Consider the following 52,407-nt stretch of genomic DNA (forward strand, 5'->3'; position numbering starts at 1 on the left):
TTTTTTTCTTTTTTTTTTTAAAAGGGTTTTAGAAATAAAGGGGAGATCTTAATTACAGAAAACTAAAAGGCTATGGGAAGAATAATGAAGACACAATACATTTAAATTTAGGGGGAATTTCATTTTCTTCATAGCTTTTGACATCTGCTTTAAAATGTGCATTTGCAAATTGTACAAAGAAACTACACTTTCTCTGATCACTCAGGTGCAGTCCAACACTCAGTCCAGATATGACAGAGGCACCTGCTCTGTATCATCAGTGCAAACTAAGGCAGCCTTAGCATGTTTACTGGCGCAAATGAGCAAGATTAAATCTGTGCATCTACACAATTTTATTCAAGAAGCTATATACTGTTTTATGCATGTGGCACCTGGAGTAACTGAGCAGGCAGAGTCACAATTTAGATCTGTGTTACAGAGTCCGGCACTGCCCTCCAACGGCTGTTTATAACAAGCTTCGTTTAACACGTGGAAGCGCAGACTGCTTTGCGCTCTTTACCCCCCCCCCCCCCCCCCCCCCCATATATTGCCTGGGTCTGCATTGCACTCTGCGCATACATTTACCAGAATATACTAAAGAACAAATTATGATCCATGCAAAATATTGCATATAGTGAACTGCATTTTTCAGGAGACACATCACTATGGCTACGCGCATTTCTATCTTTCAGTATGAAACATTTCTCTGAAACCTAAGTTTTAAAATGCAACTGATTGAAATATATACATACAGAAGTGTTTTATTTAATATATAAATTTAGAAAATAATTCACTTTTTAAAAATACAACCCTCTTGCATGTTCATTAGCGTAATGACACGTTTTAACCACTAGAGGGAGGTGTCCCCAAACAATACAAAACTCCATGAGGTTCACATTCTGGTCTCCTAAAACCTCTGCTACAGTATGTTGTTGTTGTTGTTTGTTTTTTCAGCGTTTCTCCAAAGATTACAGAACTATGTAAACAGAAATACATTCCTGATTTATTTTCTCTTCTTTTCTTTCTTTCTTTCTTTCTTTCTTTCTTTCTTTCTTACATATTTGTCACATTTACATGTTTCAGATCAGCAAACGAATTTTAACATTTGACAAAGATAACTTGAGTTATGCAGTTTTAAAATAATGATTTCATTTATTAAGGGAAAAGCGTTATTCAAACCTACCTGGCCCTGTGTCAAAAAAGTAATCCCTGTTAAATCATGAATTAACTGTCACATTTTTTTTTTTTTTTGGAAAGCCAATCTCAATTTCACTAAACACATAAAGGCCTGATTACAGCCAGATCTCAGAACTCAAAACCAGATGAGAAAAGAAGTCATTGACATCCATTAATCTGGGGCAGCAGGTAGTGGTTAGCGCTGTTGCCTCACAGCGAGAAGGCCTTCCACCTTGGCCCGTGTCTTTCTGTATGGAGTGTGCACGTTCTCCCCGTGTTTGCGTGGGTTGTTTTTTTTTTTTCAGTTTTCTCCCACAGTCCAAAGACGTGCAGTTAGTGGAGTTAGGTTAATTGGTGATTGTGAAGTTGCCCATAGGTATGTCTGTGTTGGCCCTGAGACAGGCTGACGACCGGTACCTGCCCTATGATGGTTGGGATGCGCCCCCCCCCAAAAAAAAGGATAGGTAGAAGGAAAAAAAAAAAAAAAAAAAATATATATATATATATATGTTATGGATTGGCCTCCAATGAGCCCCAGAACTCAACATTGTTGAAGCGTTAAGGCAGGTGAAGGCTTTCGGGTCTGTGACCAGGGTCTCTGCAAAAAGGTAGTTTTCAGTTACATAAATAATACTGGTGTGACATAATCATTCAAACTAAGTCAGTGAGTTGATCAGTAGCAGTGACTGGGTGTTTTTCCTTTGTTTTTTGTGCAAAATTTTCTAAAAACAAACAGTAAATTTTTTTTTTCAGTGGGATTAAACTGTCAGCAAATGAAACTATATCGAGGAAATCAAAAAAAAAAAAAAAAAACATGAGGTGCATGAAATAAATTACATAAAACTGGCAATTGGGAAAGTGTTACAAAATCGTATTACACAAGCAGTTATGAGTGCTTTTTGGGAAGATTTCCTGATCCCCTAGTTTTAAAAACTCCGCTCAGTCTTTTGTTGTGATATTGCGTCTGTTTTGGTTTATTTGACCTTAAAGGACTACGGGGTTAAAAACTTCCAATGACATTTGGCATACTGTCAACTTTACTACGTCTCTTCCGTAGTTATGAAACTTTCTAGCGCAGGTTTTGTAACCGAGAGGTCCTGACCAATCACGGCACGAGCCTGCTGTTCACGTGACAACGATTTTTTTATTTTTTTTTTACGTAACAATCGGATATCTATGGGAAAGTACGTTCAATATTACTGCCAGGGACCACAGCAGCCGTAGAAATGTATAAACACGCTAACAGAAGAAAACCTAAATCTCCATAACATTATACTGTTTTTTTGGACGCTAATATGTCGGTTAAGCCGCAAGAGGAGGACGCTCTGGAGGAGAGAAGCGCCTTCTTCATCGGTGCTGACTCGGACATCTCGGAAGAGGAGGACCACCATGAACTTATACTTCAGAAGGCTAACGCTCTAGCGTCCGAAAACTGCCTTAGAGAAGCCATTGACTGGTTTTCAGCTGCTATGCGATATAGTCCTGTGCGGCCCGAACAACTGAGCACTTTCGTGGACTGTATTCTGCACAACTTTAAGAGGAAAGCGACCGGGCCGGACGCGTTGTCGGGCCGGAGCCGGGATGCGGAGGAGAGCTCCAGGGAGGACGCGTTGGACTGTCCTAACTGTCATTGCTTTCTAGGTGAACCCGTGACCGTAGCCTGTGGACATTCATATTGTAAACGATGCTTACATCGACGGCTGCTCTCCAAATGTAAACTGTGTAGTGAACACGTGAGGGGTGAGGAGAAAGTGAACGTGATTTTGTGCGGACTTCTAAGTAAATGGTTCCCGGAGGAGGTGAAAAAATCGAAAAAAATAACGGAAGTGGACGCACTGTGCAGAAGAAAACGCTTTCGAGAAGCTGTGGAACTAGCGACCGGTGTTATTCAGTCAGGTCAGTGTTGTTAACATAACCGTGTATTCAGGAGAGGTGTGTCTACTGCGCACCCTCACTAAGCAAGCATGACAGGAGTATGATGTGTTATTACTTAACCAGCATTGTGTCGTAATGACAGGGGCCCACGGGAGCAGAATTCTGCTACGGCCTGTGTGCCGTCAGTGGATTCATATGGGACAACACACTGACCAACATTTTTTAAAAAGCAGTGATAGTTATTCCATGTGTTACACTGGTGCCAGTCTCCTCCTGCTCTGTAATCTGGTGGGCCCTGCTTACGAAATTTCACAAGATGGGCATGCGCGTTCGGTACACGTTGCATAAGGCAGGTCGTGACACATATTGGAGCAGGTTTTGTAACTTATTATGGGGGGCGGTTGTATTTTGTAATTGTTATGTCTGGAAGAACCGGGGTTTCATAAATGTCTTAGAAGGTGGCGGGGGGGGAATGGATACACCATAGGCAAGACCGGTGGTCCGGATAGACATCCAGGAAGGCAGCAAGTTATACAATGAGAGAAAGTAAACCAGGCTGTTTTATTTATTTGTAGTTAGCCTGTTAGTGATGTGGGAGGTTTGTTGGCATGGAGTTTTGCAGGTGGCGATGCAGGTATTGATAAGAAACCCCTGTGTGGGTTTTATTGCAGTGAGTAATGCTCTTCTGCGCAGTAAAAAAAAACTGCAATTCATGCATCCCACAGATGCACCAGTGAAACTGGATACTGCGTGCATGTATTATACCGAGTTCCCAGGTTAACCCTATAGGACGTGGCTGCCATGGCCTGCCTTCATGAAAATAAAAATAGAAACTAAAGTAGCGTGTTGCATTGTGGGTATGCTACTGCTTTGTAAGAAGAATACACATAATACGCATAAAAAAATATGATTTTTTATTTTCTGATAATTATATTTCAGGTTACCTTCAATCATACAAGTAAGGAAGAAAACATAGTCTAGTCATTAAACTTGTGGTCATATAGTAATTATGATTGGAGTTCAGTGGCCTAGCAGCCTGGCAGTAAGTCTGGAAAACTACTTTGGACCTTTGTGTGATATAATATCTCATGTAACTCGCTGTGCCCCTTTTGACCTCTGTTACTCAAACATTAGCAGCACAATATCAGGATGTTTTGTGAAAGGCTTAACTGTGTTCCAGAAACCCCAGTGACTCAGACTTTAAAGCACGTGTTAGTTAATCAACACAAAATGAACTACATTTGATAGTTTGAGTCACTTTAGGCAAAAAAACTAAACCCCTTAGCCCCTCAGATGGTAAATGGTTTGGTTTTCTTGGTCTTTTTAAATTTTTTTTTTTTGGACATAACTTGGCCTTTACTGAGAATAAATTAAGAAAATAATCAGTACAACCCAAGTGTCCTGCTTCATTTAAGTTAGATGTGTTTTGTTTATTTTTGTTTGTTTTTTGTCCTTTTTTGTTTGTTTGTTTTGGGGGTTTTTTGCTGCCTCAAATATTTTAAATAGGAAAGGCTGTGTGGATGACACATTACAAATTATCAAAGCACAGCCTTTTCTGTCCCTGGATTGTCTATCAGGTTGACCCAAAAAGCAGCAGCAATCTGTACTGTGCACATTGAAGGCCACATAAGGACAACTGCTGTATAACCCTTCTGTCCCTCTGCAGTGGGTCGAGGATGACACACTGAGGTGGTATTGCAGTCATAGCACTTGCTTATGACGGTGCAGGCCCACAGTGCTGCAGAAGACCTGAGGAGGAAGACAGAAACTTCCAGATACGGAGGGTGGTGGAGGGGGGGGGGGGGGGGGGGGGGGGTGCCTCAGTGATATAATGATGACAAGACAAACTACCTGTTACCCTTCCAATTAGTATCTCATATACATCATAGAAATGAGCTAAACCCTCTCAATAAAAGGTAATACATTATTAGGGTTTGACAGTATGCAATGTGGTTTTAATGGAGTGCCAGTCTTATTAATCAGATAGCAAAATTCATCAGCCAGGGATGCTGTTTGAAGGACAGATTAATTAGGCTGAGACGTGCTGACTACATAGCCATAGTTGGATAAATTCTGTCCACATCCAGTGGAAATTATCCTCATTAATGTTTCTTTCACACAGGTGGAAGTATTTAAAGTTGTTTAAGGCCCTCCTTAATGGCAGGTGTTCCACCAGCAACAGTCTGCCTTTACAAAGCTGGTCATTTTGTTTAAAGCATATACAATGTTTTGTATTCATTTTTCTTCTTAATCCACAGGGGACAGAAATACACAATCCACCCGTTTCTTCCTGATCTCTCAGGCTTATGTAGCTTGTTTTCCTTTTACACTGTTTGCCCAGAATTCATTGACAGAGTTCATATGTAATTTAGGGACAGCATTTAATTATGTAATGTGTGAGTTGCAGGATATGTGTCAGTTGAGAGGAAAACAATACCTGCCTGTGCAGCTAGCTAAGGCATCTCAGTAAATTATAGACATCTTTGATATCTGTCCCATTACTAGGGTTTCATTTGTGCTATGTAACCAGTAACTGAGTGATTTGTATGTATTCAAGTGTAAAGATAGAAGCTCCTTCTTCTGGCCATTCAAGGTTTTTCTTTCCCCTCTCCTTTTCCTCATGTCCCCTGCAGATCCAGACACGACGGCAGTGGCGCGACTGTCTCGAGCGGAGGCGTACGTGGGTCTTAAACAGTACCGGCAGGCTTTGGAGGACACTGAGTTTTGTCCCCAGTCCAGCTGTTCTGCTGAAGTAGGTCGCTCACTGATACTGCAGGAATTTGTTAGTCTGCAGCAAAAAATAGAAATGTAGCATGACTAATAAATAAAAAAAAAACGGTGTGACATTGTCTGGCAAAATTTTGAGGGCTTCGTGGGGTTAAAGGACTGGTGTGAGATAAGTTTAAGTTTGTATTGAACAGTTCTCAGTGTCAGGCAATTAGTCAATGCCACAAGGACAGTGGACATGCTCACACAACTGCCTTTTGTGTAGTAGAGTCTGGTGTGCTTTCATCTGTTGTGATATATCGGTCAGTCAGACTTTACTTAGAAGAGGTGTATTTTAAGACTGCTGCCGTCAAAGCCACAGACAGACAGAGCGGCCTCATTAACTGTCATTAGTGTCATTAGATGGTAATGGCCTGTAAATTGTAGACCAGTTTACAGCCGCAAGGTTTATTTTTTCATCCACGCTATTACAGAACACTTAAAGGTTTATTCTGGATTACTGACGAGTGAAGCATACTTCCCAAATTACTTTTTGCTGAGCTCAGCTCTTTGCTTACAGGTCATACTTTTGATAGTGCACTGCTATTTTTACTGTTAGATAAAAGAGCTTCTCTTTGGGTAAATGCATTACAAAAGAGTGTCATGACCACTGAAGGTTTTCTAAACAGCAACTGAGAATGGAGTGATTAAGGTCAAAGCCATTATGGACCATTACATCACAAGCAGGACACCAAATGTCTGTGTTGAATGCCTAGGATATAATGTTTTGTGATGTTTTTTATATCATGCATAGTCATTACTGGACTGTTAATTTCATATTGAGCAAGCAAATTTCTGTTTATGTAAAAGCTATACCTTTAGTTTATTACATGTGGGGGGAGGGGGGGTCTGCTTTTAATAATTAACTATGATTTCTTGAGATGCTTTCATTGCATAAAAAGTCAGTCTTAACATAAATCCTGAGTAAGAGTAACATTTCCATCTCTCCTTTTCGTTGTTTTTAGGCTTTATTTAGGAAAGCTGTGGTGCTGCATGAGATGGGCCAAGTGGATGAGTCTCTCCAAGTCTTCCTCCACTGCCTGGCTGTTGATGAGGACTTTCCTTGTGCTAAAAGACAAGTGGAAAAGGTGAGAGGATTACTGTGTGACTAGTCTGCTTCCAGAGAGGAAGAGGAATTCTTACTGTTTTAACATTGCTTTGAGTATTCTAGGCACAGGACACGAGTATCCAAGCTATTTGATCAGATAGTTGGGAACATAAAGCTCTTCTGCTCTTCATTAACAGTTTATTTTTTAGAGCCATTTGTCTGTTTATTTAGCATCTGCTATTAAGATAAGATAAGATAAGATAAAACTTTAATGATCCCACGACGGGGAAATTTGTGCATTACAGCAGCTCAATACAGAGAAAAATTGAAAAGGATGAGTAAGAACAAATAACTAAACTAAAAACTAAAACTAAAATTCAATAGAATAAAATAAAATAGCAAAAAACTATACACATATACATAAGCACTATATACATAAATATATATATCAGTGTCAATACCCACATTTACATATACACACATATACACACACGTCAAACACTATATAAAGATATCAAAATATTATATACATTTGTAGCCGGTAAGGTACACAGCATACACGGTATGCATTATATGGGTGAGTGTAATAAATATTATTAATTAATTATTAATTATTAATTAATATTATAATACTACCCTAATGTAATGGTCTCTTGTCATGACATTTTGAGCTTAACTACCGAATAAACTATTTAACTGGAAGCATGGTAGAGACACTGGGTTTTATAAGCACACTGATGGAAAGAGCTCTTACATTACTGTGTTTTTAATAGGATTTACATTTTTGCATTGTCCTTTACAGCCTTATTATTCTGGTCATTGATGCTGATCTATTTAAATTGAAAAGAGAAAATAAGAAATTAATGACCTCAACATTAAAACTAAGAATAAAAATGTTGGAAATATGAAGCACTTGCTGTTAGCACTTTCCTTAAGGTGATAATTGTGCACTGTATGAGAGACAGTGGATGCTCATAAAACACATTGCTTTAGGTTTGTACTTCCACTCCCTTGGTCATGAACTTTGCATGCTCCTTCTATCTCTCCTGGAATCACTGTCTTGGAATTGCATAAGTTGTTAGTGGGTCAGATCTTACGACTCCGCCTCTAACAACATTAGTACCACTTAAAAGCAAGACAGAACACAGCATTGTAGTTACATAAGTGACATGGAGTTGACTAATGTATGCAGGACTGCATTCATCGTCTGCATAGCATGATAGTTTGCTGTTTTGTGCTGAACCTGTTATATATTCAGCTGCTGATACGAAAGTTTTGTGTAATCGCGTTTGAAATGGATTATTTCAGTTGTTTAGGGTTATGGGTCTGTTGGCATCTTAACTAAATTTCTCATGCTTTTGATTTGGAAATATCCTTTTTTTCAAACTTGACATCTTCCTGCTACAGTGTGGAAGCTGGACTGCATCCACCAGTAAAGCAAAGTTGTGCGGCTTGCGATCTCGCATGGAGTCGTAACAGCCTCCTCAGTACCAAAGTATAGAGAACATAATTAAATCCTATCAAAATCCATCCTCATTATCCCCACTAAGCTGACACAACATTCAAATAACGCTCAGCATATGGTTATAATGCATATGTTGAAATAAGAGTATAAAAGTAAAAATTAAAAACAGCGATGCTGATGCATGCATATTTCTGGCAGGGTCCTCAGCTTCACCAGCTTTATCGCAGACATTATCTCCTGCACATTTTTCCTGTGAAAACACTCTGATGAACTATTTTTTTTAAAAAATGTGCAGTTTTAGAGAAAACATGTTGAGTGAATGCAGCATGTTGGAAATGATCTGTAGCTCACAGATCAGTGTTCAGGCTCTCCTGAGCTGAGTAGTAAACCATAAACATTTTTTTCAGTAGAGCGCTTCATCTGAATTTTCTTTTAGTCCAGGACTGGGCTTAATCCAAGTCTGTAAAACAGCAGCAAACAAACAGCAGGTTGTAGTTTAATCTTTTCTCAGTTACTCCGCTGTCCTGAAAGGACAAACAATTTCTGTTTCCCTTACTGCACACTCTGTTTCCAGTGTGTGAAAAAGCAGTTATATGAACCCATGAAGAAGGGAACTGTGGATTAAAAAGGGCTGTAGTTCTTCAATGGTGAACACAATATTTGGTTCAACCTTTTGGGGAAAAAAAGCTGATCATCTGCATTTTAGGCCCATGTTAATCATATAACTGTTATTTAAATAGGTTTTAGTAAACAATAAATGTCAGTATCCAAAAATGCATGGACCTAACTTTGTTCTCTCCACCTGCGTAGGTCAGAGTTACTGTAATACAGCACAATATGTAGTTTGAATTTGATGTTCGATGATTCATTTGAAATATAATTAGGAAATCTTATAAATATGGGACACCAGCTCCATGTTAACACTGAGTCCTCTAATATCCAGAAAAGTGTTTCTTCTTTAGGGTTTTTTTTTTTTTTTTTTAGTCTCTCAGGATGGCATCAATTATCTTAGGTGATATCCCAATGGCATGCTGATTGCTTTTCACAGATCTTGTGCGACCTACTCTCCCCCGGTGGTGAGAATGTGAAAGTTGGCCTGAGGGAAACGACACAGAACGCATTGCCTCACTTGCGCAGTAAAACCCTGGTGGCAGATGCCCAAGCTCAGCTACAGAGGCCAGTTCAAAGGCAACAGCAGCAGCAAGTCCGTGCTGCCTCTGCGCACCATCTGGAAAACCAGGAGGTACTGGCACAATGAATAATGAAGCTCAGTCAGTTTATTAATGGATTTGTTTATGGCAGTAGTTGTAGCCACACCAGTTAAGGAGCATCGTCATCTTTTTATCCTCTTTCATCACGCAGAAACGCTGGGAAAGTTTGGAGCGCCCTGGTCTGAGCCGAGCTCATTCGCTACGATCACATAGCTCTAATTCTGGTGAGGAGGGGCTTAAAAGAGTTTGGTCTGCTCCTCAGCTGGGGGACCAGGACAAGGGAAGTCTCCTGAAGAGGAAGTTGTCAGTGTCAGACGTAGAATCCCGTGTAGTCGACAGTGGAAGTAGCAAGCATAAAAAACAAGGTGAGTCTGTTTTCTACTGCTTTGGGATTTAATTTCTAACTCAAATCAGTCCTCTTCTGTTGTCATATCAGTGTCATATATAAAAATTGAAATTAATTAGCATTAAGATGCTAAAATGCTTTCTTCTTAAGGTGTGGCAAAAGGCTCCAAACAAAGAACCACCAAACCTAAAACGAGAACAGTTCCTGAGGATCTGCTGGACCCCAGTGACCTGGAGTGTTCTCTCTGCATGAGGTAAGCACATCCTTGCATGCCACATTTACTGCCTGCTGACATCAGTGCTTATGGATATGACTCAACAGCCAGACTGCTTGCATCTAGAACAACCAGCTGATTGTTGGATCTCTGTGACCAATGCAGATTGTTTTATGAGCCTGTAACCACACCATGTGGCCACACCTTCTGTAAAAACTGCCTGGAACGCTGCTTGGATCATATGCCCCAGTGTCCCCTCTGTAAAGAGAGTCTCAAAGAGGTGAGAGACCCAAAATTTACCAAAATGCGTGCTGATTTTGCTGCTGTTCTGCTAATTCAAAATGTGCTCTGTGCTTCTTGTTTTTAGTCACCTTTATCTGTTTTATCTTCAGTATCTGGCATGTAGGAAATTCAAGGTGACAATAGTCTTGGACATGCTGATCAAACAGTATTTGTGTCAGGAGTATGGAGACAGGGCTAAAACTCATCAGGAGGAGACCAGAGAGCTTTCAGAGTAAGGAGCTTTTCATTCCTATATCACGTTTATCATCAAGCACTGTTTTATGCAGGTCATCGAAGTTCTTAAACAGTCTCTCTTTTTACTTTCTTCTCTGCAGCTTGACAAAGAATGTGCCTATCTTTGTGTGTACCATGGCGTACCCCACCGTGCCTTGTCCCCTCCATGTGTTTGAGCCACGCTACCGCCTCATGATTCGCCGCTGCATGGACACAGGCACCCAGCAGTTTGGGATGTGTATTAGTGACCCACAGAAAGGGTAAGCATGCAAGCACAGACACTGCTCTGGTTTGTATAAATCACTAAATAGAAGTCTTTATGCAGCATTACTTGTTAGTTATGAAAGCACTTGTTCACAGTCTTTGATTTTCTGCTTAGATTTCAGTGCACGTATTATTGCATAATTAATTACACAAGGACATTGAGGGGTCATTAGAACAATCTGCCTTAACTACATTTTCTAAATAAATGATAATATATCTTCCTGCAGGTTTGCAGATTATGGCTGTATGTTGATCATCAGGAGTGTACATTTCCTCCCTGATGGACGTTCAGTGGTGGACACCATCGGAGGAAAACGCTTCCGGGTCCTTTCCCGAGGAATGAAGGACGGTTATAGTACTGCAGACATTGAGCACTTGGAGGATAGCAGAGTAAGAGCCACAGTGACTGTCATTTAGGTGGAAGGGTGGGAGTCACATCACAAGAAGAGTGAGTCATTTTAAGTTTAACCAGTTCAAAAGTGTATTAACTGATTCTTGCTTGCCAGGTGGAAGATGGTGAAGAGCTAGCAAGACTACAAGAGCTGCACGATGCAGTGTATGAGCAGGCCCGAGACTGGTTCCAGAACCTCAAGATCCGCTTCCACAACCAAATCCTGCAGCACTTTGGACCAATGCCAGAACGAGAAGCTGACATCCAGGTACAACTCCCGCACAGCGTATCTAAACTTTCATCTTTGAAGATCTGAATATCTCGGCACAGATTAAATAGCTTTTTACTCTCCTAAAAATCTCACATCACTCAACAAATAATAATCAAACCTTTGAGCTTACTGAAGCAGATGTAAGCTTTTGTTTTTATTTAGCTTCAGAACTTGCATTTACTGCCATATTAGACAGAAAACATTACACTTCAACCATGTTTTGGAGTACTGCAACGAGTGTGCGTGCATGTGTGAGTGTGTGCATGTGTGTGTTTAAAGTAATACGGTGAACTATGAACAAGGGGATAACTTGTAATTCATGGTCAATTTAGAATAACTGAGCTGGAAAATGAAACCTTCTGCATAATTAAACTTCTGCTGAGGTGTGCCTCCTCACAGTGGGAGTTAATATGAGAAAAAAGTATTAATGGTGTGAGTCATTTTATGTTTTTTGTATAGCAGAACAGTTTGTAAAAATACTGCGCAGCAGGGAGATGGGTTATAAGTTCATCATCAGGCAGATTTATTATTATCAGAACTGAGCACAACAAAAGCAGTCATTTTCTTGAAAACATTGCATAGTCTGTAAATCTTGCATTACTTGGACTTCAAATTATTCTGAAACTGGACCATTTGAAACTCGATACACTTGCCTTTTGGGGAGACCCTTATTGCCATGTACTCACCTGCGTCAGACATATTAATACCTGAGCGTAGCTGTTGTGTGCACTCAGCTGTAGCTTCGACTTGCAGCCTGCAGCGCTAAAGGGGATTACAGCTCACTTCTTTGGACACCTACTGGGCGGAATCTATTGACAATACAGGCTAAAGAGCTTAAAGGTTGCTTCATACCTAATCCTGGCTGCCCTGTTGCATCAGAACAGTGTCATGAAAAGACTTTACCACACACTAGCAAAGTGTCAACACTAACTTTTTTTTTGTTTCCATGATACAAATTTGTGAATATGATTGTCACAGGATAATGTGCAGAAATAAACAGATTATTTGCCTTAAAGTGAACTGTAGCACACACAATAATGAACACCATTCAGTTGAAATCCCTAACTGCAAATCCCGTGTTAAGTGTTAAGCACAGTTTTTAACAAGCTCAGGCTTTCTACCTCAAAGAATTTATTTTCTTTAAAGCTTTCTGACTCTGAGCCCTAAAAAGTGATTTCCAGTGTCACAGGGCTAAATACTGCATTTGGTTGTACATCAGGAAAAACTAAGAAGTTGTGTAATAAGTACCAAGCTAGAATTAAGTTAAACCCTGACTTGGTGCGGGATTTAAAAATCTATATCAGCAGATTAGTTGAATCAGTTTCATGCATGAATGGATTTAATTGCACCTCTGATAAATCATACAAGAAGGAAACCGTGAGACTTCTGCAGTCACAAAAAAGAATAGTGGCAGATGATCAGGAGCTTTCGAGGTATTGATGGCTAGGGTTTTTTTTTTTTTTTGGCAAGCTTTTAATACAATCAATGCATTTAAAGTCCAAAATACTGATAGTCAGCATTTGTGTCGTGACACTTGCTACAAAAGGTTATGCTTTAGTTTGTGTATATGTTTGTGTAGTTGGGGCTGGAAGAAAGTGAAAAGCATTTTCTCAAAGCTAGAATAATTAAAATATATTGAATATTTTGATAACTGCAAGATCCAGTTCTACTCAAATCCTGGATTTCAGAGTGTAATATGATTTCTATTAAACGGTGCTTATTTTATTTGGTTGTCTGTCTGTATTTGTAACATTAGTATGAGTCTGTTTTTGTTTTTGTTGTTGCTGATGCAAAAATGACATTTCCTCTCACCTTGAAATATGCATCTTTTTTGTTTTTATTTTGCCATGAGAAACAGGTTTTACCAGTTCTCAGAGACGTGTGAAAATATTCTTGTCATGGTCCAGATGAGATTATCACATTGACCTTGTTCATTAACATTAAAGGCAGCAGAGGGACCCTCAAATTAATATGGCTCAAATAGTCTCATGGCAAAGCTTTGTGGTTTCCTGAAAGCTATTTACACTCTTCCTCTTTTCTTCTAGGCGACTCCGAATGGTCCGGCCTGCTGCTGGTGGCTGCTGGCTGTTCTGCCTATCGACCCTCGCTACCAGCTCTCTGTCCTCTCCATGACCAGCCTCAGAGAACGCCTGGTGAAGATCCAGCACATCCTCACATATCTGCAGAGCATCCCCAACAACTAGAGGTTCCTTACAACAAACATCCTTTGGACTTTGAAGTGACATTACAGAAGAACCCTTCTTTCAGCATCTCGCCTGCTTTTGTTTCTACTGCCAGTTCATCCCATCAGTTTTAACAGCTAAAAGATCCCCCACCCCCACCCCAGGATACAGCTCTGTGTGTAAAACCCACACAAGATCAGTGCAAAGCTGTCAATCACTCAAACATATATGGCCAAACCACCTCAGGGATACTTTGAGTGAAACATTTGATGTTTGCGATTATGAAAAATTATCTAAGAAAAAAGAAGATGGCAGCCATTCTCATCTGCTTTATTCTCAATTTCCAGAAATACTTCCTGAATGATTGCAGAGAAATTACAAGAGAAGTTAGTGTGGCACATGGATAATATTTCCTTGTTGTTGCTACTGAATGACAGAGTATCCAACAATCACTATTTTACAATAAGCAGAACTGAGGTGAAAAGTTTGTTTTGCTGTGTCATGTCTGATGTATGGAAGCTTGTTTCTGCCAACGGGAAAATAAATAAATGCCAGGCAGAGCTGGCAGGTTTAGGTACCTCAAAATTTTGACTCATTGACTGAAACTTCTGAGCAAGTCTAAATTTTGAGACAATAACCCCAAATAAACATTTTTTTTTTTTCAGCAGTGGAACAAACCTTCCATACTGAGGAGACCAGTGAAAGGCTTTTTTTTTTTCCTGGTTTTGTTTCTAGGCTGTAAGATTTCTGTTTATCTGGAGGAGAGATGGAGTGATTCTGTGAAACAAAATCCTAAATGCTGAAAGTCCAGAACAGCAAATGCAAGATAGTTTAAAGGAACAGCTGTGAAGTGATGTGCGCACAGACCAACTAAAGGCTGGCGTACACGTACCAAACACTGATGAAAGTATTACACTTTTCTTACATGTGCAACTTCCAGTTCTGCCTGTGAAGAGCAGGATAGAACTTGTTTAAAGAACAGGTTTTTGAAATTTTGAGTTTCTTCCAGCTTCTCATGCACTTTGTTCCTCCGAACCCGAGTTTAGGAGGAACACATGGCCCGGGAGTCTAATTTTGTTCCTAATCATTTCTTCCTTTGGCAGCCTCTGTTTTGGCCCTGCCTTCTCTTTTCTAGTTGGCTCAGGTTCCTTTTCTGGGAATCTGAATGCCTAATCTCCTTCTTCCACATGTTTGTCATGGACCATGCGATTCTTCTGGAGTGTGCACTGCTGCAGTGAATGTGTTCAGCTCTTTTAAGTACTTGTAGTCTCTTCTTTAAACCAAAAATCCAGCTTCCCATTGAGTTAAGTGAAACTGAATTAATTTATAATTAAATATTTGTACATTGTAACCGCAAGTTGTTAGGAATCCTAAAGGGGTCTTGCAATATTATGACAAATCAAAAGCAGTAAAAACAGCATGCACACAGCAAATGGGTTAGCATTATTCTTCATTAAAAGCTGCTTGGAGGCGAGAGGACGGTACCTGCAGTGCTTCAGTCAGGGCACTGCGTATGCCTTACACCATTTTGCATTGTGAGTTTAATAATGCAGTGTTTTGGCTTTGGTTACCATTCCCTGTTTTTTGCCATAGCATGAATACTACTTTAATTGTGTATCTTTTTTTGTTTGTTTGTTTTCTGAGATAGTTTGAGCTACTGGGTGTTCATAATATCTAAGAAAGCTGGGGAAAACATGAGTTGAATTGTATGTAAACCATTTGTACAAAGGCTTTTTGGACAGTTTTTGCTCAGATGTTTTAAGTTATCAATTTTCAATATTAAATGCATTTTTTTTTCAACGTCGGCTGTAATAGTTGTTTTTTTTGGGGTTTTTTTTAAACCCCCCCCACCCCAACCAGTTTTCACACAATACAACTAAAAAATATTTCCGCGCAATACGGATATCATAACTAGAAAAGAAGGTTCTCCTATAGGTGTAATGATTCAGATTTGAGTAACTAATTTAGCAAATATTGCTAAATTCTAAAGATGATATGCAGCATCGCTTATTTACAAGCGAGCCACCCCCATTTCTAAACTTAGACAGAAACAGCTACTCAAGTATGATCCAATCACACGTTTGCAGGTTTAGGCATCAGTTCCATAGGAAACAGTAAAAACACCACTTCTATGTCAAACTGTACATTTCTATGCCACCAGGGGGCAACAGTGCAGCATTATTGTTAAGTACAATAAAGTGTTTCATAACTCACCCTTTGCCCACTGCACTTATTCAACCTCCACTTTTATTATGAAAATATAAAGAGATCTCTAAGTGGATTACATTTTCAGAGCTAATATTGAAATTCAATATTACACACACACAAAAAAGGATGACAATAGAAGGAAGTAGACCGAGGTAATGGCACACAGCTGATGAATCCTGGTGCTGAATGCTCCGTCTTCTTCCATCAGAGGTCATCGTGCAGAAAGCATCATAACAAACTCTGCAGGGGGAGACAGACAGCAGCAGATCCACTGATAAGGACTAATGACACTAACATCATAAAAGGACAGCATGGCATGCAGTCACGTTGTTCTCAGCCCATATTACACTGTAATGGGTACCCAACACAGCTCATGGTGTGATATAATCCCAAAATGTTCATGTGCTCACCAAGTTCATGAAACACCGATAAGTTTATGTACTTTAAATTTTAACAGTTTTTTTTGTTGTTGCAGGGATTAAACTCACTGTTGAGTTATTAGTCATGAGCACTTGTTTAGCTGACCTTATTGATTAATCTGGACCAACTTGTCAATGATGACATCTATTGATATTTCCTGTTAATGAAATCCAGCTGCAGTTTGCTTGAGGCAGTTACACTAAATTCAGCCAGGCGATCATGCCTTCCATTTTTCCATCGTCCTTGTGAAGTGTTTTGCTTTCAGTCATTATTGATGTGAAACTATTGATCACTAGATACTAAAGCTTAATTCCAACTTAACCAAGTAACTCTGTGTTTTGACTAGGAAAAGCAACTCTGTTGTAGTCATCCAATCTTCAGTTGGAGCCTGAATAGGATCATTTTCACAGCTCTCGTAGGCGCTGTGGATGTTTGTGGGCCAATTGCCTTGTAGGATATTCTGCACATGTGTCCAGACTGAACAGATACACTCAAAATGCTGCCCTAAGAGCTACTTGATGATAATGAGGAGCATCTGCTTATTGATCCACAGAGTGACACACCTGTTCATATGTCCCCAATAATTGTAACTGATTGGAGTCCTGAGATGAGGCAAACAGGATTTCAGCTTTAAGCCTGCGGTGTTCTGCATGCTAATGGCACTAACACACATGCGGTATTGATGGTGGTGCATGTGTGCACACTGTGTTTATATGTGTGTGTTACTGACTTGTTTATTTGAGAAATGGCACTGTGTGATGTAATTTCTGCTGAGTCCTTGAGCTGCCCAGCAGTGTTTGCTCTTTACATGTGGCATGCGACAGGTGTCCAGGCATGTGTATCGATTGGCTTAATGTACTGCTGATTACATTTGGGTCGCTCCCTCCAGCTCACCTTGACTCAGCCATCCCTCTTGTCTTTTATCTCACCCTTTCCTATCTCATTTCTTACTAATTCTCTCCTTCAAATTCGACCCATTCCAACAAGGTTTACTGTGTCCTTCCTATATTACTCTACCCTACACCTTTTTGTCACAGCTCTATAATTGACAGCACAATGGTTCCATAGCGCCACCTAGAAAATTTAAATGAAGTGTTTCTGTCACATAGTTTGAGCCACAGTTATAAAATTTGGTACAAGATGTACAAAATGTCCCTGGAGGACTCGGTCCTTGGCTGTGCTAAATTGGAGAGCTTTAAAATTTTTCTTGAAGGGCGTGTCTGCGGTGCCCTGGTGAATGGCAACAAATTGGTGCCATGGCATTATTAATTAACATATATATTGTTGAATTTAGATCTGATAAGTGTCCCAGCCTAACCACATAGAGCCTAGTTTTGGCTGCTCCCTTGCTACAGTGGGGCTCTCCACATTTGATTTGAGCACCCTTCCTGATGCAGCCCCTAGGAGGATTTGTGTCTCCGACTGGAATTAAACCACGACCTTTCATTTGCAAAACAGATTTCTTAACTACTAGGAACAGCCCCAACCTAAGTATATCTGCATGGCAATCTTTAACAGCAGTCATAGCACCACCTAGTGGCAACAGGAATTGATGTTTTAATTCAATTCAATTTATTTATATAGTGTCAAATAACAACAAACAGTCACCTCAAGGTGCTTTATATTGTAAGGTTAGGATAACACAACAATTATAGCGAAAACCCAACGAACAAAACAACCTCCTATGAGCAAGCAGTTGGCAACAGTGGGCAGGATAAAGCAAGTTTATTAATGTAATATAATAATTGTCAGTTGGATGCATAGAAGACTATCAGCTGAACCATCAGCTGATATAGTTTGGCATTAGGATCAGCTCACATGAAAGTAACACTATCTTCAGATTTATTTATTTAATGAGATGTGTTCTTCTGATCCATCCACTGACAACAGCAGTCATACAAATACCCCTGGCTAATAACCATATTGCACGCACTGCACTCACTTTTTCTGAGTGTTTTTAAAAGAATAAGCAAAAGAAAATGGATGGATGGTTGGAATTCCCTTTCATATTTTGCCTGGAGTCTGTCCTCTCCCACACATTTTCCTCACAAGTCCCCAACCGCTCACCATCAAAGTCAATGTTGCCATCTTTGTTGAGGTCAATGTCACTGAGGATCTCCTCCAGCTCGCCTTTCTTCAGCTTCTCCCCGAGGAGGGTTTTCATGCCCTCTTTCAACTCATCATATGTGATCTTTCCATCGCCATCACAGTCAAACTGCAATGGGTAGGGTTAAGAGGAAGAGGGTCAGAACACAAACACGCAGTGAGCAAAGAAGGGGAAGGGAACACAAATAACAAAAGGGAAAAATAATATTACAAAATTTCTTAGATAATGAGGAAATCAAACACTGAACAGAAAACAATAACACACAGCGTAATACACCGATGACAAACACCAAAAGTAGGAATTGAGTTTCATGTTTCAATTGGCTGCATGAGGTCCCTGGGAGTTTGAAAACAGCTTGAATGTGCAGATGGTTGAATGCTGACTCATGAAATGTTAGTAGTTGAGAAAGACTTTTGCAGTGAGTTAAGAATGAGCTGAAAATTATTCCTCATTTGTTCAGCCTGAGCTCGGGAGCTTTCTGTTCAGAAGAGGTGAGAGCTAATGTCTTATTCTCCACAAATTGATTCAAACACCAGAGCTGCTTTCTAACAGCAATGACAATGAGTCACATGTGACAAAGAAGATCTTTGCATTCCTAAAACAGAGGAAACATTCATGAGTATGAAAATTAATACACCAAGGTCCAGGAGTATTTGGAAAATGACACATAGTTTTACAATTTTGCCTGTGAACACCACTGCAGTGGATTTGAAATCAAACATCAAGTTGTGACTGAGGGTTAATTAAAGGAGTTTAACAAAAGCATAGCATTAACTGTTTAGGAACTAGAGCCATTTCAAGATCAAAAGTAACTGCACAAACTAATACAATTTTAAATAGAAGGATTGATTTTAATATGCGGATGAAAACCCTTTGCTGGAAATGACTGCCTGAAGTCTAGAGCCCATGGGCATCACAGAATCCTCCATTTCCTCCCTTGAGATGCTCTGATCGCATTCAGTTTTGTCTTCAGTAACTGGAAAGCTCTACTGGGCTGAAAGCAGATGACAGACTTTACCATTGAAGAACAGCTCATTTCTTTAACACTGGTGACCCAACTCCACTGGCAGACATACATTTCCATGCCATAACATCGCCTCCATCACGTTTGTCAGATAGTGTGTTATGCTTTGGATCATGAGTGGTTTCTCTCCTTCTCCATACTTGTTTCTTCCCATCATTCTGATACAAGTTCATCTTGGTTTCATCTGTTCAAAGAAATGTTTGTCCAGAATTGTGCAGATTCTTTCAGATGTTTTCTGGAAAAGTCTAATCTGGCCTTCTTTTTCTTTAGTGTAACCTCTGGTTTAGGACCTTGGGGTAAAGCCTCTATATTTACATTCACGTCTCCTCCAGAGTGTTCTTGACTTGGCTGAATGCTGAGAAGGCTTTTTCTTAATCCTTGAAAAACATTCTGTGATCATTTTAGTCATTTTCTGTGGTCTTTAGTGTGGCTGAGCTGACCGGTACAGTCATTCTTTTTTAAAAATGTATCAGATTTGGCCATCTCACTCACAGTTAGGTTTTGTTTTTCCAGCCTGGTTCAGAATCCCTTGGAATCAACTCCAGATCTGTTATCCTCTTAATTTGTCATGGAATGAGAGTAATGATCCAATGACTTTTGACCCTCTGAAAATGGGAGACTGTGTATAAATGTGGCTGTAATTTGGAAAGCATTAACACAGTACTTTTGCTAATCTGCTTGAATTTAAGATGAAATCTTACCTGTTTGACTGTGTGCCACCAGAGTGGATTTTAAAAGACAAATTACAAGAATTGTATCACTGTCAAAAAAGTTATGGACCTGGCTGCATGTATGTATGTAGTTTGACATTTGGATGTATCAACATTCTTTATTTATTAAAAGCTTTAAAAATAATTTCACCATGACAGCTCATATCCAATTTCTCTCTTGCTTTTCAAAGGGGAGAAAAAAGAGAGAAAAAAACACACAAGGCTAAATTATTAACACAGATAAATGAATCTGAGTAGCCTGATGTACACTGATGTGTTCTCAGTTGAAATCATTAAGAGCACATTATCAGCGCTGTCTGTTTTGCGGTACCCATTAAAAACCTATCGTTCTGTAATGTGGTAATGGGATGAACCCAGGTGTGCAAAGCTGTGCTTACAAATAACATCATCATCATCTCATTTGTTTTGCTTGGCCACAACCAACGTCACTCGAGGGCCCCGAGCCCTTGTGTACCTGCTTCTGTATTTGTGTCAAAGGAAGCAACTCAATAGATATTTCCTGCATCAACGAGGTGCCAAAACATTTCAAGGCAATTCCACTGAGAACAATGTAACAGGTGGTATGAAGATGTTTATTTAGAGTATAAACTGTGGGCCTCTGGATGGTACAAACCAGGCTGCCTGAAAATCTCATCGATAGAAATATTTTTCTTTCTTATAAAACCCTTTTCTTCTGTAGTCTTAGACAGCAAGCCCTCCTGCCTCAGCCTTGATTACAGGTAAGAGTCACACAGTATTTGGCAATCTCCAAAGAAAGGTCACACACTTCAAAAAAAACCTGTCAGTACTAGGTCTAATTTACTTGCTTAAAGGAATACTTCTTTACACTCTCTTGCTGCGGACCCTTTTACCTGTCTGAAGGCACAGCGGAGCTCTTTCAGCCCGACCATATGAGCTGTCTCAGCCACCATCCTTGGCCCCATTAGCTCACAGAAATCATCAAAGTCTACGTGACCACCCCCTGCAGGAAGACAGAGGACACACCACACGTGCGCGCGCACACACACACACACACACACACACACACACACACACACACACACACACACACACACACACAAACATGTGAAGACACACACATACACAGAAAGACTATCAAGTAGTTCCATTTGGTGCTTCCCTGGAGAGGCTGTGCTGCACATAGATGTTAGGAGCACATGAAATATTGTTTGACCAATAAATCTCTATCCAGTGACAATGTTGCAGAGTTTTTTCAGATGTTATACTTAAACCTGCATTGATTTTGCATTGATTGATTTTTTTGGCAATATTTTTAGCTTTTATTTGGAGTCCCATTTCTCCATTTCTAGAGACTTTAGCTCAAAATCCCTCTCCATTTAGCTCTGTTTTGGGACTAGACCCAAACCACCCCAGTCTGCCAAAGACAATGCCGGTTTGGAAAAGAATTCCTATTTACAACTGGCATTATACTTCATCATCTACTCTGACTAGATGCTGGTGCGGCCTCAGGTTCATGCCCACTTTCTAGTGAAGAATGCACATTTGTTGTATCTTTCAAATACAGGTGATCTATGGACTGGAGTCTGGTGCTGAAAGGGAAGGGAAATAACCTGTGCATGCAACGCTAAAGCTCCAATTGGATGCTTCTTAATGTATGACAGTTATTTAAAATTAAAATATGTCCTGCAAAGCCAGCCAGACAGAGGTTGCTGACTTGGGTTTATTACCATAAATGAATCACATGTGTCTTAAAGAATACATTTCAGCCAAACCTATTGTAATCCTAACCAGCAGTAGCATGCTTCAGTATCTTGTCTTCTGACTACAGAAGTTACAAAGGCACATAGCTGGGCTTAGTGGCCTTAAAATTGTTTATTTTTGAATTTCTACATTTGAAATAACTTTGAGAATGTCCAAATTTAATAATAATAATAATAATAATAATATTATCATTATTATTATTATTGTTGTTGTTGTTGTTGTTGTTGTTGTTGTTATTAATTATTTTATTTATTTTTTTTTTTAAAGCACCTTTTAGAACACTCAGTTACAAAGGGCTTCTTGGTTTGGATAAAACAGATTAAAGAAGAGTACTTTTCACTTCTTCACTCACCTGTTATGACCCAGGTCATAATTTTGTGTACTGTGTTTTCTCCTCCATACCTGGGAGTGGTAGGTAAGCTAGTTGTGTTTCCTTTCTATGAAAATGAATGTTCTATTTGTTGTTTTGGTTGTACCCACCCTGTTGCTTTTGACCTCTAAAGATAAATAAACTGTTCTGCTTGTGACTGCAAACCTCGTGGCAGCACTGATCCTTCCTTGGGATCAGGGAGCACAGGAGTCATGTTTGTGTTGCGCTCTGGTTTCCCTTAGGCTGGGATGTAACATAATTGGGGGGGCTCGTCACTTTCTCTGTTTTGTACACCATTTTGCATTGGTTGTTATTAAACTCTGGCTCTCTTCCACAGCACTGTCTTTTATTCTGTCTCCCTCCACTCACCCCCAACCAGTTGCAGCAGATGGCTGCCCCTCCCTGAGCCAGATTTTGCTGGAAGTTTCTTCTTGTTAAAAGAGTTTTTTTCTTCCCACTGTTGCCAAGTGCTTCCTCATAAGGAGTTGTCTGATTGTTGGAGTTTTCTCTCTATTATTGGTAAGGGTCTTTACCTTACCTTATTCAAAATTCAAATGCTTAATGTGAGGCAATGGGAGGAACAGTAATGACTGACCTCCTCAGTGAAACTGCCAGGGTGGAAATGGAGTCGGTAACAGCAGTGAAGCATTCACTGAGGTTGTTTGGCTGCATATGATCAGCAGTGGTAAGAAATACCACTGAAGCTGTTGAGTAGATGACCTAGGGGTAACATATGAAGCTTATGCATAAGATTAATAAGGAAGATCTGTCCATTCAGGCTGCTAGTCTAATCTTTCCATCACTTCCACTTTCCAGTGCTGTCAATCTCAATACTGACATCAGTCCAACTATTTTCTTGCCTACCTTCTATGAACAAATCAGAGTCTGTTCTGTGTGCTTTAAATCTCGGTGCACTTCTGTCATTTTGCCTTTCAGACTCTCATTCGTGCTACCCACCTTCTCCCTGGCTTCTCAGAGCCCCATCCATACCTCCATCTTCATCTTCACCACATCTAGACTTTGGGTGATCCATTCCTAATTCTTATCATTGCTGGGTCTTCTTCAAATCACCCAAATCACCAAATAGCACCAAATTCTGTATCTCAATAAATCGTATTCATTTTTCCAAATGGTCTCTCCTTATTGAAATATAATGACAGAACTGGTCCTGGGATTGAGCCCTGAGGGACTCCACAGTTCTTCTACAGAACAGCTGGGATCCCCACCATCACCTTATCCCAAAATATCTGGGGTTTTGTTTGTCTGTTTTCATCATAGATATTTTGACTTTTTACCAAGGATGCTTTAAGAGAGCTGGATACAGAGTTGGATCTCAGCCTTGATGCGGACGCCTAACCCTGGCCGACTTATTTTTCCCGCACACAATAATATTTGCATGATTGTAAAGCTGGCCTAGTTAAACTTAAGCTTGTGGTGAAAATTTTATAAATGTCCTCAGTGCATGGATGCTACTGTGCATTCAGCTGTGTGCTCACTGTGCTGACTTCATTCCTATTAGAACCAGTTTGACTGATCTCCATGGTAATGATCAAAACAGACTGATACAATGGGATGGGTCATGCTATTAGTTTGACAAAAGACAGACTGATTTGATAGTGTGGACCAGTAGGCTTGGTCTTCTTTCATTATCTGGGTCTTATTGGAAGGAAAAGACTCTTTCAATAAAGCCATGCAGTCATTTTGTGGTTCAAAAATCTAATCAGTACTCAGAGTCTGCTGAGAATCACATACAACAAACCGCCTGGACGGAAAGTACTCTAAATGATGCTGAACCATGAAGCTAATGGATAAAACTGCTGTCTAGTACAATAGCAGCGGTAGGATTCTGAAATAAAAGTCTACTTTTGGCAATTAATTTTCTGATTTTCAGGTTGGTAAATGATTTTCATGCTTGCCTCAAGGTAAAATATATTTTTTTTTGGCTGACTGGCTTTACCCTTGTGAAGCAGCTGTCTGGGGGATTCCTGGCACAGCCTTGAAGAATTTCTGCACCTTAAGTGGGTCAGTCTGAGATCACAGGGTTGAGAAAAATCTGCCAAAAGCCTTAGGAGATTATGATTATTTTTAATTGATAGTGTAATGTAGATTGATAGTGTAGTGTAGGGAAAAATGGATGAATTTCATAATGAATCTATAGGGATTACACTATAGAGAACAAGCTTTGGAATATCTAAGGCTTACAGTACCTTATTGATCAAACCAAACACTGAACACAGTGCTGTATGAAAGACGGCATAAAATATAACACAGCTGCAACCTCTAAAGGCCTGGTGTGCTCAATATTTCTCTTAAGGTTTTCCTTTGACGTACAGATGGAAAATGATTTTCTACACTGTGTGAGGCATCACTTCATCTATTTTTTGGTTCCTGTTATATACTGATGTGCAAAGCTTCACGTTAGTCACTCTTTTTATGGCTGCAATTTTAAACCTTGTGACTGTAGCTATTAAAGCATGAGTCATTTTCCTTTCTTTAGATTTTTAGCTATGTTTGTTACATGAGTTTTAGTTCACTTTTTGCAGGGGTGCACATCAGATGAAGACATTTTTGTGAGGTTAATGCAGCCACAACTCTTTCAGTCTTAGTTTTAAATGTCCTTGCTGTTGTTGTTCTAGGAATCTAATCAGGAAATTGTTTACACCTGGGACACCAGGTGAACCTAATTTACTAGCTGGTAGGAGAGGAAGCCAGCTGTACTGTGGTCCCTGAGGATCACAGCTGAAAAAAAACAAAAATAACAGCCTTACTAGATCAGGTATGATTAAGCTGCTGCTGACTCACAGTCCAGTACTTTTCTTATTATCAATTTATTTATTTATTTATTTATCTTATAAGACAAACATACACCTACATATTACAACTTCAAGAGCTGCTGGGCTATGGAAATCCATAACGTGAAGCTCCCTGCACACAGTTTTTGTGCTGATGTTAATGCCAGAGGAGGTTTGGAGCTCCGCAGTTAATGAGTCAGCAGAGCATTGACCACTTTTACGCACCATGCAAGGACCTCACTCTGTAACTTTACATGGTTTGCTACTTTGTGGCTGAGTTGATGTGGTTCCTCTGCTCCAACTTTGCAATAACTTTAGATCAACCCATTCTTTCACAAATGTTGGCAAAGGCAGACTGCATGGACTGAAAACTCCTGAATTCAAAGATTAAGAGGTGTGGCCCAATACTTTTGGCCATAGGGTGCATCTATTCATCCATTCATGTTTTTCTTGGGGCTCAATGTTGTCAAGGTTGTCTTTATAAATTAATTGTGAGCTTACACTATATAAAAATGCAGAAAAATAATAAAGTTTACTGTTGAAATCACATGTAATCATTCAGTTTTTAACAATGAAAAGGTAGAAAAAAGCGTCTTGGTGGAAATATGTAATCACTTTTTTTCTCATGGTTTTGGAGTATGTGTTTGTTTGACAGCAGCTGGAAGGCTGAGTTTCGGTTCTGAACACCAACAGGGGAGAAAGAAACTAGATCACTGGAGCTTGCTGTCATGGGCCGTTAGTTCCGTTTAAGCAGAAAGAGCAAGGACCTCGAGAGGATTTTAATGGACCAAAGTGACATTTGCTGGTAAATTTGTGTCCTTTAATGATTAGCAGCTGACCCAACATTAGCGGTTCACTTTTCCTAGTAAAGATCGAACTGCTTGTTTGGTCACTTCTGCAGGTGAGATACAATGGACACTTTCATGTGGGTTGTTGTTGTTCAGAGTAGGTGGCTCTTGTGTAATGTGTCAGGTTGCTGCCTGATAGTATTCATAAGACACTGACACTTAACTGTTCTTGTATGTTCTTGCAGCAGTGGTAAAAGTGCATCCTGATTAATATCTTAAGTGCATAAAACATGAAACATAATCTACCAGGAATCACTACACAGCTCTAAAATCCAACTTAAACTTGGTTAAGCTGTGTTGCTGTCACCAGAAATGACCTCAAATCATGGTTCAGAGGAAAAGTCTCATTTCTCTAAAAAGTACCTTCCTCTTTGCTTCTTTTCCCTTTCCTTTCACATCCATCCATCTTTAAAGACATTTTGCAGCACAAACAGAACTAGAAAATAGCCCAGAGAGTGCACTCAGTAACATCAGTTACACAGAAATAGCTTGCTAACAATGGTTAATACTAGCCACCATAAGCCACTGGTCATGCCAGTCAATGAAAATGGCTATAAAAGAATCAAGCAGGGGTGCAGTATATTGAATATAATTTCAAGATTTCATTTATAAGAGAATAATTGTGCTGTTTCTCTTTCATGAAGAAATATGAACTGATCAAATAATACTAAATACAAACATGCCAAAAAAAAAAAAAAAAGATGTGATGTGCAGGTGTGCCACTGGTATAGCTGATATTGTGCTTTTGTGGATATGACAATAAATATTATGAAAGTCCTGATGACTGCATATTGTAATTAATGTATAATACACTGCAAAATCTCACATCCATAGCATGATCCATGTGCAAAGTCCTGGCTGTCCACTGGAAGTTATGTAAAGTCTCAGAAGAACCTTTGTTCAGGTTTTCAGAACTAAGGTTGTTGTGATACCAGGTAGGTGTTACAGATAACTTCACTCCAGGCTATGGCAAAAATCCAGCTGCGATGATGAGTCACTTTAAACTTTCAACACTTACCACACATATCTGCGCTTGATCGTTGAGAAAAGAAAGCAGGGGCAAAAAACATTAAGGGCAGAGAGACAAAACTTAAGTGAAAACATACACTTCTACATGTAGACTAACCCTGCACCTGCAGTATGAGGACCATTAATCAGTCTGCCAAAACGTCTTGAATGTCCCCAACTCCAAAGGCAAATATGAGGTCCTCAAGGACTCACAGGAAAGAGCACAAGCATGTGGGTTTGTGCAGACTCATGACTCGTGCATTCACACCTGCACTCCACCGACAGATCCATCAATTATGGACGAATGCTTTAGCCTCTTTAGAGAGAAATGAAACCTTAAAGATGCACACTGCCAGATAAATACTTACATTTCATCTTGATTTGCTGGATGATCTCGATGAGCTCCATCTCTGTAGGCATATAGCCCATGGTCCTCATGCAGTCTGCGATGTCTTTGTAATGGATGAAACCATCCGCATCATAGTCAAATTCCTTAAAGGCCTCCTGAAGCTCTGACAGACACACAAACAAATTAGATCGACTGGATTGCAACAAACTGTAAAACTAGGTTTTCCCAAGAGTCAAGCACGTGCACGCACGCACACACACACACACACACACACACACACACACACACACACACACACACACACACACACACACACATTGTGCTGGAGGTCACTGAGGGAGGTAGGAAACTATCCAGTGGCAGGGGTGGAAGATATTCATCCAGAGTTCTTTAAGACTTGTATGACTGTTCTGGTTGACATGCCTCTGCAACATCGTGGGGAAGTTGGGAACAATGCCCTTGGATTGTCTAACTGGGGTGGTCCCCCTTTTTAAGAAGGGGGACCAGAGGGTGTGTTCCAGCTTCAGGGGGGATTACACTCCTCAGCGTCCATGGGAAAGTCTATACCAGGGTACTGGAAAGAAAAGTCCATCCATTGGTTGAACCTTGGATTCAGTAGGAATGCTGTTTATGTCCTGGTAGTGGAATACTGGACCAGCTCTTTATTGAAGATATTCAGTTGTGCATAGGAGCTGGTCTAATCTGGTGATATGGATGCTTAAAAAGGAACCACTTGGCATCAGATTTATAACATTGAGCATGCATCACTTTTCAGTGTGAATGTTGAGAAAATTAATATTTTAACCCAAACCACAATCATTTGCTAAACCTGAGAAAGTTGTGACACAATCCATAACCACTTCAACCTCCAACTGTGAACAGAGGACCTCTAAGGTTCTAAGATTACAGTAGCCCCTGCATCATGGCACAGGCACTTTGCTCGTATCTCTGCAACACCAACAGTATCTTGCAGAACGGCAATGTTTGGCACCCTAAGAAATGAACACCTTGAAGAATCATGGGATTCTTTATACTGAGGTGGTGCCTCTTGCAGAGGTACTGCCACAGTCTGCCATCTTGTCTGCAGCTAGATACTCTGGTGTGTGTTTGACTAGGAATTTATCACACACTTGCATTGTAATTACACCTTCAACAACATCTTACCATCTATCTCCAGTGGCATCAGCTGCCTCTCCTGCACAGCATAGGAAAGACAAAAAAAAGCAGTAGAAATAATTACACCTGTATCAGAATATGGGATGTAAAATCAGGCTGGCTTTAAAACAATGAATTCTCCTGAGAAACATCCCAGTGATGATCTGTTTATGACTACCAAATTAGAATAACATGCATATCATGTCAGCGCTGCTGCTGCATGCTGGCAGTAAACTCTAATGGGATTTAACCCAGAGACATGTCTTCCTAATTTGCAAAATGACACACTCCTACATGCGTGCATGCACGCACACACAGTATCTCAAGGGAGACCCAGCATAGGCTCAGTCTGTGTGAATATACACCCATGCACAGCCAAAACATAACTTTGCACAGTTGCAAAGAAACACAGGTACATTTAAGCAATAATACACATGGACACACACACACACACACACACACACACACACACACACACACACACACACACACACACACACACACACACACACACACACACACACAGGCCTACATGGACAAGATATGTAATTTGCATATAGCCGTGCGTGAAACATTCAGTATTCTCTGCCCTGTTTTGACATTTCTCAGGGTGATCTCTTTTCCTCCTTTTTTTTGTCTCTACCATTTCCATTTTTTCAGAGTGAGGCAATGCTGGAAGCTAGGAACAAAATCTACACCTAGTCATTAAGCATAATGGATGACAGTAAAATTTAGGTGTGGTGATGGCTTAAAATCGTAACATGTTGTTATATGTCTAACTACAGACAGGCAGTTTTAATGAAAAGCAGTATTTTGGAAATCAACTGGAATACATAACCTAAGGCAAGAAATGCAGAGTTTAAACGATGGGCTTTGTGGTTTGGCAGCTTTGCAAGAATCCATCATACTCCACAATATGTAAGCCCTCAACGTGATCACATAATAGGAAAAAAATATATCATATATCATATGTCATATATCACATGCCTCAGTCCTTGAGAGAGTGTTCTAATTAGCACATTTGTAAACATGTGCCGAATGAATTTGCATAAAAAAGCTTAGATATTAAAAGATCACACTGAAATGTCATTAATCATCCTGTAGATGCACTGAGACGATGTGTCCTTAGCACGATGGTTGTGCCAGAGCGTTCTGACTCGAGGGCTTGCAAACTCTACCGCAGAAATATTATCCACAGGGGAAAGTAAGAAACATGCTAACTCAGTCATCTTATAGAGCAACGCAGCCTGACATATGGAAATGTTGCAAAGATGCCAGAAGCCTGAGGATATCTGTAATCTCAAAGAAACAAGATCAACACAACAGCTTCTAAAAACTGATTATTTATCAAACAAATGTGCACAGATTTTCTGTGAGCTTGCGTTTCCATACTTTGACACAATAATGGGAAAAAAAAATTGAGGCTCAGTGTATTTAAAAACTGTGAGCTCAAGACAACAAATCATAATTATCCATGTAACTACTCACTTCAATATTTTTACTGAGTCAGATTTTCAGAGGGCTTTTCCAACCATTTATTGATTTCTTTTTATAGTTGCTACTTTTTTATACATGAAACCTGTGGCAAACCAATTTAAAAATATTTCACATCACACAGAAGAGAGAGACACTGTTGAATTTGAATAGCTCCTTGATTGGTTTCATATTCTGCATAGAAAGAACAGTTTACCTCAGAACCCATGCCAGCCTTACTTGTGAGTTCTTACAGTTTTCAGTTTCACCTTAGCTTTTAATCAAGTGTCTATTTTCATTACTCTGCTGCTACTTTTATGAAAGGAAGCCATTCTTCAACCTTGAGATGTTCATTTTTTTAATGTTGGAAAAGTGAGAGATAAAACGGGAAATCAGAGCAGGCGCGGCGAATGAAATGCAAAGAGAAGTGCAATATTTTTCTTCCTAATGCATCTTGGCACTCAGTGTGTCTAATTCATAAATCATACAAGGTCATCCTGTTTAAGTGCACAATAGCATCAGGAAAAAGGGCCCTGTGGTTTATTTGGAAGCCGCTCCACATGGCAGGCGTTCAAATGATTATTCACTGTGTAAAATTGCCAACAGAGTTGAAACATAAATGTAATGTCAAAACGCAATTGCACCATGAGTTACATCACTAAATGCGGGTTCTACTTAAAACATTAAGTCACTTATGACTTATACAACCCTTCAAATTTGTAATATAATTATCGCTGCATAAAAAACTCAATAATGCCCACTGTGCTGCACTGCTGTTTACCCTGCGCAGGCTCCTCCAACCACAAAAGGGCATATTTAGAAAGCAAGGTCAACATATTAATTGGATTTTTTTTTTCTGATCCAGAAAGGATTAGTCCGCATGCCATGCAGGCTCTCGATTCATCCATCAGAACAAGCCCATTAATGGTTCATTTCATTCTGTCTGCCTTCATATGGCCCACTGAGCAGCACACTGCTTTGTAAGCATGACGCATGTACACATATGAGAAGTATGTTGATGCTTCACATTAGCATGCAGTCATTGGAGTGAGAAGGCTCTTAAAAATCACAAAGCAGGGACATTATGGGCATGGTAAATGCCCTCCGAGTATATTCCAGTTAGATTTGCATTCAACTGTGCAACTATCCGATGTGTACATGTATCAATTGTCTTTCTTTTTCTCTCTCCCAGCCGCTTGTTTGCTTAGATGTGATGAGGGCTGACAGGGAATCTTGCTACTTGTGTTGAGATTAGGAATGCTGCAGGATATATGTTCTCTCTACCTCAGTGTCCAAGCATTGCTTGTAAATTCAAACATCAGACCGCCACAGTAAAACAAGGTAGATCAGTCATGGCAGGTGACGTAGCAAGTCAGAGAGGAACGTAAAATAGTCTGCAGCAGTCCAAGGTCATGGTTATTCCTTTTCCAATAAATGGGTTGAAACTATGAAATGGTCCTAGTAGTTATTAAGATCGAGTTATGCAACATCATTAAATGTTCACAGGCACGCAGCTCCTCTTGGGGTGGGTTTCATTTATGGGAAATTCTTCTCGTGTGTGTTTAAAAATTAATCTGGCAGTTAGAGAAACATTGTGGTTTACAGTTAAATGACCTATTAGCTAAATTTGGTCATTTCTGAGTGTGTGGCCAGCTTTATAAAAGAAAAGAAGTCAAAATGAATTTTATAGCATTAACTGTCTGACCTCTTTCCTACACAGGCTTTCAGTGAATCCCATGAATGTGAAAAGAGACAGAAAGTGGTTACGCAGCTTCGGCACAAATCTTTCTCAGTGGTCACTCTCAGTGTTACAATGAATGAGTCTCCTGTGGCACAGAAAGAATTTTTTCCATTGACCATCACTATAAAAGTGAGCTCTGTAAAACAGTTGAAACACTGAACACAACTGCAAACAAGTTTGTATTTTTAATTTTATCTTTCCTTTTCTTTCCCTTCCTGATTTTTTTTTTTTTTGGTGTATTCATCAAACAAATTTTAATATTAGACAAAGATAACCTGAGTATTTTTGAATATAGCTATCCAAACCTACCTGGCCCAAAGGTTTTCCCAAAAGTCTTGGGGACCATCAAGATCGTTTTTTTTTTTAAATGTGAGACGAGCCTTTGTGTTCTTTTTGGTCAGCAGTGGTTTTCTCCTTGGTACTCTTCTATAGATAACATTGCTGCCCAGTCTCTTTCTTACTGATCATGAACTCTGACCTTAACTGAAGCAAGTGAGGCCAGCAGTTCTTTAGATATTGTTCTGGGTTATTCTGTGACCTCCTGGATGAGTCGTCAATGCACTCTTGGGCTAATTTTGGTGTGTCAGCCACTCCTGGGAAGGTTCATCACTGTGCCAAGTTTTCTCCATTTGTGGACAACGGCTCTCACTGTGTTTTGCTGGAATCCCAAAGCATTAGAAATGCTTTGTAACCCTTTTGTTTCTCAGCTCTTTCTTTAGTGACTTTGTTTCTCAGCTCTTTCTTTAGATAGTAGCATGATGTGCTGCTTTTTGAGATCTTTTAACCTGCTTCACTTTGGCTAGGTTTGGATATTTTTTCCCTTAATAAATGAAATCATCATTTAAAAACTGCATTTTGTATTTACTCACGTTATCTTTGTCTAATATTAAAATGACAATCTGAAACATATAAGTGAGAGAAATATGCAACAGAAGAAATCACTGTAGCCAATGCTTTAACTCTTGGGAAGACCATCTCTATTATGGTTTTAAATGAAAATGATACCTTTTTTCACACTTGTGCGCAATACCAGCAAATTCTGTCTAATCTACCAGCTGACAAATCTAATACAGCCTATAATACTGCCAAGGGAACATTTACTTTTCTCAGAACAATTAGATATCCTCTCCTGGGCAAATCACTAATGTCATCCATTCATGCATCATGAATATTGGCTCATTAGGAAGACTGACTAGTAATATCCATAGTTATATTCAAGCAGATGTACAGCACAACCATCATGACCTGACTCTTCCCGACGTTACTCTGTACATATCTGAATCATGTCAGTGCAAATTGCTGCAGGTGATGTTGAAACAACTATGAATTGCTGTTGATGCTACTCAAACCACAAATTACAGCCAAATTCAACTGTATGAAAATTTAATTTAAATTTTTTATTCTTTGATGTGTCTTCAAAATGACTAAATCTGAGTACATTCACATCTGAGGAACCAATAATGGTACAAGGTCTCCGCCAATAGGGTTGGATATACAGTGTCATCACATTTTTAATAATATGCTCCATGTATACATCAGCTAACTTTTCCAACAAAAATCAGGGTGGTTCTGTATTGTTTGTTGGCTCGTGTCCATTTGTAATTTTCTGAAACATTCTATGACATCCCAGAGGGACCTGGGATCGTGGTATCAGCCGTGAACAGAGCCAATTCTTAACCCGAGCCAAGCAAAGCATTACTGGAAGATGCCACGGTGCCCAAGCATTAAATCATTTGTGAAATTATTGGAGTTGCTTCCCTTTTTTAATAAAGCTTTTTTTTTTCAGCACATAGAGGAAGTGGATTACATCTCACAATCCCAATTTCATGTTTCATGTTTTAGCGATTACTGGTTTACAAACAGAGCATTCACTTTTGGATAGCTATGGATGTAAACAGCCACAAGCGGTGTTTATACATACAGCTGATTGTTAGTGCTTACAATCAGCTGAATAAATAGGGCAATTTTCCTGCTCGACTACATAACTTTAAATGTAATGTTGTTTCTTTCAGCTGTGACTCACCACGTAAACCTCCACTTTATCACTCTTCCGTGTTTGTCTTTTGTGTACAGCATAAAGAGGCTATATTGGCACTTTTGTTGCACATTCTTGTATTGCATAATTGTAATTAAAATAAATCTTGAATATTGAGGGAAAATTGAACACTTCTCTTCCTGCTCAGGCTATTTTTTTTTCCTTACAAGGAGTTTCTAAATATATAAAATTGTGAGACTTGCTGTGGCTGATGGAGGGGGGTGAGGCGAAGTCACATCAATTGAAGCAAAGGGAGCAGCTGCATCCTGGTGTAAATAGTGTGCAGTTACTATGACAAAGGAGGTGATCGTAGTAGGAAATATTAAGACTCTTACTGTCTGGTTGTCATCATTTGTGTCAAAAATCACAGTGTCCAAAAAACTCAGTTTTGCTGTCAATACATTTCAGCTTGCAGAATATAACATTAGTTAATATCTGCAGTGACAGTCCAGCTTTTGATCAGCACCATGGACAGCAAATTCAGTCAGAGGTTGGGGAACCTAAGCTAGAAACTCACATCTTCTTCTTCTACTAGGCTGCCACAAGACCAAAACAGATTTAGCCTCACTAAAGTAACATGAGATGACTGTAAAGTATGGAACAAATGAGAGAAGCCCATTAACCTCACAGACTGGACAAGGTCACCAAACAAGCTTACTCATTTCTAGAATTCCTCATTCAACAATCAGGACCAGCTTCTAGATATTTCACACACACATATTACAGTATGAGTGGATGTTTTCACCATATAATGTGCAGATTGATTCGATCTTTTACAAAAACCCATCAGAACTTTTTGGGCCAAAGTAAAGGCAACACCGGTCCAAAGTCCTGGCGGTATACTCATGCTGCTCTCGTCTCCATCACCACTTTTTTTCTTCTTTTTACTAAAGATAATTTATAATGCTGATGTGCTGATGAGCTCCTCTATAGGACAGTTGCCGAAACACAAATTGTTGCATAGTTGACATCAACAGGTTCACAAAATCAAAGTGAGCAAGGTCAGGAAGTAATATAATTACATAATAATAATATATTATGTAATATAGTAATATATCTCCCAGCATGCCCCTCTGCCTTCAAACTTATCAGTAAAGGCACCTATTTTTTACTTATTTGTGTAAATAATTGAGGAAATATTTGCAGCTAAAATTCTATTAATAAAAAAAGTATACTGTATAAATAAGGTTAGGCTTGGTTCACAAGATAAAACTGTAACTTAAACATATAATGGAACAAACTTTCCTGTAATGCAATTATTATATATGTTCCATGTAATTTGGAGAGAAAGGCTAATTTGATAGTCATACAATTGGGCCTCTCCTATCTTTGTGGATTAGATTAGATTCAACTCATTGTCATTGTGCACACAAGGCACACAACGAAATGATCATTCCAGATCACTCATCCAGAGACGAGCATCTGTGGTCACGCAGCCAGAGAGCAGCGCTACCGTTAGGCAATGTGGTTAAAGTGTCTTGCCCAAGGACACAACTTGATAAAAAAAAAAAAACCTGAGCAAAAAGGGACGTGTAAACTCTAAATGAAAAAATAAATGAGAGAAAAGTGTACTGGTCATGGTACATTTGAAAAGAATGATCAGTTCTTCTAAAGTCTCCTGTTGTTTGATGTCAAGATCCTTTCGAACTGTTTTACAAGTTTTAATTTATTCATAAGCTTACACTGACAGTGTATTTAAGGCCCCGTTTACACAATAAAGTTTCCACTGGAAATGGTGTCGTTTTCTTGCGTTTTGTCCTCCCGTTTACACGAGAACAGAATGAAAACGATACTTTTTGGAAATGGCCTCCAGAGTGGACCGTTTCTGAAACGCTCTGGCCTCCGTCTCCATGTAAACGGACGAAAACGATGCTTCTTGGAAATGGGGGCACTTGCACATGCCTGTAGTTTGCATGGAAGACACCGGCATGTTGCGCCTTTTAAAATGTTTAAGTTTCAGGGTCAGGCACAACTTTTACTTTGAAGGCGAACAGTCTCCATTTCCAGTTTGAGCTGCACTTTTTCAAGTTTCACTACCACTCGGTGGTGGTGGTGATCAAAGCAGTGAGGGAATACACGTTTTTCTCTAATCATTCTCTAATACGTATGTAGACTAACCATTTTGATCTTTTACGTCCCTGCCCTTTGATCTCTTGATTTCTGATTTTTTTTCTGTCTGCACTCTCTGCAAAATGCAAGATAACCCAAACTATTTGTAGGTCTTCTCCATGTAACCAATAAAATAGTTACACGTAGTAACAAGTGATTTGCTTTGAAACAAAAACATCCATTTATCCATTTTCTTTCAATTATCTGAAGCTGGGTTGCAGGGGCAGCAGCCTAAGCAGAGAAACCCAAACCTCCCTCTCCCCAGCCACCTTTCTATTTTATTCGGGGGAACAACATGTGAAACATAAACATACTGTATTAAACTTGCAAAGGACGATTAAAACATGTGGGTGTCGTTACTGTCACAATGTTTCAAAAATGGAGAGGCGTGTTGCCGTTTTAAGCTTTAATTTTTACTGTAAAACTATCACCAGGTCACAGCCACTAGAACATGATGATATGGACTATGTAAATAGTATTTTATATAATCCATACCACCTCTGCTCAATTTAGTTTATATTTAACCTTTATTTAAATGTGCTGCATGTAAGAACAGATCCTGGAGCACTTTGCTTTTTGCAGCATTTTAAGATTTGAAGCCAATTCTTCTATTTTCTTTTATGGTTTTCAGCTATGGTTTCAGCACAAAAATGAAACCTTATTTATGACTAACGCCTGTCAAGGCTCTGTGAACATTCATGCGTATATGTATGAGTGCCTTGGACTGACCTGTCCAAAAAGTTTATTGAGGTAGGCGACGTAGGCAGCGGCCACCGCTGAGCTGTTGCTGAGGCTCCGTTTACCACTTCGACTACCCTGCTCCTCAGAGACCTTCCCCTGGGGTGTGGGGGACTTTGAGCTGTGAAGAGTGCATTTGCACGCCAATTGTTGAGAGCTATCATCATAAAAGCCAAACCTATAAATTCCCCTCCAGCAGTTTACCAAATACACTTTGAGGTTATAGTTTCCATCCTTTGTTCACGCAGCATCAGCAGCTCGGGTCTAGTCAGGTGATGTCAGTGGTAACATCAGTCACCAGAAAAAGGAAAAGGGCAGCGTTTCTCAGGAGGGCAACTTGGAAATTCTACAAGTTTGTTTTTCAGCTGATGCATCATATAATTGGGTGCACAACTCTACACGTCTCACTCCCCTCGTCCTAATCAATGTTGATTAGAAACAGAGAATGATAATAACCAGAATTTCTTGGAGAGGCTGAGCTGAAGGGCCTTGTTTTTAAATCTCCCTGCAACAGGTGATCTTCCAGCTGCTGCAGCCCTCCCCCCTCGTGGAGATGCGCTAGGAAAGAGAGAGGCCTTAATCAATTTAGAGTCCTATTATTCATTCCAACCAGAACAAATGTTAGAAACATAAATACTGATTTTGATAGATTTTACAAAAACAAAACACCCCCCCAAAAAACAAACAAAACAAAAAAAATGATGATCCCATTGAAGTGGCTAAGATGGAGAAAAAATTATTAAAATCTTTTAAAAGCAGATACACCAATTTGATTACCTACTGAATCACTGATTAACTGCTACATAAGAAATAATAATAATAATGGGAATGCATCGTTATGTCACAGCTCCACATTAAAGGTTGAGGCTCCACACTGAGCTTTTAGTTGAATTGCTAATTTTGACTTTTTTTCTTCACTGACCTGGCGGCAGAGGATGGTCTGCTTTCTGGTCCTCCCTTTGCACTTTTCACAGACATCCTGGCCGGAAGATAAAAGAAAATGTCAAAAGGGAAGTGAGGGAAAAGACGCAAATATCATAAAGGAAAGGCAGCAGTTCCCAAAGAGGAGAGTCTTCTACTACAATAATGAAAAAAGGATTGTACACGCACACACACACAAAGACACACGCACACACACGCACACGCAAACAAACAAAAAAAACCTTGGTATTCAACACTTAAATCTTCATGAACTGGCTTTTTCAAATGTAAGGTGGAGCATAACAAGCTGAAAACAAAGTCTTACTTGATAATGTTGCTGTAACAAACATGAGCACAGGACTGGACATAATTCAAGTATTGAGTCAGAGGGAAGAGAAACCCAATTCAACCCTTGAACCCAATTCAAAATCTTAGCTTTAGCAAAACTTGCAGGGGTGCGTGGCTCAACTGAAATAGGTTGGGGCAGGGTGGAGCTGGGATACACACAGGTCATGTGCTGTGCAATCACAGTGTATGTATCTAAACAATAGAATAAAAAAATGGCACAAAGGATGTTGTGGGTGGAAATGTCAATACAGCTAAAATAAATAAAACAAGAGGGGAAGAACGCTGTGAAAAAATCAAAATCTAGTCGTGAACTTGAAGAAGACGGAGAAGAGATGAAGGTGAAGGAAAAGGGAATGTATGACAGTCACATGCGCATGGATTATGGGGGAGGAGGAGAAGAAGGAAGAGAAACTTATGGCTGTCCATTTGAGAGACAGATTAATGTTCTGTCACGGGCCTCTGCAGTCCCGAGTATCAGCGCCTGATGATGAACGGCCGTACTTGACACTGATGTGCTACAAACATAACGCCTCACTCCACCAGCACGCACGCCACGAAGCTGGTGCAAAGACAGGCCCCTCGAGATCTGCTCTAGCAGTCACTACTTACGGCAGCCCAGACCACGAGGGCTGTAATGAGAAGAGACATGAAGACCAGCCAGTCGTCTAAATTATGTTCGACCGTTTAATGCACCTCGGCAAAAACAAGCCACATTCCCAGCTCCAACTGGGTTGAACGAAACGTGCCATGACTGAGGAGTGATTGCCTGTCTGTCATGCTTTCGCACAATCAGTGTGCTTGTGATATGTCCTGATTGCAACACGCTTGGAGCATATTAAACTGTATGAATGGGGCGGGGTGGGGGTGGGGGAGATTTCATGTCCACACATGATTACAGTCTTGGAACTGGAGTGGACGTAATTCATTTTATCTGTATACTGCATTTTGTACGACAGCACACTGTTCGTTTATGTATGTGCGTATGTGCATACGTGCAGCAGAAAAACTCTTCATATTCAAAGTTAAGTTCATAATGTTTGCAAAACCTTGTTGTCACAGTTGCAAGAGCACAAACACACACACACTGTCTGCTGCTCCCCCAAACATTCACATTGGACTTGTGGGAAATGCAAGGGATCTGGACTTTCTGTAGTAATAGTCTCGCATTGTTTGCCTAAAGAATTGCTCTTGTCTTCAGTGAGCACATCTCCCATCAGAGTAAACAAACAAACAACACACTTGCATGCACACCCTGTACCCGTTTCACTACACAAGCCATTGAACAGCGTTTTGTGTGTCTGCAGCTCTCCTCCCTAAGTGGCCAATTTCTGTCAATCACTGAGCCGACACAAGCAATTTTAGATCCTAATCATTCTAATTGAAGTAATGAAATGGAGGGCCAGGTGGACCAGGCAAAACCAAACACAACAAACACAGCTGAGGATGGAAAGCAGACTGCACTTGAGTTCTGCAATGATGTGGAAGGCGATGAATGGGCCAGCCTGGGGTGTTAGGAGTTAAACACTAAATAGGGATTCTAAATATACTTCACAAGAGCCACTGGAGTGAAGGGCGCTGAGATACATTGTATATGTCATGCAAACATGACCCACATAAAGTGCATACAGTCATGTGAAAAGGAAAGTTTTCAGAGGACTCTACGCAGTCCTGTGAAATCTACAGTATGCACAGTGCCATGGAAAAGTATTTGCCCCCTTCCTGATTTCTTAGTTGTTTGCATTTGTCACTTTTCAGATCATCAAACAAACTTTGCTATTAGGCAAAGATAACTCGAGGAAATGCAAAATGCAGTTTTTAAGTGGTGATTTCATTAAATAAGGGGAAAAAGCTATCCAAACCTACCTGTGTAAAAAAGTTATCCCCTTAGCTTAGATGACAGCTTTGCACAGCTTGGTATTTTCTCCGTCAGCTTTATGAGGAAGTAACCTGGAATGACTTTCAGTTAACAGCTGCACCTTGTCAAGAGTTAATTTCTTGCCCTCTTAATGTGTCTGAGACCATCAGTTGTGTTGTGAAGAGGTAGAGTTGGTATACAGTGAATAGCCCTATTTGAGTAATGTTCTAATCCATATTATGGCAAGAACTATTCAACTAAGTAAAGAAAAATGACAGTCCATCGTTACTTTAAGAAATGAAGGTCAGTCAATCTGAAAAATTACAAGAACGAAAGTCTCCTCAAGTGCAGTCACAAAGACCATCAAATGTTATGATGAAACTGGCTCTCATTGGGATTGCCTCAGCAAAGGAAGACCAAGTGTTCCCTCTATTGCACAGGATAAGTTCATCAGAGTTACCAGCCTCAGAGACCACAAAAGTTAGCAGCACCCCAGATAAGAGCCCACCTAAATGATTCATAGAGTTCAAGTAGCACACACATCTCAACATCAACTGTTCAGAGAAGACTGTATGAATCTGGACTTTATGCTCGAATTGCTGCAAAGAAGCTACTTCTAAGGAAGAACAAGAGGTAGAGAATGGCTTGAGCCAAAGAACATAAGGAACGGACATTAGACCAGTGGAAATCTGTCCTTTAGTCTGATGAGTCCAAATTTGAAATTTTTGGCTGCAAACACCATGTCTTTGTAAGACACAGAAAAGGTGAGCAGATGGTTCCTACATGTGTAGTTCCCACCATGAAGTATGGAGGAGGAAGTGTGATGGTATAGGGGTGCTTTGTTGGTGACACTGTTGGCGATTACTATTTAACAGCTATTTGACCAAGAAAGAGGGTGATGGAGTGTTGCGTCAGATGACCTGGCCTCGACAATCACCTGATCTAAACCTAGTTGAGATGGTTTGGGATGAGCTGGACCGCAGGGTGACGGCAACAAGTGCTCAGCACCTCTGGGAACTCCTTCAAGACTGTCGGAAAACCATTTCAGGTGATTACCTCATGAAGCTGATTGAGAGAATGCTAAGACTGTGCAAAGCTGTAATCAAAGCAAAACGTGCCTACTTTGCAGAGGTGGGAAGTAACTAAGTACAAATGCTTTGTTACTGTACTTAAGTAGATTTTTCAGGTATCTGTGCTTTACTTGAGTATTTATTTTTCTGACTACTTTTAACTTTTACTCCCTACATTTTTACACAAATATCTGTACTTTCTACTCCTTACATTTTCAAAACAGGTTCGTTACTTTATATTTAACACGTATGAGAGAAGTTTGCATTTCCAGTCACTGTGTTGTCAAACATCAAACCGATCTGAGCCTAAATGGCGGCACAATAAGAGACAATCCTACTGCCGTATCCTCCATCACCGCGGCTTATTGCATACAAAGAGATTAAAGAGGCAAAACTATATAATTTATGTATCATATATAGTGCTGTAGTCAGGGCTAACACGGGGCCAGACTGAGAGCAGATGTTGTGCTCATGGTACTTCCAGCATCTTAGCTAGCGCTACTGAAGCAAAAATGAAGGGAGTAACGTGTTGCAGGTAATTTTAAATACAGTAGTCCCTCGCTACTTCGCATTTTGTGGACTCTGTTTTTTCGCTGGTTTTCAATCAATGTTAGTGTAAAATATTTATTGCTGTATTTTCGCTGTTTCGCGGGTTTCTGTGGCACTCGTTCTTCACATGTGTAGGACGTGTTGTACAGTAATGTATATATTTGGTGTATAAGTGTGTGGGGAGGGTTTATAAAAACTTAAGATAGTGTATAACTACTAATAATGTATAAGTATTAAAATAAATATAGCGTCCCTACTTCGCGGATTTTCAATTATTGCAGGTGGTCCTGGAATGTAACACCCCCGATAAGTGAGGGATTACTGTACAACGTTTCTAAATGCTCAACAAATATCAGCAAACACACAAAGTTTGTCACACAGTGTGACTGCTAGCTAAAAGAACAGCTGCTGTGTTTCCAGGGAGAGAAAAGAATGAGAGAGAGAAGTCAAACAGACAAAAACCAGAGTTCTTCAACCTGTCACTTGAGGCTGGCTCCACAGACTCCCGTTAAAAATACACATGATACAAAAAGCAGATTTGATCTCGATAACTTATTTTCCATTTCACAAAAGCTGTGTTTAAAACTCACTTGCTTGAGTTGTATTAAGGCTTAAAGTTACCGTATTTTCCGGACTATAGAGCGCACCATACTATAAGCCGCACCTACAAATTTTTTGGAAAAAACTGGAAACGTACATATATAAGCCGCACCGGGCTATAAGCCGCTGGTATCTCCGCCGCTCTCGGTTTTCCACAATTACTCGGCACTCAGCAGAGGGGGACAGACAACCCCAAATTTGAGTTATAACAAGTCAATTCACCATTGATTCGTTCACGCCGAGCTTACGTGCAGCGGCTCTATTTCCCTCCTGTAGTGCCAGGTCGATAGCCCTCAACTTAAAAGCGGCATCATAGGAAGTTCTTTTTGTGGTTTCCATGATGAGGGAGTTTGAAAAAAATCTCTTTTGTGCCTGCTGCTAGCACTTGTTGGCGCTTTCTTCTTTGATTTCCAACTTTGACGTCCCATGATTCATATCCTGCTAAAGAGCCCCCTGGTGGTTAAAGAAAAATCCACAGAAACGCCGCACCGGGCTATAAGCCGCATGGTTCAAAACGTGGGAAAAAAGTAGCGGCTTATAGTCCGAAAAATACGGTATACAGTGTTCATGGTGATGCCACTTTGACTGACCACGGGTGCTGCTCGCTGTCTGCTAGGTGTAGCCTCACCTATATCCATACAGCCTGTTCAAGAGGTTTGTTCTTCAGTCTTGTTGAGTGAACATCTAGTATTATTAATATGTTAGCACTACATAGCAAGTCTGTGTCTGTGCATTACAGTGCATTCAACTGCAGTTTGTGGATGCACCTTAGCTGACGACTTAGCACTTATGGCTAATTCTGGATCATGGTGGCTATGTCCATCTTTTATGAAAGTATGACAGATATTCTGTTTGGGTGGGAATATTTCAAGCCTATTCAGATCTTGTTAAAGTTTGACTGAATCTAAGCTACAAGGAAAAATAAAACGTTAGAAATTCCCAGATCCACTCATAATGTTGCCACACTCACTATAGACATTTTTTTAAAGGATAAAAATCAGCACAGCAAAATCACAGATAAAGTCTTTTCCTAAGGCGTGTTCTGCTAGTGGCAAATGTAGCCTTCAGCTACCAACTCCAAGCAAAGATAAGACATGACTCTGCTTTGCTCACGTCTTTTTTATGCTTAAAGTGAAGGTCTTCATACCCAGACTCAAGACGTAAAGTGTATGGGGGAGGATTAGGACTAATGAACAAAAAATAAATCTTTGGGTTAGGATTTTTTTTTTTTTTCAGAATGTTGATCTCAGAATTCTGACTTCTTTTATTCTTCAAATTCAATCAGAATCTGACTTTTTTTTTCTCCCCTCAGAAATCTGATTTTAATTCTAGAATTCTGTTGCAATTAATTTTTTTCTGACTTTAATTTTAGAATTCTTACTTTATATACATATACATACATACACACACATACATACACACACACACACACATACACATACATACAGTAGTCCTGATCCTCTTCTGTAAAATTCCCTCTGGACCTGCACAAAGCTTTGCATCATTGTGTACCTTGTGGGATAGGTGAGGTTAGAACCTATCCCACAAGGTACATAATAGAAATTATGCCAGTCTAACAGGGAACTTTATACAATGACTTAAAAATTCCCCATAAAATACTGTTAAATAAAATAAAATTAAAACCAAATTGATGCCAGTGGTTGGACAGACTGGTTGAGAGGTTTTCAAGGTATTTCTTAATTCAAAGGAAAATTGAAACAAAAATCAAAGTTTCTGCCTGCATAACCAAAAGTATGAGAGTCACAAAAAGCACACATAGCTCTGCTCAGATAGATTGTGAGTTCAGGTGTGGCTTCACCGTTCTTTGTACTCTCCCTGTTTTCTTTTAGTTTTTGTGTAATGTTTCTGTTCTCCTGCTGTCCAGTCGGAAGACAGTCAGTCTCAGTGGAGCTAAACCAGTCTATGTATGTCTGATCCATAAGCAACCAGCAGAAATGCAATCAAGCACTACACTCCATCTTATCTTCATCCATCTTAACACCTCTCCACCACTTTCTCCACCTCACATCCCTCCTCCCCTATCCAGCACTGATTTCATGTCACGGGTCTAAAATGAGACTGTCACCTCTGGTCTCTGTGCAGATAGGGGAATAGAGGGTGAGAAAGAGATATGTTTTCATGTTTTCGCTGTCTCTTCATTTGGGGAATTTCTCCCCGTTGCTTTGTATATAATTCTCGTCTAATTACAAGCTCTCATTCCCTGTATTTCTGGAGGCCAGCCTGATAATCACACAATGAGCTGCTCTGAATACGTCAGCTGATGTGATTTCATTGTAGCAAGCAACAAGGGCACAAATGGTGAACCAAAACAAATGAAAACACAGGCCTGGCCATCTGTTGGCTTGTACAGCAAAACTCAGCATCCATATAATTAAATATTATAAAGCAGAGAGGAAATGCCTGTCAGTCTCATTAGTCAGTGTGAGTAGGCTGCCTCAGACATTCTCCATACGATGCATGCTCCCAAATGAACCATAGCCAGTGGTAGTTGTTTTGAATTATTAAAAACTTCACTATAAATCCTTAGTACAGCACATGTATACAGGCAGTAAAATAAGATAGAAGAAAAGAATATCATATTATTTGTTCTTTCTGCTTACCCTGATTGCTCTTCTTGTTTGTCTGGGATGGCAGATGTGAATGAAGTGTATGTGTACAAAGGCTTACCTAACCTGAGGATTATATTTTGAAAGGTGATTATCCAGCTAAATATGTCTGGATTAGCTAGATAGATAGATATAACTGGCTGCCTGTGTCCTCAAGAACAGAAAGGGCAGTGATGTTGTCTTGCTGCAGATATGCCATTTTCTGTGTTTGGATCAATTTATGTTTAATATCAGTCCAGTTTGGTAAAAAATAAAACAACAAAAAACTTCACATTCAAGATGCAAAAGTAATAAACCTTTTGCACCCTGATCAACCAGTCTGTTGGCCTGTCCTTACAAATGTATGTTTCACAGCATCACATGCGCACAGACGGTCAATGCCAGTGTCCAGGAGAAACACACAATTTAAACCCTAATATGAACACACTGAAAAGGATAAGTAATGCTTCAATCAGTAAATGTAAGTCACAAAACGCACAACAGGCATTAGCACACTGACAGATGAAACACAACAGATACATTTAGACCTCTCTGGCCAGTCTTTAATGACAATAGTCCATACAATTCCTGACACTTAAATCATCCGTAATTGATTTTACAAAGACACAGTTTTTGCACAAACTATCCAATGGACACAGACAGTGCAGATGCAATGTGAAAGCAGCTGGGGAAATCTCTAATCATAAACAAAGTCAGGTAAATGAATGAATAAATGTGTCTGTTTAACATGATTATGGCCTCTGTGAACATAATCACAATGGTAAGAGGCAGAGGTAAGATGAAAAAAAAAATCTTGGTGGAACTCAAACTGTGCAGAAGACAATGCTGTCATATCAAGCTGTTGTAAAATCTGTTGCAATATTGTTTAAAGTGATTGGCTTGACACAGAGCAAGTATCATAGTGTTGCAGCTGCTGTTCACTTTGAATTAATTAAAGCAAGCAGATGAAGTGTATAAAATAAAATCCCCACTCACCCTGCAGGTGGTCCATGGCCTCCTCTACCTGAGGCCTGTGAGATTGAGGGTCCCATACTGTATCATAGTGTTCCCAGGACTTCGCTCTTCTGGACCGAGATCTGTTGTTGGTGGAATCTGCTGGAGCCACTCTCTCAGTTTGGGGGTTCTGATTACTACTGACCACTGTTACAGGTACCTTCACTTTTCACATCCTCTCTAGCTCTTCTCTCAGCCCTTGGTATTTATCAACCTTCTCATGTTCATTCTTCTTGATGTTGCTCTCGCTTGGTATTGCTACATCTATCACTACAGTTTTCTTCATCTGCTTTTCCACCACTACTATGTCCGGTTGGTTAGCCATCCCCAGTTTGTCAGTCTGTATCTGGAAGTCCCACAGGATCTTAGCTCAGTCATTCTCGACCTCCAGTGGGGAGCGTATCCCATTCTGATCTCGGGACATTCAGGTCATACTTGGCACAGATGTTCCTGTATACTATGCCAGCCACTTGGTTATGCCTTTTCATGTATGCTAGCATCTTCCACCCTGCTGTTATGTGCTGGATTTTCTCAGGGGCATCGCTGCACAGCTTACACCTGGGGTCTTGCTTTGTGTGGTAGAGCCCAGTCTTGTGCTTAGAGCTTGTTCCTGTGCTGCCGTGATTAGCGCCTCTGTACTATCTTTCAGCCCAACTTTGTTCAGCCGTTGGTAGAATTTTTTGATATCGGCCACTTTTTCCTATCTGCTGGTGGTACATGCCATGCCATCCTGTTCTTCCATGATGGTTCCTGTTCTTGCACCTCTTCTTTCTCAGGTTTCTGCTGCCTGAGGTACTCACATGATCATTTGTGGCAATCTTCCAGATGTACTCATGGATCTTTGTTGTTTCATTGTAGAGAGTGGTTCTGACAGACTAGTACCAGGCCTCCTTTCTTCTGCTTAGCGTACAGTCTCAGGGTGCTGGATTTGGGGTGAACCCTTCCATGCATGGTAAGAAGCTTTCTTGTCTTGATGTCAGTTGCTTCTCTCTTCTCCTTTGGTCAGCTTATTATCCTAAAAGGGCATCTGATGACCGGCAGGGTGTAGGTGTTGATTGCCCGGATCTTGTTTTTTTCTATTCAGCTGACTGCTCAGGACTTGCCTTACTCTCTGCAGGTACTGCCACTGAGAATACACCTTAGATAGTTCAGTGGAGAACATCTGATTTATTCCCCTGGCTTCAGTCTCTATGGTTCAAACAGTTAGCCAAGGCTATGAGTCTTTGCTAGGCAGTTTCTAAGGTATGGACAGCTGGCTGTACTTCTTAGATACTCCTTTTTTCGTCACACCTTTGTGCGTGTGTGTGTGTGTGTGTGTGTGTGTGTGTGTGTGTGTGTGTGTGTGTGTGTGTGTGTGTGTGTGTTGTGTGTGTGTGGGTGTGTGTGTGTGTGTGTGTGTGTGTGTATAGTCTTTGTGATTGTGTTGCATCTTTGTTGTTTATAATTTATTTATTCATTCATTTGTTTGTTTCTTTTTGAGTACTGTTGTGTTTGTGTGCTGTAAGTGCTACTTGAACATTAATATATATATATATATATATATATATATATATATATATTTAGAGAGAGAGAGAGAGAGAGAGAGAGGACGACACACATACAGCAGTAAATGTGAAGAAAAAGGCTTTGAAGCAGCAAGAGAAAAAAAAAAGGAGGGGAAAATTTGTGATTTTAGAGGTTAATTAACTGACTGCTGAAGAAAATGTAGATATCAATTTAAGCTTAAAGCAATAATTTCATGCACTGACGCATGTGATGCTAAATGTTGCCACTTTAATCGCAGCGGATTCACTTTTTGAAGTGCTGTGAAGATATCTCTGCATTGGCAGCTTAGTGTATACAGTATACTGTGTGTGTGTGTGTGTGTGTGTGTGTGTGTGCGTGCGTGCGTGCGTGTGTGTGCATGTGTGTACATAGCATGTTCAATCCTGTTATTATTTCATCCTTCTATTTCCTAACTAACGGATTTCACAGATTTGGTGCTGTTAGTTAATCAGGCAAAGGATTTAATGGGCTTTCAGGTCCCTGGGGCCCTCTCCTATTAAACCCTACACAGTTTATTGACAGCCAAAGTAGCTCAAACACACTGGCTGTTCTTGTTGAAAGTACACCTTAAATTTAACCTGAATCATCTTTAACTTCAGTATCTACAATGTATGATATCAACTGTAAGTCATATTTTTGCTTTGGAAAAATGTAACATAAATGAAACAATTTCAGTCCTCTGGCCATCGGAGCCATGTGTAACTTTCCAGATAAGCTCTGTTCTTCCTCTCCTTGGCATTTTGTTTTGCTCTGTAGCGGTCAGTCAGTGAACTTTGTCTCACTTCACAGGACAAAGCCGCCGCACGACCCGTGACTCACATAAATGTCACCTCACTTCAAAATGTGCAGAAATGCAAAGCAGCTGTGTCTCGCCTCTTCAGTGAAAAATATGTTGTCATTTTACCAAAACACGACTTTGTATGAATCCGGTAGCCTATTGCTCCCTGTAAATGGAGAAAAGACCTTTTGTTGTGCTCAAAGGAAACAAAAGCTGGAGGTAAAGCATAATCTAATTTATATGCTTTCTCTCCATTTCTCAGCCCGTTCCCTTTTTGTCGTCCCCCCTCCCTCATTCCTCTGTTCTTTCCCCATTGAGGCAGTGCTGCAGCGGGAAACTAGAGAAGAACCCATTCCCTGTGCGATCAGACCTTCGCCACGCTCAAATATGCTTAGTCCATCCAACCAAAGCCCTTATTTAGCACTTTGCTTTTTTTTTTTTGAAGAAGTGGAAACTTATTTTACCCCTTACCTTCACAGAAATAGACAAGTAAGTGCAATAATGTGCATTTCATGCCCCAGTCAGCTCCCAATGGAGTGTAGACCTTTGAATTGTTGACTTAAGTAGAAATCAACTTCTCTTTTTTTTTTGTTTGCTTGGTTAGGATTTGCTGAAGGTAGTGGTCCAGCTTGTGCAGCATGCAGCCGAATCACAGAAATACTGATGCAGCCCTTTCTTTTCATCTTATTGACTTTTAGTACAACAACTTTTACAAATGTTATTTATCTACTGTAGTACTGTAGTTTTTTGTTGCTTTTGCTGTAATGTTTAAAGGGAAGTTGAGGAGTTTCCATTCAATTTTAAGAAAATGAACAAGTTATTCAACATGTTCACTGTAAAATTAAAATCACTATTTTTCTGAAAGCTGGTTAAATTAATCAAATGTAACAAAAGAAGTGAATTGTGCTTTTAGATTTCAGAGGATTTCCACACTAGCAGCAATGTGGCGACAGAAACCATGAATTGTCAGTGAAATTTAAAGTTTTGCAGCTTTGTGTCAGTGAAATGGCAAAGTGGTCAGATACTCAGAGTTCTGTATTTGTATCAGATGGATGTGATACAGAGGCTACAGAAGCATATTTGCATGTAGTCCTACAAAAAGTCAAAGGTGTGTCTGCCAAACAGCGATGATGCCACGTGCAGGTCGACTGCAGATTGGTTAAAAAGTTGTCTTGAAGAGGAAAGGAAACCACAGCTGTCTATATCAATAGGACGGGAAAAAGTCAGTGATCAAAAAGTAAGAACCAAGAGGTTTTTTAAACTTGACCATGTTCTTTGTATATTAAGGATTTTATCTTCTCCACAGGAGAAAACAAGCTAAAGGACCAACAGCAGCGTGAACATAAACAAGAGCATCTCACATTACTGGTTATTCCACGTCTTTGATGCTGCTCCGATGATGAGAAACTGTTATAACCCCCCTAGGTCTGCAGAATTCTGCTTAGCACTTACAGTGTATCACAAAAGTGAGTACACCCCTAAGTGACTACACCCGTAAATGTCCAAATTGAGCACTGCTTGTCATTTCCCCTCTAAAATGTCATGTGACTCGTTAGTGTTACTAGGTCTCAGGTGTGCATAGGGAGCAGGTGTGTTCAATTTTGTAGTACAGCTCTCACACTCTCTCATACTGGTCCCTGAAAGTTCCAACATGGCACCTCATGGCAAAGAACTCTCTGAGGATCTTAAGAGACGAATTGTTGCTCTACATGAAGACTGTTATATAAGCTGCACACAGACTACTTTTCATTGTGTTAAAGTGTCATTTTGTCAGTGTTGTCCCATGAAAAGATATACTTAAATATATGCAGACATGTGAGGGGTGTACTCACTTTTGTGGTACACTGTACAATCTACAAATACAGTACCATCTGAGAACTTCTCTCAGCTCTGAAGTGAGTGAAAGGACACTGTTGATTGGCATGTGACAGGATGGTAAATACATCAGAAGGTTACCAACACAACAGTAGCGTGCATTTCCCACAGTAGCAAACAACCACGAGCTACAAAATGATGCAGATGAATGAGCTGCTGTATATGTGGATGGAGCTGAGGAGCTGAGCTTTCAAGAAAAACACATTATTTTGTCACTTAACAATGCACCTGTTTCTTTTTCACTTGCCAGGTTATTGAGAGCATATTTTCTTCTTCTTTCAGCCACTTGCTTTAAGGGTCGTCACACGGACTACACTGCATCCATAAATCTTGTCTGTGGTCTTCCTCTTTTCCTCCTGCCCGGCAGCTCCATCTTCAACATCCTTTGTCCAGTATAGTCAATATATCCCTGTCCTGCACATGTCCAAAGCATCTCAACCTTGCCTCTCTAACTTTTTGTTCCCAAATGAGAGCATATTTTCTGTTGCAAATTGCTATGAATGATATTAAGAAATAATTCAGCTCCAAACAGTTGTTATCTGAGCTGTGTGTGTTTACAAACATGCCTGTTTGTATGTGTGCAAAAGCGAGAGGCCAAAGAAGAGAGGCTATTGGATGGTTTTGTGTTTAATGAAGTATTCACTTATTGGTGACTGATAATGTCCTATCACGGACTAATTGCCTGCACTATTGCTTCATTAAGCACAGTATGATGTCCTGCTAGGGGACGCTGGCTGGCTGCACACCTCGCTGCAATTGCTGTCATCTCAATACGTTACCATTCTCCTCCTTCATCTGCTGCCCTGATGCTCATTCATGTGTTGCCATTTTTTCTTCAAATTATGAAAGGATTTGGAATTCTGAAGGTGCTCACTGATTTCCCGTGTGGAAATGGTTCTGACATCTGTTTCTCTGTTTCAGTCTCATTTCTCTGTTTTTATTCTGTGAATATTCCCTCTTCTTTTCTGTCTGTTTTCTCTTTAAAATGTGTTTCTCTGACTTCTTCACTGCAGTCACCTTCACACTCCTGATCTGGAGCAGTTGGCTCGTCTCTCCCCTTCCCTCTCTGTCCATTCAACCCTCTATTTCGCACATGCCCACTGCTCTGCCTCTGGGCCACACTTCCCTCCACCACACCTCTCCCCATGCTTTATTTATGGGAATATGCTGATGGGGCAAACCCAAGTAAAGATAGATTTTTTTTTTTTTTTTGTTAGGTGCAGAAACATAAATTGAAATAGAAAAAGGAGGGGGGAGGGGGGTGTAAAAGAGAAAGACCATGTGCAATTAATCACTGAGTTGTCATTTTTCCTAAAAAAGTAAAGCCATTCATCAAAAACAGTGAATAAAAATAAGAAATTGGGGGGACAAGGACAGTGAAAGAGAGAGTTTTGTGTATCACGGTATCTATTCAGGATCTAATTGGGTCAGTGGCAAATAATGTGGCTGTGTTTGTGCTGAGCTTTGCTTCAGAGTTGGAGCAGCAGGCTGGTCGGAGATCAGCGTCAGCAGGAGAGTAATTCAATCTCATGAGTGATAAAACAAGAAATAAGGTAACCTCAAACCTCCTGAGCAACCTGACTCTATATGCATCAGATCCAGTGGCATGTTCCTAGCTCCTCACTGCACAGGAACTTGCTTTATGAAAACAGTCAACTGAGACCAAAACAGCAGCGAAGCTAAATGCCACAGGAGGCCCATTATGCACATAAAACTACAAAAGAGCGAGGGGACATATATAAAACAAACAAAAAAAGTGAAATAACACATTTAACCCGAGGGAATATCATTCTGTCAGTCTGTCATTTTATTTGACAGAGGTCATTCTTCCTTTTGCGTCGCTGGCTGCGCCTGTCACAAAACATTAGAAAAATGAAAACTTGCTCAGTGACATTGTGCTTGAATGTAGATGAAAAAAAATCCCACACCTGTTTTTTTTTTTTTTTTTTTTTTTTTTTTTTGGCGAGTGACCCTGCTTGTCAAAGTTAAGGACGAATCACAGATAGGGTTAATGGAATCTGTCTGTGTCAAAAAAAAAAACCCTCAGAAGGAGAAAAAGAGAAGGAGAAAGACTGATATAATGGGGAGGTATAAGTAGAAGTTGATGTTTGTAGTAGATCATATCAATGAAGGGAGGAAGAGCTGAGAGCACCTGAAAGAAGGACAAGGGAGCGGCTTCATGTACCTGACTAAGAGCTGTGCATGCAGGATTTAGCATGTGGTGAAAAGAATAATGCACCTTGACAGAACAGCACTCTCTTCCAGCACGACCCCCCCCCCCCCCCAAGCAGAGTGATGTGGAGTGCGAGCAGCACCTGTGACACCAACTGCCACCCTGGGAGAACATCCACAGCTAGCCACCTGTTAAAAAATGCAGCCGCCAACCTGTCTGTTAAATTCATTCAGTTCCCTGTTATTGACGTTGATTTGAAACGCGATGACTGCCTCTTAACAATTCTTGAGCAGAATTCAAATGCCACTCAAACAGTTTCTCACAGGAGGGAAATTTGCATCATTCACATCATGCGCTCATCAGGAAGCATCCTCTGGCAGCTGCTTAATAAGATGTTGATAGAGTGCCAGACTCCTTCAGACTTCAAAGAAGACAAAAACACAGTCTTTGGCCAATGTATGTAAGAAAAAAAAAAAGAAGTTTAGATTGATTTAAGATTGATTTTTATATAAAAGTATTTTAGGAGTTATGCTATTGT

General features: G+C 40.0%; 2 protein-coding genes across 2 annotated transcripts; one reads left to right on the plus strand and one right to left on the minus strand.

Annotated features, from left to right (window-relative positions):
* The first annotated feature begins 2,321 nt into the window (after nt 1-2,321).
* Nucleotides 2,322-15,505, plus strand: lonrf1 (LON peptidase N-terminal domain and ring finger 1). The gene is made up of 12 exons (XM_030740341.1): nt 2,322-3,051; nt 5,664-5,782; nt 6,762-6,884; nt 9,358-9,552; nt 9,672-9,885; nt 10,017-10,119; nt 10,246-10,360; nt 10,473-10,594; nt 10,698-10,856; nt 11,088-11,250; nt 11,367-11,519; nt 13,568-15,505. The coding sequence occupies exons 1-12, from the start codon at nt 2,451-2,453 to the stop codon at nt 13,724-13,726; spliced, it is 2,226 nt and encodes a 741-aa protein (XP_030596201.1). The 5' UTR covers nt 2,322-2,450; the 3' UTR covers nt 13,727-15,505.
* cabp4 (calcium binding protein 4) lies at nt 14,020-44,558 on the minus strand. Its single transcript, XM_030740351.1, has 9 exons — nt 44,500-44,558; nt 37,458-37,514; nt 36,992-37,093; nt 36,527-36,656; nt 28,449-28,479; nt 27,304-27,447; nt 21,047-21,156; nt 18,401-18,548; nt 14,020-16,153 (listed from the first exon to the last, which is right to left on the minus strand). The coding sequence occupies exons 2-9, from the start codon at nt 37,511-37,513 to the stop codon at nt 16,125-16,127; spliced, it is 750 nt and encodes a 249-aa protein (XP_030596211.1). The 5' UTR covers nt 37,514; nt 44,500-44,558; the 3' UTR covers nt 14,020-16,124.
* Nucleotides 44,559-52,407: the final 7,849 nt, after the last annotated feature.

This window comes from Archocentrus centrarchus, chromosome 1 (assembly GCF_007364275.1).
Source record: "Archocentrus centrarchus isolate MPI-CPG fArcCen1 chromosome 1, fArcCen1, whole genome shotgun sequence".
Taxonomy (NCBI): Eukaryota; Metazoa; Chordata; class Actinopteri; order Cichliformes; family Cichlidae; genus Archocentrus; species Archocentrus centrarchus.

Excerpts from the sequence above, each read along its gene's own strand:
- lonrf1 (XM_030740341.1), top strand. The coding sequence starts at position 2,451 with ATGTCGGTTAAGCCGCAAGAGGAGGACGCTCTGGAGGAGAGAAGCGCC. Across the intron at positions 9,553-9,671 it reads ACCATCTGGAAAACCAGGAG|AAACGCTGGGAAAGTTTGGA; the intron begins GTACTGGCACAA and ends TTCATCACGCAG. Across the intron at positions 10,120-10,245 it reads GAGTGTTCTCTCTGCATGAG|ATTGTTTTATGAGCCTGTAA; the intron begins GTAAGCACATCC and ends TGACCAATGCAG.
- cabp4 (XM_030740351.1), bottom strand. The coding sequence starts at position 37,513 with ATGTCTGTGAAAAGTGCAAAGGGAGGACCAGAAAGCAGACCATCCTCT. Across the intron at positions 27,448-28,448 it reads GATGCCACTGGAGATAGATG|AGCTTCAGGAGGCCTTTAAG; the intron begins GTAAGATGTTGT and ends TGTGTCTGTCAG. Across the intron at positions 16,154-18,400 it reads TGGCAACATTGACTTTGATG|AGTTTGTTATGATGCTTTCT; the intron begins GTGAGCGGTTGG and ends CTCCCCCTGCAG.